This window comes from Benincasa hispida, chromosome 9 (genome assembly GCF_027475165.1).
Source record: "Benincasa hispida cultivar pf3 chromosome 9, pf3_genome.v1.1, whole genome shotgun sequence".
Lineage (NCBI taxonomy): Eukaryota > Viridiplantae > Streptophyta > Magnoliopsida > Cucurbitales > Cucurbitaceae > Benincasa > Benincasa hispida.
In genome coordinates, this window is record NC_143486.1 from 17256745 (window position 1) to 17328833 (window position 72089).

Sequence of the window (72089 nt, forward strand, 5' to 3'; positions counted from 1 at the left end):
GTAATTGAAAATGAGAATTTAATAAGGGACATAAGAGTAATTGTATAACCAATGATTATTATGTGTACATCATTTTCATGATCAATGAGTAAAAACAAAAACTTGTTTTTCAAAAGGTCAAAAAAAAAAAAAAAAAAATCAAACTTCCAACCAATGAGTCATTTTTGTCAACTTTTCCTTTAAATATCTCACTTGGAATTAAATTCAAATTTTCAAATATTTATCTCTTAAATGTGATTAACTTCTAAATGTGAATCGGTCTTAAATGGAAAATGATTATGATTGGAGCGAAGTGATTTAGAAATGGAGGAAAGGTGGTGGGAGAGAAGGGGGTTAATTGTCACTTAAATAAATATTAATGGAATAAGTTTTGATATTAAATTTAAGAAAGATTAAATAAATGTTAGATGAGATTTAAAAAGATGATGTGAAATTGAATATATATAAATAAATAATTTATGAGTCGGGAAATATGAGATATCTAATTTTTTTTTTTTAATTAATTTTTAAATCATCTATGCTATAAAACTGAATCCCAATAAAATATTCCCTTAACAAAATTAAAAATGGTCAGATTTGGGGGACAAAATTGAAAAGTTCGGTAGAGAAATAGGTCCTCCATCTCACCTAATAGCTATAAATCATAAATTTAGAGGAAAAAATAAGGTCAGGGTTCATTTCTAGTCATTCTGTGCAATTTTCTAACAAATTATTATTATTTTCAAAAATTAAAAAACTAATAATAAAATTTTGAAATATATTTTTAGAATTAGTTAAAAAAAATATAATAAATAAACATTTTAAAAAATCAAGGATTTGTTTGAGAATGAAAACTATATTTAATAACAGTTTGTTTGCTTTTAAAGGTAAATAACACTTTTCTTAATGTAGAAATAATCGTTTCGAAATTACTTTTCAGATTTATTACATCGAAAATCATAAGCCGCCATGAAATGGGTTAATTCTAAAAGAAAAAATAAAAAAGAGTCACCATCCTTTTTTTACGATGTATTGGACAACGAATAAAAGTTAAGAATATCCTAATTTAGAGTCGAGTTCGAGAGTCGTTTGTGTAACAACACCGACTTTAAATTATTCTTTAAAGAAGATTAAAACAATGTTTGGTTATTTTACTCGTCATATCTCCAGTATTTAGAGTCATAATCCTATCAAATAAGTGAATAAACCATCCATTAATTTGACTATATTAAAATTTAGGAAAAATTCTTCACTTCAAGAATTTGAGAAAATATTATAATTTCTCAAATAATTTATCCTAAAATAGCCTTTTAATAAAATATTTTTTTAAAAAAATTATTATTTTAATTAAAATCATTTTATTTTAAATTCAAATCTCGGATTCTCAAAAATTATAAACTTTCACCGTATTTAAAAAATCAGACTCTCAAATATTTCTAGACTTCATTATCAGAAATTTGAAGGAAAACAACATTTGAAAACCATTTTATAAGGTAAGAAAGATTAAAACATTTTCTAAACAAAACTAAAAAGATTAAATTTTTGAAAATAAACTTAAAAAGTGTTGAAAATATTAAAGGAATACTACCAAAAAAAAAATCAATTTAATATGCAAAGTTACAGTGATAAAATTAAAGTGATAAATAAACAAGTAATAATATTTACAAGTATATTAGAAATTTAATACAAATATATTGGAAATCGATCTTGGACTCCCAAAGACTCGACTCTTCAATTCAAAATTCTAGAAAATCGAACTCCCAAATATTTCTAAAATCTGTTGTCAGATAAAACTTTTTTTTGGACAAAAATAAGATATTTATTAACTCAAAAGAAAATGCATGAACAATTATCGATGAAGTAAAAGAACAAAAATGCATGAACAAACACTAAGAACATTATTCAATTAGTTTCATGCCACAAATATTTTAAATGTAAATAGACCATAAATTGCAAATTTTCATAAAATAAACATACTTAACAAAACGAAAATTTGGATGAAATCATGATTTAATGTAAATGAGATATATCAACATACATCTAAAATTATATTTAATGAAACAAAAGGTGATTTAACAAAAGAGACAATCTATGATTTTTCCTCTTATTCACAATCGAGACAAACTCAATTTTAAAAAAAATTGCTATGAAGCTTGAATACTACAAGAAAAAACAATGTGAATTTAGAAATAAGAAAACAAAAGAGTGAAAGAAAACGAAGGGAAAAAAGTGGTAAACAATTGTCGGGGTGGGGCAGAGGGGAGACTCTCTATCCCCGCCCCTGTCCCTGTCAATTGAAGGTGGGGACGGGGACGGGGATTCCTCGCTGGGAAACGGATCCCCGTGGGGACCCATCCTCCTTTTTTTAATAAATATATAAATATTTGTAATTAATATATATATATATATATATATATATATATATATATATATATTAAAATATAAAAAATTAACCGGGGATGGGGACGGGACAGGGATACCCTCTCTGTCCTCGTCCCATCCCCGACTGGGGACCTGGTTAGGATCTAGTTTGATCCTATCTCTGGTCAAATAAGGGATTCTCCATCTCGATCTCGATTTCGTGGGAATTTTTGTCAATTCTATAAAAGATAGAGAATGAAGATTTTCTTAATCAAAAGAAAAAAGAAAAACAAAAAAAGTGGAGAGAACTTAGGTAGAGGAGAAAGTTGTTGGAGATAAAAAAAAAAAAAGAAAATATAGTAAAAGGGGAATGGAGAGAATGAGGAAAAGAAAATGAAAAAAGTTTGTAAAAATAGCCACTAAAAATCCTTCTATTTTTTTTTTTTTTTTTTTTTTCGTGATGTTGTCTCTTTAAATGACCCAATGATCACCGATACTACCCTTTCAATTAAGAATAAAATCAATAAAATCAATAAAATCAAATAAATAAATTATGTCATTTGTTTGAAACATAATTAATTCTCTCTAAAAAGTTGACAATTCAAATTTTATTCTCCCTCCAAAAAAAAAAAACTTCTATTTTATTAAATTTGATAAAAAAAAAATTAAAAAGAAAAATATTTTAATATTATTTACACAAAGATTTATTCGTTTTCTTTGTTTATTTTATCTTAAAACTAGAAAATTCCAGATTCTGTAACTAATCATAAAAATTAGAACGATGAAATAAAATACTACAAATTTATCACATGTTTTTCATTCATGTTTTTTGTTTAAAAGAATTTATAACTTTGAATAAAACACAATAGCAAAAAGATATTATTTTCTAACCACTCTTGAAAATTAATTAAAAAAGACCTAACTTTTTTTTCTGGTAAGAAAATATTCCACAAAATTGTTTAAAGCCTTGGTTACGTTCCAATTTTCCAATTTCAACTTTGATGTAATTGTGACTTTTCAAAAGCTTTCCAGTAATATTTGTACTAGATTGATGCCATCCACTCACTTGGGCATCATTTTCTTTCCCTTTTCTTTTCTTTTTTCCCTTTTCTTTTCTCCTAAAAAAAAACCTTGTGTGTGTGAAACATGTTTCTTCTTCTTTTTTCCCCCACAAAAATACACTAATTATTATGTCTCAGACTTTCCCTAATATTACTGCTGAAAATGTTTGCTTTGTTGACATGTAAAAATCTTCAACTATAGAGAAAATATTGTTCAACGATAATCGGTGTAAAGCATGGTCGGTATCAACTATTAAAAAACGTCAAATTTTGTGTCAACGATATATAAATCGAAAAAAAAAAACTCATGTCAATAAAGACTAAAATTGTGGTAGTATGTCTCTCAATTTTATCATTTTAATTTGAGGTCTTGAAATATCAAGATTTAGGAAACAAAATTAAGATGCATGATATAAATAACAAATAAAATAATTTCAATTATCATTCCAAACATTAGTACATCGATGTCCACTTCCATAACTCTTAGACTCATATCTTATCCTTAGGAATTGCAAATATAATAATCAGATCTAAAGTATTAGTAAATATAACGCAATACAAAAAAAATTGCAAATATAGAAAAATTTAGATTAGCTTCCTAGAGTCTATTAGTTATTTAGACCATATCATTAATAGGAGTATGTCATTGATAAATTTTACTATATTTGTAATTTTTCAAAAATATTGTTATATAATAAACTATTAATCTTAAAAGTGCGACCCTTTATTAAATTTTATATTCTTTTTCCTTCAAAAGCCTCTTTGGTTTCTTTTCTTGCATGCTTCTCTCAAACTTCATTTTATTAGAAAATGAAAAATTAAACATCCTTCATTTTTTTTGTAAGGGAAACAAATTTATTTTACTTGATGATGAGGTGTAGTTAGATTTTAGAAACGGTCAAATTTTTTTTAATAGAAACAAAATTTTGTATCTGAATATATATATTTTTTTAATAATATATAACTATTTATCGATAATTTATTTAAAAAGACATGTAAATATGTTTTTCTCCCAACATTAGAGGTCACCTGACAGTTTATTATTATTATTATTATTATTATTATTATTATTATTATTATTAATTTTATAATATAGCAAATAACAACCTCAATTATGACTTATGAGATATAATGTTAGATTTTAAGAAGATATATTTGGTTACCAATAACTGCATATAAATATAATTTAAAAATTCTCTGTAATATAATATATTTGGTTACCAATGACTTCATACAAATAACTGTATATCATAATGCACTAAAAAAAAAGCGATAAATTACACAACCCATCACAAAATAGGTTGCAAAATTTGTTAATTCATTTTTGTTGTTAGTTATATTCTTTATCTAACCTATTTCATTTTTTCCAAAAAATTTAAGGCCAATCAATACAACATGTTGGCAAAAATAAAATTTCAAGATAAAAAATTAATAATAATATATAATATGTATGTATAGATTTATCAAGAGGCGCACGTGCCCTCCTCAAGTGGTGACGTTTATATATTGATTTGTATTAAATATATAGAAAATTGTAGTTGTAATTATATATTATAAAAAATTATTTTAAATGACAAAACTGTTAAAAATATTCGCAACTAATAATAAAATCACATGTAATAGTCTATTGTGCTATCATAGATATTTTATTATTATTTATAAATATTTTAGTTTATTTTTTAATATTTGAAAACCGTCCTTATATCATATATTTATAAGTTTCTTTATGGTTACATTATTTTTGCCTCCCCCGTCATATATCCCAGGTTCGAATCCTGGATTCTTTTTTTTTTTATTAACTTTATATATATAGAACTTATTGTTGTTATTATTATTTAGTGAAAATTTATATATTATTTTAATTTGCAATTAACTTCCTCACACATTTTTCATATTTTAAAACTCTCAAATATATACATATATTTTAAGAATTATTCACCACACATATTTATATATTTTTTATTTTTGAAAAGTATATGTATATTATCTTAATTTTTATCACACTTGAAATAGGCGAGAAAATTTAATTTCATTTTAATTTTTCTCATATATATATGAAAATTGATGGATGCTTTTTTTAGATTATTGAATTATATTTTGCTTATATATATTTAGATAAATAATTCTATAAGGGTTTATACTTTATAATAATTTTGTAATTAGTATTATTTAATTTAGATATCATATATCAATGCATTTTAAATTATTTTTATATGAATGTTATATTAAAGATTTAGTCTCTAAATTTTAAAAATTAAATTTATAAACTTTCAATTTGACTCTAGTGCCTTAAAATGTCTAATAAATCTATAAATTTTCAATTTCATATCTAACATATGTCAGAAATATTAAAAATGTTTAAAAAAATAACCAAATAATACAAAAAATGCGTTGAATATGTAAGAGACCCATTAGATGCAAAATTGATACATTTTTAGGAATTTATCAAAAACAAAAATTGAGAATTCTTGAACCTATTAGACATTTTTTTAAGTTTAAAAACGGCATATAAACAAAAATCTAGAAATTCATCCACTAAACTTCAAATCTTATATACATCTGTACCTCCCTAACATAAAGTTCTGTATCTGTCACTTTTCCAAGTTAACCTAAAACGAGATAATATATATACTTTTAGATACTATATTTATTTTTCAAATTTGAAGTAAAACAATTAAATCTTACGTGCATATGTCTTAACTCATGAAATGATATATGTAATTGAAATAATGTTGGCTGAAAAAAGTATGAGAGACTAAGTAAATACTAAATAATAGAATAAAAAAATTGACCAAAATGATTACTTATATAAAATTTAAAAAGAAAAGTAAGTCAAGGAAAGCTTAACTATTAAAATATATTTATACCATTTAAGAAAATTTACCAAACCCATGAGAAAATAAAATTAAAAAAAATAAAAATAAAAAACATCATAGGAAACGTGACAAATGATTGTTATTTTATTTACACGTCTCATAAAGGTATATTTAAAAAATAGCTATACGGCGATTGTGGCTTATATGTAAGTCTACAAAGTCTTCTGTTTTTCCATTCTTTTAATTATATATATTTCATACTAATGTTTCGATATTGAATTACTATGGTGCCCTTCAAAGACTTTTCCTTAAAGTCCACCTCTTTCGATAATGTCATACCCCGCCCCGAGCCCCCGCTCCTGAGCCCGAGGTAAGGCTTGATATTAATGGTTAATATTTTGGCTAATCTACTAGTTTCTTTTATTATGTTCACAGTGGAAAATATTACATGTTTTTATTAGAAACTAGTTCACAAATTCAAATTTACAAAAAACATGGAAACCCTATCCCGGTAACCAATTTCATTCATAACTATTTCAAAACTTGTGGCAGACCTTAACCAACACCGCAACCTGGACTCGTCAGCTACCTGCAAGAAAACCATAGAGACAAACCATGAGTTTTTACAAAGCTCAGTGAGTGGTAACACAAATACAAATCTTCCACAATTACAATCACGAGGTTCCCAAGCGAACCTCCAACGAAACATGAAGCTTTCATGAAATTCACCTACACACACGGTAGATGTTTAACATACAATATCATAATTACAATATCAGCCTATGTGCACATAGCTCTTCCTATCATAAGCTCAGAAACTAGACCCGTCGGCCCTCTGACCATCCCATTTCAAGGATTCTCTATCCCACACGCTCAGACACTAGACTCCTTGGTCCCCTGTCCATCCTGTAAGGATCCACTTTGGGCTCAGGTTCTAGGTCTTTAGACCCCCTGACTATCCCAACATCATACATATCCCACAGTATATTAATTTACAATATGCTCAAAATAACAAGGGAAGAAACCGTTCACAGTGAGTTTGTGGAGAACTTTCCTCGCAGTTGACCTGGTTTCCCTGGTTCTACCGTTGGATCCTATTCAAGTTTTAAGCTTAGATTACTAACACTTCTGTGTCTTATCTCAAGACATTTTCTTCTTCAAAAATGTGTAAAAAGGTCTTAACTACAATACCTTAAAGTTTCACCTTCAAATTATTTGGTGAAAGTTCGAGTATCAAATTTATTCCTCCTGGCTCGACTGTCTCCTTTCTTATGAGCACCTCTAGGATTTCCTTAATTTTGATGGCCTTAGATTTAGCATTTCTTTGAAGCAGCCCTCATACAGAAACTACATTTAATTTAGAAGCTTTTGGTTCAAGAATCATCTGATTTGCACGAGTAGTTTGGAAGAACTGCTTGTTTGAAATTGGCTTTCGCGTCTGTCCGAAACGTTCTGCCTCCTCTGCGTACTTGCTTGTATCTCCGACCCACACTTTATTTTCCCTCTTCTTATTTTTCCTCTCTTTATGATCTCTAAGTAATAACTTGATGTATAGGTCGAAGTGGGGCGTCCTTCCCTTTTATAGGCGTCTAAAAGCCCTCTTTGTTCGACACTTCCCCATCCAAGTGTTTCCCTTAGCGATTGCCAACCTCCAGCCCTTTCCACCTCCTGCTTGAGGTGTCTTCACCTCACCCCATCAACGCAATGTAGGGTGTCCTTCTCCTACATAGCCAACGCATGGGACTTACTTTTGCATGTCTCCTCATGCACCCATCTCAAATCCTTAAGACTTAAGACTTCTTCCTAGCAAGCCACATGTCTGATGACGTCCTCCATATGAGCTCATCCTTCATATGCGTCCACAAACCCTTGGATGTTCAACACATAGTATGCCATCAGCGCATAGTTGGCCATCAACGCATAGTCTATGATCAACGCATAGTGTAATCATCAACGCAATTAATGCATAGCAATCCTTGGTTCCCTTTGGTTTTCAACACAGCACCATCGCAACCCAACTTACTCAGTCATTGCAAGCCTTAACCATCGCAAGAGCCAACCACCATGCGTCTAACCTAGCCCATCGCATGGCTTATGTCCAACATATCCATCGTGCATGCCATCATCAACTTCCAACGCATAACATGGTCGCACGACTTCGACGTATATAATGGTTGCTTAGCATCAACTCATAGCTTGCTCGTCATCAACGCATAGGTCGCTCAACAACATCGACGCATAGGTCGCTCAACAACATCGACGCATAGGTCGCTCGACATGGGCGCTTGGCATCGACGCATGGGTGCTTGGCATGGGTGCTCGACGCATGGGCGTTGTGCATCGATGCATGCCACCCTCCAACACATGCCTTGCCCGCGTCTTCGCCTATTCTTGCGTTCGCAGGCCCTTTGCACCGCCGACCCTCGTGCCATCTAACCTTCCAACGCATCACTTCAACTTTCTTCCTTCAGCCGCATACCACCCTCCAACGCATCCATTGAGCCTAATGAGTTGGTCTAACCTCCAAGGCATGCGTCACTCCCCCTTCAACTTCTTCCTTTGCCCAAGTAATCTCTTCAAGATCTTATGGCCAATATATAGCAATGCATAAACACTTAGTAAATTTTACAGTAGGGTTTTACTTAACCACATCTTCAACATTTAGGGTTTATTTCCAAAGTACTCAATTCCTTTTTATTTTATGCTTATAAAAGGAAATGAGCTCTGGGTTTCATAGATAAATATAAATTTGTTGTGAATTTGAGGAGTACAACAAGAACACGGATGATAATAAAATATAATATTAAAATAAATAAATATAATATCAATAGATGGAATAAATAAATAAATATTAAAATAAATTAAACATAATATATATAAATATATAAAATAAAATAAATAACAAAAGTAAATAAAATATCAAAGTATGGATTTCTTCGTTTTCTCCAAACTTTTTGAAATTTACCCCATGTGCGTGTCTTTCAAAACTCACCAAATGCCACTATTTATAGGCAATTTGGCAAGTAGGAGGTGGATTACATGGACATTAAGAATGAGTATTTACAAGACACATGGACAAAAATTTGGAAATTGGGACATGACACATGGTTAATGGACATTAGGCATGAGCATCAAATGGGCATCTATTCTCTATAATATTTATAATACTCTCCCTTTATATGCACATTATATATATATATATATATGAAATATGTCTCGCTAAAACCTTACTAGAAAAAACCCATTGGAAAAAAATCTTAATGAAGGGAAAAAAATAATATTCCATATAATCTAATACTCTTAAAAAGAATATAGTATATATACTCCCTCTCATGGAAACATCACTTAAGATCTCCGAGTCGCCGCATTTCAATCTTGTGCACCAATTTTTCAAAGGTTGTTGTAGGTAATGACTTTGTAAATAAGTCCGCCAGGTTATCTTTTGAACAAATTTATTGTATAGTGATGCCACTATTTTCTTCAAGATCATGAGTGTACAAAAGCTTTGGTGAAATATAGCTTTGGTGAAATATGTTTTGTTCTATCTCCTTTAAGATATTCTCATTTGATTTGAGATATGCATACTGTATTGTCATCGTATAATATTGTTGGAAGATTTTTACTAGAAGACAAACCACATATTCCACAAATATGCTAAGTCATTGATCTTAGTCATACACATTCTCGACTAGCCTCGTGAATTGCAAGAATTTCAACATGATTTAAGGAAGTGGCTATTATGGTCTGTTTTATCGATCGCCATGATATAGCAGTTCCTTCACATATGAATAGATAACCTATTTAAGATCTAGTTCTGTATGAATTAGATAAATATCCAGAATCTACATAACCAACTAGATCAAAATTCGATTTATTTGAATAAAATAAATTCATATCAATCGTTCCTCTGAGATAATGAAGTATATGCTTAATTCCATTCCAATGTCTCTTAGTTGGAGAAGAACTATATCTTGCTAATAAATTTATTGAAAATACAATATCTGATCTTGTATTATTAGCAAGATACATAAGTGCACCAATTACACTAAGATATGGTACTTTAGGGCCAAGAAGTTCTTCATTATCATCCCGAGGTCGAAATATATCTTTCCTCACATCTAACGAACAAACTTCCATTGGAATGTTCAATGGATGTACTTTATCCATATAAAATCTTTTCAAAAATTTTCCTGCATAAGTTGACTAATGAACAAATATCTCATCTGCTAAATACTCAATTTGCAAGCAAAGGAAAAGTTTTGTTTTTCCGAGATCTTTCATCTCAAATTCTTTCTTAATATATTCTATTGCCTTTGGAAGCTCTTCAGGAGTTCTAATTATATTTAAGTCGTCAACATATACAATTATAATAACAAATTCTGACTGTGATTTCTTTATAAAAATACATGGATATATTTGATTATTTTGATATCATTCTTTCAACAAATATCTACCCAGACGATTGTACCATATACGTCATGATTGTTTCAATCCATATAATGATCTTTGTAACATTATTGAATACAATTCCCGGAATTTTATTTATATGTTTCATACAACTATATCCATAAGATGCATATCCAAATTTTCATATACAGTTAGACCAATTAAGTATGGCCAATTAAATATCTTAATGTAATTGCATCCACCACCGGAGAATACTCTCCTCATAATCAATATAGGTCTTTGTGAAAAACCTTATGCAGCTAGTCTTGATTTATATCTTGTGACCACATTATTTTCATTTTTTTTCTCACAAATACCCATTTGTATCCCACAGGTTTGATACCTTCTGGTGTTTGGACTACTGGTAAAAAAAAACCTAACGTTTTGAAAGTGAGTATAATTCTGTCTCGATTGCTTCTTTCCATTGAAGCCAATCTTTTCTATGTCGACATTCTTCAACAGATTTTGGTTCAGATTCCTCATTTTTAAATATAATATCAAGAGCAACATTATACGTATAAATATTGTCAATAACTACATGAGTTCGATTGCATCTTTTTCTTGTCATGACATAGTTTATTGAAATCTTATTATTATATTTAGGTATTTCACCTTCCTCACTAGTCATATTGAGAATTTCTTTATGAGTATTTACATCCTCAACCAAATCTTCTTGATTATTAATTATTTTTCTTTTTCAAAGATTTTTATCTTTGGAATCCACTGGTCTAGAAGTTCCAAACTTATTAGTGACAACTTGCTGTGTTGGGATATCAATTTTCAATTAAACATTTGCAACTGGTATAAGTGATATAGTTACTTTCTTTGCATCTATAGATGCATCTGGTAACCGATTTGCTATATTTTATAAATGAATTATCTTATGAATTTCAAGTTCACATTGATCTGTACAGGGATCTAAATGAGACAATAATGATGCATTCCATGTAATTTCTTTTTTCAACTTCTTAATTCCTCCCCCTAATGTTGGAAATTTTGTGTCATTAAAATGACAATCAGCAAATCATGAAGTAAATACGTCACCTATCAGGGGTTCAAGATATTTGATAATTGATGGAGAATCATATTCAACATATATTCCTAACATTCTTTGAGGACCCATCTTAGTATGGAGTAATTGGAAAATACATTGCACATCCAAAAATTTTCAGATGGGAAATATTTAGCTCATGGCCATAAGCTAATTATAATGGCGAGTACTTATAATAAGCAACTGCCTAATGCGTACAAATGACGTTGCATGCAAAATAGCATGTCCCCACACAGATGTAGGAAGCTTAGCTCTCATAAGCAATGGTTTAGCAATTAACTGCAAACATTTTATGAATAATTCTGCTAAACCATTTTGTGTATGAACATAAGCTACAGGATGTTCAACATTTATCCCAATTGACATACAATAATTATCAAAAGCTTGGGATGTAAATTCACCTGCATTATCAAGACGAATGGTATTAATTGTATAATCAGGAAATTGTGCTCTTAACTTAATTATTTGAGCAATTAATCTTCCAAATGCAAGATTTCGACTTGATAATAAGCACATGTGTGACCATCTACTATATGCGTCTACTAATACCATAAAATATCTAAATGGTCCACTTGGTGGATTAATAGGTCCACATATATCACTATGAATTCATTCTAAAAATGTAGGTTATTCAATCCCCACTTTAGCTGGCGATGGTCTAATTATAAATTTTCCTCGAGAGCAAGCATCAAATGATAATTCATTAGATTGAAGAATCTTCTGGCCCTTCAATGGATGTCCATTTGAATTCGCAATAATTCTCTTCATCATTATAGATTCTAGATGACCCAATCAATCACATGCCAAATTGTAAATATGTCTGGATTCATAAACTTCAGGTTCATTATTGCATATATTTCAATTACTCGTATATGAGTATAATATAATCCAGAAGATAAAGCAGACAACTCTTCCAATATACGTTTTTCATTTAAGACAATAGATATGATATATAGATATTTCACATTATTCTTACTATCAGTCTCAATATGATCATCATTGCAACTTATATCTTTAAAATTAAGTAGATTTCTCTTTGGTTGACTAGAGAACAATGCATTGTCAATTGTAAATTTTGTTTCTCTAAACAAAATAATATTTGCTTTTCCAAAGTCTTCAATCAAGTTTGCAGAACCTGATATTGTATTGACTTTTGTTTTCAACATTGTCAGTTTTGAAAAATATTTTAACTTATAAGTATTGTATGTGTAGTTACACTGTCTGCAGACATAAATCTTCTTTACTCATTTTTTAATTATCCAACATATGAAAATGATCCAGGTTTTTTCTTTAAAAGAAAATAATTACAATAAGAAATATATAAAGGTTAACATCTACTAAGAGAAGAAAAAAAACACGAATATGAAAAAAAAAACATTAAATCTAGATATTTTGAAAGTCAAATAAAATACTTGATGTTCCATCAATTCTGTCGATTTTCTCTTCAGGAGATTCAAAGAAGTCTACCACATCCAAATTTATCATATGTGATGGGTCAAATATATCACTATCCTGCTATGCAAATTTGCTTCCACATTTTTCTCTTTTTCCTTCATGGAGGCTTGATAGAGATCAACTAAGTATTTTGACGTACAATAGGTACGTGATCAATGCCTAGTCATTCCGCATCATAAGCATTTATTTTCAACACTTTTTGAACTCTTATCTTGTGAAACTTTTCCTTTGTGATCATCATTTTGTGGAGTCTTTGAAATTTGAATGATTAGAATGACCACTACGAAAATAATAATTATTTCTTCCTCTGGCACGGTCACGACCACGACAACGATTATTATTAAAGTTCATAGCATTCACTTTAGGGAATGGTGTCGTTCCAATTGGTCGAGATTCGTGATTTTTCATCAATAACTCGTTATTTTGTTCGGCCATGAGAAGACATGAAATTAATTTAGAATATTATTTGAAACATTTCTCTCAATATTGCTGCTGTAAGAGCATATTTGAGACATGAAATGTAGAAAACATTTTCTCTAACATATTGGCTTTAGTAATTTTCTCTCTACATAATAACAAATTCAAATTAATTTTAAATAATGCGGAATTGTAATCACTTACTGATTTGAAATCTTGTAGTCTCAAGTGCATCCACTCATAGCTTTTGTTTTGTCCTGACTGGATGTTGTATTTTCTTATTTAATATCCTCTCCAAGATTCATAGCATCAAAGTGGATTTCGGCATTAAGCACACATGATAAATAATTTTTGTCATTAATATCAAAGGCGAAAAATTCTAATTTTTTGTGATTTTTCATGACAACACTATCATAAAATATTGTATGTATGTTAGAAATTTAATATATATTAAATATGCAAAATAACATTAAATTTATTAATTATAACGAAGATAAAAAACCGCATACCTTTATGACTTACGTTTAGCAGGAAAAACGACAGGAGCTCGTGCTAATAACGTGTTGTGAATTTGAGGAGCACAATGAGAATACAGATGTCAATAAACTATAATATTAAAATAAATTAAACATAATATATAAAAATATATAAAATAAAATAAATAACAAAAGTAAATAAAATACCAAAGAATGGATTTCTCCATTTTCTCCAATCTTTTTGGATTGATCACCAATATGTGTCTTTCGAAACCCATCAAATGTCACTATTTATATGCAATTTGGCAAGTAGAAGATGGATTACATGAATACAAAGAATGAGTATTTACAAGACACATGAACAATACTTTGAGAAATAGAAACATGACACATGGTCAATGAACACTAAAGACATCTATTTTCTATAATATTTATAATAAAAGTGACATATATTTCATGTCATTTTTAAGGAGTTAGGTATATTATGAAAATATATTTGACTTGGTTTATAAAGTTTGAATTAATGTTATTTATGTTGGGATATAGTGCGAATTAAAAAAAAAAATCTATGTCATGTGTATTTAATTTATGAATTCGTGATTTGTAACAAGTTAGAAGTGAGATGGAAAATATAGGCTTCATAGGTTTATGTAAATTTTTAGTATAATATATATAAAACTTTATAATTATGTCATACTGGCTAAGAGTTTATTTCGACTAGCTAAGTTAGTTCGTTTTTTTTTTTTTTTTTTTTTTTTTTTAGTATATACAAAGGACTCAAATTTGAGTTTAAATGCAATTTGTATAAAGTTTTTGTTTAAAATTCAAGGTTTTTCTTTGCTAAGTCATATATTTAGTAAGAAGGAAAAATCTCGAACTATTTAAATCCTTTTATATAAATGCAGTGGATCTAGGCAATAATTAACTTAATCAAAATAGAATACAAAGACGAATAAGTAGACAAGAAATCCAATAAAAAAAAAAAAAGAAACCAAAAAATGAAAAATACATTAAAAAAAAATATTATAAAAGAAAATACTAATTAGGAACAAATCCTAATTTATTTTAACATCATCGACTAAAATTTTAAACTAATACTTGCATATATTAGTTAAAGACAGTCTCGATAAGTGATACTCTATTTATAATATAGTGGTATAGAATTATGTGGGAAGTACATGTTTGTAAAATAAATGTTGAAAATTCAATATTTAAATTGTGAATCATGCCAATTTATTTTAGAAAAGTTTTTTTTATTGATCATAAATTTGACTAAAAAATCAATTTTTATAATTATCTAGTTTTAAAGATATTAATTATTTTAAAATTATTTACATTTATTTGGGGCTAGTGTACTTTAAACTTATTTTATGCTCTATGGATTAATGAAGTCTTAATTTTTAAATTATATCATAGTTTGTTCATAAATTTAAAATATGTAATTTTAAAAAGTTTTAAAAATCAAATGGCGTCAAATACTACAACTTAGATATTCATAAAATGTAATTTTAATATATATATATATATATATATATATATATATATATATTCAATGTATATAAAAATGATTAACTTATTTTATGCTTTATAAATTAATGAAATCCTAATTTTAAAATTGTATCATAGCTTGTTCATAAACCAAAAGAAAATGGACAAAGAGAGAATGCACATTAAGGTTTCTCAAATTCTCGCCTTCTTCTCCTACATTTTTCATCTTCACTCAGGAAAAATCCAAACAAAATTAAATGATTTACTATGAATTTTAGAAAGTAATAAATTAATATATAAAAGTAATAAATATATCAAAATAAAAGACCATTAAAATGAATTCAATGCCAAAAGATAGTTGATTGGGAAAAAAAAAACAAAACTTATCTCAATGTAGTTAATGTAAATGATCAAATAAACACCTACATTTAAGGAGAATACACCAAATAAATATTAAAAGAAAATTTTTTATAGATAGAAAAAATGTCGAACTATTTTGCAGAAATAACAAAAAAAAATTATAGATTTCTATCTGCGTCTATAAGTGATAGACTTCCATCAATTTCTATCACTAATAAACACTGAAGGGTTGTTTGGAGTGCTAAGTTGAGATAGGATATCTAAAGTTCATATGTTTGTGGAGTTCATATGTCTATATTTGGGGTGCAGAGTTATTTGGTGTGAGTTCATATATTTGTGTTTGGGGTGTAGGGTTGAGTTCATATGTTTGTGTTTGGGGTAGAATTGAGTTTATATGTCATAGTATTGATGCAGTTTTTTGAACTCTAAATAATATGCTTTTATGATTACTATTTTTGTTTTCAAAATTTTTTATTCAATAATTCTACTCATTTTTGTTTGAATAAAATATGGATTGCAATTTTTTGTTTTTAATTTTTAAAACTTTTCTTTCTTTTTTTTTCTTTCTTTCTTTTTTGGCCAACAATTACTCCTTACATTTCTTGTAGAAATATGGTTAAATAAAATAAGAAACTAAAGTGAAATCGCGACTTTTGATTCTAGCAATTTTTTTTTTAATGAATTTCATTATTATCATCTTCTTTTTCTTCTTCTTCCTATTGTTAGCTCTATATGTTTACCATGTCATGATTTTTTTTTAATAAAATCTCGCCCTTCATCGTAACAACCCATAGAATGTCACCACATTTCTTAAACAGTTTCACTTTTATTTCCTCTAAATTTGGAGGATCATCAAAGAATAAATCTCAATTTTGTTATATGTTACATACTTTTTGTTTAAATATTCTTAACACTCATTTGATATGTGAATTCATTACGTATAAATATTGCACTTAATGTAGACAAATAATATTTTTATATAATCAACAACCCTACAATACACTTTAACAGTCATCAGTTTTATAGTAGTTGGAAGTTTTCAAAGTTGATTATCATAGATGATTTTTGCTGGAATTTGTAGTCGAAGGTAGTTGTCGAATCTTGAAGTTGGTCGCATGAAAGTGTATTGGAATTGGTTGTCGAAGTTTGTCATCGGAGGTGGTTTTCGAATCCAACAGTTGGTTGAACGAAAGTGGTCGTCGAAGTTGATCATCGAAGATGATTTTCACTAGAGATTGTAGTCGGAGGTGATTGTCAAAGCCCAAAGTTAGTCGTATGAATGTGGTATTAGAGTTGGTTGTCGAAGTTTGTCGTCGAAGGTGGTTGTCGAAGCCTCAAGTTAGTCGTCGGAGTTGCTCGCTCAAAGGTGATCAGTGAAGGTGATTTTCATCGGAGTTTATAGTCAGAGGTGGTTGTCAGAGCCTATGAAGGTGGTTTTCGGAGTTTGTTGTTGAAGCCAATTGGTCATCAGAGTTAGTAGTGCGAAGGTGATCGTCGGAGTTAGATCACCGGAGGTGGTTGTCAGCGGCTTGGGTTGTCGAAGTTGGTCGCATGAAGGTTGTCGGAGCTCAGAGTTAGTCGTCGGAGCTATCATCAAAGGTGGCTTTCAGAGTTCAGATTTCGTCGTCGATAGTCATCGGAGGTGGTTGTTAAAGCCTGGATTTGGTCGCCGAAGTTGTCATTGGAGGTGGTTGTTGGAATCCGGAGTTAGTTCTTGGAGTGTGATAGTAGGCAATGGGTGGAGCCATTGAAAACATGGAAAAAATGAAGTGTTGGGGTGAGTTGATAAAATATACCAACTCAACTCCACCTACATTTATAGTTTGTGGTCCAAAGAATGAGTTGGTATATTATACCAACTCAATTCAACTTACGTTGATAAGCCAAACACCTCCTGATAGACTTCTATCGACCTCTGTAAAAGAATATTAAAATTTTGTTATTTTATGTAAATAATTTTTCTTATTTTTCTATTTTTAGAAATTTTCCATATCAAAACATTGTACGAACAAAAAGTTAAAGTAATAAACATATCAAAATAATAGAGAAAGAGTTAAAGTAATAAACATATCAAAATAATAGACTAAGGGCAACAATTATTGTTACTTGGAGAGGGGTGGTTTCTTCAAGTTTCTTGACTTTCCATATATAATATTAACGAAAAATTAAAGGACATATATTGTTATTATTTTAAATATACGTGAGGTGGGAGAACTAAACATCTAATTTCGAGATTAATAATATAAGAACTATATTAATTGAGTTATCTTCATTTCGATAAGGACATATATTATTTAAGCTAAACTAATTTTTTCTTACAGAATATTGAAATTTAATCCTGAATAATAAACATAAGTGATAAAATTGAAAATATCACAAATTACTATTCTACCTAAACTCTAAATTTATTATATAACAGATAAAGAAATAGACCTAAATAAAAATTGGAATTGCTAACGAAGCACATCATGAGTATAGTATTTAAAAATTTCCCCGGATGCTGCTATATTTAAAATATATATATCTACAAATTTAGTACCGATTACAAATATGTTAAATTATAAATTTGATAGAAAGTTAAAATTTAATTTATGTAGTTTGAAAAAACATTATTTATTGTCTCTACAATTTGATAAAATTCTGGTTAATGTTTAGATTTTTTCAAATGATAGAAAGTAATTTCTAATTAGTTACTATAAACAATTTGTACAAAATTCAAAAGTTCTTCGAATCAATAAACCAAAATTATGATATAAACATTAAAAAAAGAAAGCAAAGGTCCCGTCATCCCTTACTGTACTATAAAAACTACAACCACGAGTATGTTCAGCATTTTCGGTTAGTAATAAATGCTCCAAGATTTCATTAATTTTCATTATTCTTTTCATTTTCATATTTAATTTTCAGCTCAACTGCCTTTTAGGCAAGAAATTTATTATTATATTTCTAAGTTATTATAATTGGATTATAATAATTTATGTTTGGAGTATAAATTATTTTAGTATGAGTTATGATAGTATGTATTTGAGATATAAACTATTTTAGTTTTAGAAAGAAATAGTAAACACAGTAGCAAATAATAAAAAAATGATGAATGTAAAATAGTAAAAACAATAGCAATAGTAAATATTATAGCAAATAGAAGTTTTGAAATAGTGTTGATTGTAATTAATTAAAGAATACAAAATAGTATTTATGGTAGATTATTATAATATTCTAACAGTCTTTGCCCTGAACGCTCCCTTATATATTATAGTATTTGTCAACTATCAAGGCATCATTCTATTCCACTATCCATTATATTATATTAGAAAAAACTATTGCTTTTTTTTTTTTTTTTTTAATTTTGTTTTATGGCACATACTTCAAAATAAATAATTTTAAAAATTAAGATATCAATATAAAATAATATAAATCCTCTTTTCCATTTACTTTCAAATGTTCAAATTTAGCTTATGTATTTTCCATAAATTTTAAATTTAGTCCATTGAAATTAATCTTTGTTAAAAATTGTTATACAAGAATAATAATAACTTTCATGCAAGAAAATCCTCTATGTGAATATGTTTTCAAAATTTATAGTAAAAATGTAAATGGTAAAAAGTTCTAAAAAAAATCAAACAAACTAGGAGCAAGGCTAAATTCAAGTTTTATGAGCCAAAAGTACAAGAACTAAAATATAGTATTTGCCAACAAGAGCGTAACTCAACTAACATAATGTTCATACTATCAATCTCGTGGTTTGAGGTTAGATTCCCCCGCCCCATTTTAGAGATAATATTTATAAATGTTAATGTAATGGATATTTCTGAAAGATATAAAATAAAAAACATTTAAATTAATAAACAAATAAATTTACCTTTTTAAAAAAAAAAAAATAGTTTAATGCTTTTTAAACAAGTTAACTATTTATTATTTACACTATATTGACATATGTGTCATTTTTTTTTTTTTTTTTTGCAAAATGTAGTGGGGAGAAATCAAAGTACTTTCAACCTTGAGGTCAACAGTATAAACATTATTTCAGTCGAGTTATGTTTATCATTTTGTTTTTTTGGAATAAAGTAAAATAATGTTTGATAATTTTATTTTTAAATTTGAAAAACTAGTTCGAGGTTAGATAAATTAATATCAAACACTTATAATTTAATTATATGAATAAAAGTAGACTTACTATTATAATTATTTTCATATTAATAATTAAATTATAATTTATTATAACATTATATTTTAACATTTTATACGATTTGTATTTCAACTAACTTTGTTTAATCTAATTTCTTTGATAAAAGTTTAAGAAAAATAATTGTTATATAAAAATATGAATCATTTAAATTTTGAAATCATATGTGTATAAATATATTAATATGAAAATTATTATTATAATATATTTATTTAAATAGTCAAGAAATTAGTAGATTTGTAAAAAAAAAAAAAAAAAAAAACTGAAACTAAAATTACTACTATCAAATTTAACGTTTTAGTTAGAATTTCAAAAACAAATCTCTACGATTGCAAATGCAATCCCAAATTAGGGGTGTTCACAGTTATTTGGATGGTAAATTTTTTCAACCCAAATAATTCTTATTAAAAAATGAACTCAACCAAATACAACCCGTTTGGGATGGATTGGTTCGAATTTACTTGGATCATTTATTTATTTATAAAAGGAAGTAAACTATTAATACGTAAAAATTTGATTAAATTATTTTCATAAATTGAATTAAGATTAACAACTCGATTTCAATTCATATAATATAAAATCTCTTTCTAAATGTTAAAAAAATATTTTTAAGAGTTGGAAAATAAATTACCAAAAAACCCAATAAAATTAAATAAAACTATATGTATACTTAATTTTATCATAAGTAAGAAAAATATATTTTTAAAATTTATAATAAATTTGAATCGGTTCGAATTTGTTTAGATAAACTCATGAATGACTTAATCTATAATTTATTGAGCCTATACATTAGTTTGAAACTGGGGAAATGAATGGTGTGGGCCCAAACGTGACGAGCATGTTAACCAAGCACAGCAATTGTGACGTCACCATGACTACGTCACTCAAACTTCATCATCGTTCACGCTGTTTCGAACGTCTTCAAGAAAATGATGACCCGCAACGACTCCCATTATTATTAATAATATTTTATTATTATTCATACTTCTAGTTCTCTTCCGTTAATTACTTCAATACCCTCGTATACCCATAACTCCGCCGCTAATCAAAGGCCATTTTCGTCTTTCAACTCTAACCTCTAACACCTTATAAATAATGCCACTCCAATGGGGAAATTTAAAACTGAAAAACAAAAAACAAAAAACAGCGTGTGAAAACTTTCAGTTTTTATATATATATATTATATTAATTTTACACGGAGAATTGGTAAATTGAAGAGAGTTTGTAATGGAAAACGAGAAACTGCAGCCGGCGCCGGAGAGAATCGCCGAGGAGGAGGAGGAGGAGGAGATGGAGATGTTTTTCGCTTTGGTGAGGAATTTCAAGGAAATGCGTGATCGGCGGAGGAAGGAGTTGATGATCGGGGAGGAGGAGGAAATTGCGGCAGAGGAGAAGAGGAGGAAGAGGATGAAGTCGGCGCCGGAAGCGGTGGAGAATCGGTCGACTTGGATTCCGAAGTTCGAGAGAGAGGATTTCGATGAGGAATTTCAGGTGAGAGGACAGGGTTTCATTCTTCCCAATAAGCCTTATAATCTTGTTAAAGAAGACACCTCGGCGGCGGCGGCGTCCACGGCGGCGATGAAGAAGAAAAAGAACGTCAAAAATGGAGATGATTGTTTGGATCTTAATCTCGCTCTCTAGTTCTTCTTTATTTATTTTTTTTTTCCTATTTAGCACCGAAGAATTTAATATGGGGAAATTTTGATTTTGTTTTTGTTTTTTGTTTTTTTCTTTAACTTTAGAAATATCAAATTCTCACCTAATATTTGTTATAATAGCTAATCCTTAGTGCACCTAAACACATGCACTTAATCAAACAACATGAATATAATTACCTACAAATTACTCAATTACGACAATTATATATATTAAAATGTTAAGTACCAATAAGTTTGAAGGTTAAAATATACCTTTTGAAACGTTTGTAATTTCGAAAGTTTAGACTTGGTCCGGTAACGATTTTATTTTTACTTGTTTTACAATTTGTTTTTGAAATTTAGTTTAAAACATTCTCTAGATAAAGAGATTGTCATGATTTTAAAAGCAAGGACAATTATCTTCACTGTATGAGATTTTTCAGATGAAATCTATGAGGCCAAATAAAATATTAGTTTAGATACTACTTTGGTTCTTATACTTTTTGTTTTTGTTAATTTTGATCCCTCCACTTTTTAACAATTTATTTTGTTTTCCATACTTTCAACTTTGGTTCATTTTGATCTTTAAATTTTTAAAAAGTGATCATTTTGAGCATTTAAAAATGAAAATAACGAGACAGAAATGGCCACTTTTAAAAAGTATGAAGATAAAAATGAACCAAAGTTTAAAATATAAAGATTAAAACGAATATTTTTAAAGTATAGAGACTAAAATGAACCAAAGTTGAAAGTATAAAAACAAAAATGAACATTTTGAAAGTAAAATGACCAAAATGAACCAAAACCGAAAATACAGGAAAAAAATAGTATTTAAACCTAAAATATTTAAGGAAAAATACTTTTTTGATTTTAGGTTTAAATACTATTTTTTTCCCTAGGTTTTAAGTCTTATCTCATTTGGTTTTTAAGTTTTGAAATGTTATACTTTTAGTTCTTAAGTTTTAAACTTGATTTCAATTTAGTCTTTAGATTTCAAAATCTTACCATTTTACTTTTAACGTTTGAGTTTTATTTTAATTTGGTTTCCAGATTCCAACATTTACATTTTTAAATTTTAAATTTTCACTAAATACTCACTTTTAGTCTTAAATGTCTATTAATTAATTCAAAATAATTTAAATTTTAATAATGATGAAAGATAGTAAAACTTAATTAATTATAAATCTCTTTATTTTTTTAAAATAAATCAATAGACATTAACACTAAAGATGAAAAGTAAATATTTAATGAAAATTTAAGCTTAAAAGTATAAATTTTGAAATATATAAATCAAATTGAAACAAAACTCAAATAACAAGAGTAAAACGGTAATATTTTGAAATCTAGGGACTAAATCGAACATAACCTTAAAATTGAAAGACCAAAAGTATAACATTTTGAAATTTAGGGATCAAATTGAAACCAAATTTAAAATTTAAGAAAAAAAAACTATTTTTCCAAAATACTTATCTGAATACTTAGAATTTAACAGAATAATAGTTCTATCAATTTATAATTTAATTTCTTTTAATTAATATTAATAGTTGAATTATGTAATTTGGTAGGAGAATGACCTTCGATATTTATTCTTTTTCATATTTAAATCGTACACTTTCATTTTTTTTTTCTTTTCTTTTTCGTGCAGGCACTAGCTTTGAATTTCATCTCTTCTTTTAACAATGATGTTGAAATTTGTTGTATCATGATATATAGGAAGATAATATTTGGAGTATCACGTAATAATATCTTACTAAGTGTATTTTGTTTTTTTCTCTCATTAGGCAAGTTATGATATATTAGGTGTCACAATAGCTTATTTGGTTGGGGTTTAAAATAAATGTTGATTTGAGTTTTTAAAATTGGAAAAAAAAGTGACGTGGATATTCATTACTAAAAGAATATATTACTATAAAAATGAATTGTATTGGTATACCACATGTAATGATCCTATCACTATTCAACGTAGGGTATTTAGCTCATCAATATACATTGAGTTGAGTTGATATAATATATCAACTCAATGTTTGGCTCATCAACTTTGAATGTTGGTGGAATTGAGTTGATATATTTTACTAATTCACCCAAACTCTCCATTTTTCTAATATTTTTAGTGACTTCACTTATCGACCACTGTCGGCGACTAATGTTGTCACACTCTAGAAAATAACTCAGGGCTCCGACAATCACCTACGACGACTAACTCCAGGCTTCAACAATCATTTTTTATGACAACTTCAAAAATCACCTTCGCATGACCAACTCTGACAACTAATTCCAAGCTTCAGAAACCACCTATGATAACAATTTTGGTGGCCCAACTTCTACGACCACCTTCGTGCGACCAACTCTGATGATCAATTTTAGGCTCCGACAACTATTTCCGACAACCACCTTTGATTACAAACTCTAATGAAAATCACCTTCGATGATCAATTTCGAGCGAGCAACTCTGACAACCATAAAATAAAAAATATGTAATATATAACAAAAAAAACTGATAAAATGAAGTTTTTTCCTTGAACACTTTTCTAACAAGAATTAGTGAAAAATAGAGATTGTTCTCTGATGGAGGAATTGAAAATGAAATTATTGAAGAAATGTGATGACATTCTAGTGATTGCTAAGATGACTGGGAAGATTCAATTGGAAAAAAATTGATGACAGAGTAAAAAAAACATTTAGTAGGTTGATTGTTGTTCTCATTTGATTTAACCCTATCTCTGAAAGAAATGTAGTTGGCTAATTGTTGTTTATTACAAAAAAAGAACAAAAAAAAAGGCTTTAAAAATTAAAAGGAAAAAAAGTTGCATTCCATATTCAAGCAAAAATGAGTAGAATTATTGAATAAAAAAGTTCTAAAACAAAAATGGTATGCATGAGAACAGATTATTTAGAGTTCAAAAAACTGTATCAGATACCTTAGACAAATGAACTTAAATCTGTATCTCAAACACATAAATATGAACTGAGACCAAATAACTTTGCACCCCAAACACAAATATATGAACTCCACAGACATATAAACTTTAGACATCTTATCTCAACTCAACGCCCCATACACTCTTTATACATTTTTAAAGATGTGTTATTGAGTGATTTTTTTAAAAGAAAAAGAAAAAAAAATCATTTTTTTATATGCTTTAAAATAACTTTTAAACATGTTTTTAATAATCCAAAATCAAATTTTGATTGTATAATGAAGATCAAAATATCAAGAAAAGTAGGAATTGAACTGAAACTCATTGACATTGATGCATAAAACTAAGGTAAATTGGCACGTTGAATCAGGTTGGGAAGTCATTGAGTTGAGATGTGAGGTCTTATACGGAAGTCTAACACGAGTATGTATGATATTGTGTCTAATAATGTACCCTAATGCATAAGCTAGTACACTATGATTAAGATGTTAGTATCAAAATTAACCAAGAGTGATATTGTATTCATGTGCACATATAATTAGTTCCAATGTTTATAAAAAGCCTGAAGAGATAATTACGATATCTAATAATTCCATACTTCAATATATTAATCGACCCTAAAATGAAGTTGGATGTCCATATACCGAGAAAAAAAATCTTAGGTTGAACGCAAGCAAGTTGTGACATGAGGATCGGTTGGACAATTCAGTCGTCTCTATTCTAGTAGACACATCTCCAAATTTGATGGATTAACTTTTATCATGTAGTACATATTGTAAATGACACATACGTAAATAATATTTTATTTTACATTATACAAATTGAAACATATATGAAAGAATACAAAGGTTAAAAGAAAAAAAAAGATAGTTTTAGTTTTGATAAGCAAGTTAATAAACCTAAAATAGAAGAAAATGCATGGCATCCCCTTTGCTCACCAAGAAAAGGTGGTATCTTGAGATATAAGCAAAGATTAATGAATGCCAACTGAAGAGTCAAGATAAAGCTAAGTATAGAGAAAATCAATTTGTGGGCCTTTTAACTTTAGACATTATTGGGCAAAGAATTGTCTATACAAACAACTTGACAAGTTCTTTACACAAATAATACAACTTCAGGGCAAATAAATAAATAAAATTCTTCCTCTCTTATCCTTTTATATTTGTCATCATCAACTTGTTTTATGTAAAAGGATTTCCTTTTTCCAATAGAATCCAATATTTTAGCAAAAGAGAATGGGGGACTTATCATTGCTATGGGTCTAAGAATATGGAATATGGAACAAGTTAAATATGATATGGACAATTCTTTTTGGCAGATTCAATGACTTTATTTTTCATTTACTTGAGAATAATGTTTAATATATATTACTATGATTGAACCATCGAAAAGGAAGGGGTACCTTATTAGTATAAGTAGTAACTTTCAATTCTTTTAAGTTTTTCTTAACTATACTTTTATGTCTTAAGGATCTTCTCATTCAGATGTGATATTGATTTATTCATATATCCCTCTGAACTCGGGTCGTTACATTTCATCACTCTTAAAATATAAATTTAAAATTTCATTTCATATAGAATTATTTTAAATTAATTAATTGACATTCGTGTCAAAGGCTGAAACTAAGTATTTAGTGAAACAATCCCAGTTAAAGTGTGAATCTTGAAATCTAGAGATCAAATTGAAACAAAATTCAAATCTTAAGATAAAATTGTAATACTATGAAACCTTGAGACTAAGTTGAAACAGAACTTACTCAAAATTAATTGATTAAACATATGACATTTTAAACCTATAGATCAGATAGAAATTAGGCTCAAAATGTAAAAATGAAAAATATATTTTATCAAAATTAATTGAAGTTAAACGTGAAAACCTTGAAACCTATCAACTAAAAATTAAAGGATATTTGTAATACATAGTAGAATAAGAGAAAAACTCTAAATATATATTACATCTTTAAAATATTTGCAAATGTGGATGAGTTGACTAGTTAATCTTTGAATTTTTATTTAATTTCCAATTTCGCCCTCTTTTGTCTTATCTTTTTGTACACCTTTTTGTCCTTTTATTTTCTTTCTCTTCTTTGATTTTTGCTTCTTCCCTCATTTTTTCATTTTATTTTCCTTCTCAGTTTTTGCTTCTTCCTTTTTTTTTTATTTTTTTTTTTATTTTATTCTTTCCTCTATCCTTCTTTCCTTTATTTTTTTTATTTTCTTTCATTTCTTTCCTTTTGCCTTTCTTTTTCTTTCCTTTACTTTTTATTTTTCTTTTCTTTCTTTTCTCCGATTTTTGCTTCTTCCCTTATCTTTTTTTTATTATTTTATTTTATTTTCTTTCTTTGATTGTTTGCTTCTTCCCTTTCTTTTTCTTTTTTAGTTTTTCTTTCATTTGTTCGGTTTTTTGCTTCCTTTTTTTCTATTTAATTTTCTTTCATTTTTTCAGTTTCTGCTTTTTCTCTATCTCTTATTTTTAAAATTTTTCTTTCCTTTATTTGAATTTTTTCTTCTTTCCTTTTTTTTTTCACAAGAATTATGAGGCTGAGTTCCGTACGCAAGACTTGAAAGTACTCAATTCATAAGTGACTTAACACTAACAAGCGAACCATCAAGTTTGATTATTATAACAAATAATAAATATAAATAGCAAATGAAAGTCTATCAGTGATAGCCATTAATATTTTCTATCATTGATAGCTTAATCTTTGATTATATTTTTGTAGTTAATAGCCACTTATAGAAATCTATCATTGATAACCTTAGTAAATTTAATTAATAAAGTTGAATCTCGACCTAAAATGTAAGTGTAATGCCTAGAAGTTATCACTAATAGCATGTTTATCAGTGGTAGAAGCTATCATCGAAAAAAAAAGACTTATAAATGTTTGGGAACGACAAGAAAATGGCAAAAAGGTGTTCAGTGGCTATGATTGATACAAGCTACTACTGATAGCATGTTACCAATGATAGAAGCTAATACTAATAGCATGTTATCGATGATAGAAGCTATCCGATAGCACGTTATCGGTGATAGAAGCTACCACTAATAGCACATTATCAGTGATAGAGAACTATCATTGATAGCATGATATTAGTGAGATCATTGATAGCATCTTATTAGTGATGTTATCAGTGAAAGAAGCTACCACTGATAACCAAAATATGAGTGATGTTAGTGATATCGGTGATAAAACTTAGGTGATAGCTATATATCGAGTTTCTTTCAAAGGTGATAACCAATTATAGAAGTCTATCATTGATAGTCTTAAATGTTATATTTCAAGGTTAATTCTAATTGATGAAAGTCTATCAGTGATAATGACTGATAGCTGCTATCAGTGATAACCATGATAAAAGATTATTAGTGATAACTACTATGGTAAACAAAGTTGTTGGTCTTCTTTCAAAGTTGATCACTATTTATAAATCTATCATTGATAGCCACTATAGCCTTAAGTAGTAATATTTCAACGTTGATTCCAATTGATGAAATTGAATCAATGATAGCTACTAATAATTGATAGCAAATTAAAAGTTAATATTTCAAGATTGTATTAATTTTTCTAAAATTGAAAGCTATCGCTGATAGCAACTATCATCAATAGCAATTGATAGAAGCTATCAGCGATAGCAGCTGATAGCAGTTATCAGTGGTTATCATTGATAGCTTTTAATTTGAGAAAACTGAGAAGAAGCGAACAAACTTGTGGCTAGGCATGGGTTTTTTAGTCTTTTACCATTTTTTGATCTATATATGCAATTATTTTATCCTTATACTACTTATTCTATTATTTTGGGCTTGAATTCTATTTATGCAACTAGCCCAAAATTAAAATAAAAATTAAGTCTTACTAGTATTGCCTCGAAAGAAAAAAGAACTCAATGGTGAAATTGTAACATTTTTAAATTTTAGTTATATTACTTAGTAGTGTATATTGATGATATGTCGAAGATAAAGTGCAAATCTTAAATCTTATATACCAAATTGAAACAAAATTCAAATCTCAAGATAAAATTGTGACATTGTAAAATCTTTATACTAAATTGAAATAGAACTTACTCAAAATTAATGGATTAAAAATATAACATTTTAAAATTTAAAAATCAAATAGAAATTAAACTAAAAATCTAAAAATAAAATTATATTTTATAACAAATAAAAATAACATTTGACAATCTCAATACTAAAAGCAAAGTTTAAAAGGATAAAATGAAATAGAGATAACAAAAAAAAAAAAAAAAAAGAGGTGATATCTTAAAGGGACGCACCCCATAAAAAAAAAAAAAAAAAAAAAAAAAAAAACCACCACCATTTTCCTAATTTATTTCTAAACAACCCCCTTTACCTCATTTTTTTTTTTCAAAAATTACCCATTTTATCCAATTAACCCCATTACAACACTGGTCAAGAAATGAAAGCCAAAGACGTTTACGTTTCATGTGCCCACGAGAGAGTGTACTATCACTCTATAACATAGAGAAGTATTGTTCGGGTTATCTGTTGATGGTGAGCCATTTACCAGAGTAATACATAATGACTGGCTGAATATTTATCAACTGCTATTCGGTGTGACCCACCTAGAGGTTAAGTTTAGCGTGATTAGGGATACAATTTCATGAGCTTGCTGATAATGCAGACGAGGAAGCTGTCATGAGATATACGCGATCGTATATAATACAGATAATAGATGGAAGTTTGTTTTCTGACAAATAAAGTCATTTCGTTCACTTGATGTTCCTGCCATTGTTAGCCAACCTCTATAATGCGGGATGGTATTCTTGGGGTGGAACATGTTTGGCAGGACTGTATAGCCAGCTATGCAAAGCAATAAAACTTAAGTTCATGAAATCGCTGGGCCTTTGATACTTTTATAATTATGGGCTTGGGAATGATTTCCATCAATGGCTCCACACTCTGGCATGTAAATGATGCTCAATTAGTTGGATGAACTACGGTTCTCGGTATGTTATTTTAATTCAATTTAATTTAACAAATATTTTTATATGGCTGATCTAGTTAATTTAAAATTTAAAATATTAATTTAATAATATAGGTGGAGAGACAAATTTTGTGTAACTAAGACAACTACACATATAGTTAATTAGTATAAGTACATGTTTGATCTACTCCAACCTGATTAGGTACATTAATATTGAACCCAATCGAATTTTTTATACATATTTTTAATGTATTTTTCTTTAATAATTTTTTAATATAATATTTTATGTTTCAGATTATTTGGGAGTCTTACAAAGGTGTTATGGACACTTTGTCCAACTTATGTATAAATGATCAAAACATATGGTAGATGATAAGTCCTGTCATATGTTTTCACATTGGTGAGTGACATCTTCTTATAGGGTAGATGATAAGTCCTGTCATATGTTTTCAGATTATTTGGTTCCCGGTATGTCCCATCGCTTTGTAATACTAAATCCCTATTGCATGACATCGACCTAAGAACTGGAGATTGGTCTAAAAAAGTTACACTTTTGGTAGTGGGATGACACTATTATGCAAGGTTTATTACAATGAGAGTTTCTATTAGGTAATTTGATAGGGATGACACTTAAAATTACATCAATTAGTACAATAATATTGCAAGGCGCTATGTTACTCGTCCGAGAGCAACTGTGGGTCATTTGGTACATAAATAAATATTGTTTAATTATTTTTAATTTAAATTTATTTTAAATATTATCTAATCGTCTTATAATTCACAGAGATCAAACGAGAATAGCTTTAGTGATGTTACAAATGATCCCAACTAGGTTTTTGCTATATACAGTAACAATGAGAGTTATATGGAGGAGATACATTATATGTACGATATACTTATTGCTCTTCCGCCAGTTCCTAGATGTAGGGAACTTGCTCGAGTAAAAGAAGATGAGTTTGATGAGGTCACCCACAATGTGGAAGAATTGCCTTCTATGATGTAGACACAGATCCAAACTGGTTATGTTAGTTTGATGATGATGATGCCAACATTTGGTTCAAGATATTATGATTAAGAGGCTGATCCATCGTCTTCATACCTGCATGGACATGAGCATGACCGTGGAGAGCATAATGAATATTTATATTATGAAGCACCTGCAAAGTATTAGAGCGACATCAAGAGGAACCATAGCAATCTCAAGTTCAAAGTAGACGACAATAACCAGTTCGAAATCGACGACGTCTGTCTTGTGGGACACATTGATTTATTATTATTATTTTTAACTGAATGAGATATATTAAATTGTTGTATTAATATGAACATTTTAATTTACATTTTATTATTTTCCAATTATGGAAGGAAAAATGATTGAGAATTTATCATTTTCTATGATGTCTGTTAGAGCTGAGAGTTAAGAATGTAGATTTTATTTATTATTAAGAAATACAAGAACATCCTTTTTGTTACTATTAAGAAATATAATTGCATAGAGTACCTTAAACAAGGTAAAGGAATAACAGTATTGGAAAGAAAAAGAAATAACAACGTGATTTTAAAAGAAAAAATAAAAATAAAAAAAGGAAGTTGGTTGAGACTTCAATACTCGACATACATTTTTCTTAAAAAATTGAACCTTTATCGAGTGTTGAAGTCTAGAATAATGGAATAAAAAAAAAAAGCATACTAGCCAAATCGAAAAACTACTGTATCTGTCTAAATAGTTTTGAAACTATAATATTTGACTAATTAGTTTAAAAAGTACAATATTAATCCAATTTTCCCCCTCCACCCATCTACGTTTGTCGATGCATAGCTATTGTCCTCTTTTCCTCCTTTTTCTTTTTCTCTTCCAATTCTTCTTTTCTACCCCATTGATTTTAAAGATGATAGGTCATTGATTCGTCATATTTGTCGCCATCACTCCTTATATATGGCCCAAAATTCAATGAATTTTGTTTTAATTGATATAATTTTAAAAGTTAGAGTTTAAGATGATTATTACGGGTAACACTTTTAGGACTAATGATTAAATGTATAGTAATATTTCTAAAGAATTGCAAATATAGCAAAATCTACAGTAATAGACTTCTATGAATGATAGACTATACCGTTTATAAACTCTTATTAGTGATGTGGTTTATGATTTTGAAAGTTAGATCTAAATTTTGTTATATTATAACTTCTTTTGCGTTATGTTGTATCTACTAATACTTTAGATCTTATTATTATATTTGTAACCGTCACTCAAGTTTTTGTTTCATATGTTTGAATTAGTAAAAGCGATGCAACTGGTGATATTCGTAAGACTCAAAAGTATATGAAAAGTTGGTAGCAACAAAGGGTCAAACAATTGCTTAGTCAAGATTAATTTTCAAACTTTTCATTTCATTAAATTCAACAACAAGCTTAAACTAGTGGGGAATTGAAAAATAGTAATTTATTCCAATAACTTACAAATTCTGTCATATAATTTTAAATGTACCATATCAGTTAATTTCTCACATTTTCAAATATGCCAACTTATATTAAATACAAAATTCTAAATTAAAAAACTTATTAGATATTATTAAGGTTTATAAACTTTATAGCACAAGACTAAGAGTTTTAGGGATTGGTTCTTTCTTTTTCCTTTTTCCAAAGAGTTTCTAGTATATATTTTTAAGGGGTTCAATTTCTTTAAAATACAAATTTAGAATTCAAGCACTAAATTTATTCTTAGAAAAATATATTTTAAAACTTTTTTCTACTTAGATGAATCCAACCAAAATAAATTTTGAAAAATTATTTTTTTTTAGTTTTTTAAACCATTCTTAAGCCTGGATAACAAAACAAAGAAATCAATAGATTAAAATAATGTCTATTTTCAAAAACTAAATGACTATCACATAAGACTGTAATACTTTTAATTTCGATAGTGTAAAATGTATAATGATATATTCTTTACTTTGACAATAAGATGAAATATCAATGAGTTGAATCACAATATCTTCATATGCTAAATTGTTATAATTTAGAAGTATAAAATCTAAGTCCATGTTTGATAACTATTTTATTTTTTTGTTTTTTACTTTTCAAAAATAAACCCATAAAAACTACTTCTATTTCTAAATTTCTTCGTTTGTTATCAACTTTTCACCAATGATTTAAATAATCAAGTTAAATTTCGAGAACTAAAAAAAGTAATTTTAAAAAGTAGTTTTTGTTTTTTGAATTTGACTAAGAATTCAATCTTCATATAATATAAGAAATATGAATGAAATAGATTTAATTTTTGAAAATAAAAACAAAAAATCAAATGATTATCAAATGGGCCTAAATGATTATGATATTACATACGCACAAAATTAAACCGAACCAAAATGTTTTTCAACCTTTCCCTATGGGCCTTTGGTGACCATGAAGAGTTCAAATAAATGGGCTTTTTCTTTTTAGAAAAATAGAGAAAAAAAAAAAGAAGAAAGATAAAGAAAAAGACAGAAATCCTCCAATCATAATTTATTAATTTTAAATGTTATTTTTTTCCCGTCTTTTTGAAGCGGAAATTCCAACGTGAGCTACGAAGCTTCCAATCGGCTCGTCGTCGTCGTCACTCTGCTCCGCCTCCATCTCTGATTCTCGAATCCCAACTTCCATGGCGGCGATCACAACGAACCCCACCGCTCTTCTTCTTCATTTCTATTCTCCTCTTCCGCAGTTTCATCACTTCACTTCTTCCTCCTCTATCACTTCCAGCTCCACCGCCGTCAGATTCTCTCACTTCCACCTTGCCAACAAGCCTTCCAATCGCCAAATCCTCCCTCTAGTCAAGGCCGCCCAAGGCTCCCTCGGTATGTATCACTCACCTCATATTGGATCGCTCTTGAGCTTCTCAATTTGTAATATCCGGTTTTCTTGCTGTTTTTCTTTGTAGATTATGTGCCTGATTCCAAATTCTACAAAGTGGAGGCCATCCTCCGGTACGGACGTACTCCATATTGTTTTCTGCTGTTACATTTGAAGTTCTTAAATGTTGATTTCGTCATCTAGTGTGTATTCGATCTTTTGAAGTCTTTTGAGTAACCTTGCTAAGTTTGTTGCATCTGATGATACGTATTTATCTGTGTGCTATGTTGGTGTGTTTGGACGGGATAGGCCATGGAGAATCCAAAATGTTTCTTCGGTAAGACCTAGTTAACCTTGAACATGGTCATTCCTAATTTCCATTTGGAATATGCAAAATTTCGTTTGGTTTTATTGTTAAATATGGTAAAATTAGTATTCCTTGAGACTCTGGGGCAAGAGAGTTATGAAAACTTTGAATTTTTGGTATCAGAGGAAATGTGGTTTAGGATCATAAGACCATTCAAGGTTGGGAAAACTCCCAGTTGCTATCATACTTTCATTTCTAGATTGGTTGTATACTATCTTGTCAATGTCATAGAATAAAAATGGCTAATCTACTTTATGAAGTATAGCGATCGTGCTCGTCCATAGCCAAAAAGAATCAAATAGAGATTGCTTTTAGCCTGACAAAGATGTATACGTTTTACGTGTTTGAATGGTAGCAAATGAATGGAGATTATGCAGATTGTCGAAGTTTTAGCATCCTATTTTTTGTTGGTATTAAATTGTTCCGTTGTTTCTTGGAAAAAAAATGAAGGCATTGCTGAAAATGGGTATTCGAGGTGTAACGGTATCTGATGTGAAGGGCTTTGGTTCTCAAGGTGGATCCACAGAGAGGCATGGTGGTAAGTTTATCTTTCACGATTCTTTCTGTCTTAGTGCTTGGTGAGGGGAATTTATTTGTACATGTTTGTCTGTTTCTAGACTCTCATGTCCTTTTCCATTAGTCATTACTGATGTTTGCTTAAGATTCCATATAATTTTATACTCCTTTATTTTCTGTTCAGGGTCTGAATTTTCTGAAGACAACTTTGTCGCTAAAGTTAAGATGGAAATTGTGGTCGTTAAAGACCAGGTAAAATAGTGTTCTGCTATTGTGAGAAGAAGTTCAAAATTTGTTGCACATATCGCTTCCTTAAGCAAACTGCTGCATTTGAAACCATGGGTGTTATTATTAAATTTAAGTTTCCTTTTATCAGGTTGAAGCTGTCATCGACAAGATAATTGAGGAGGCAAGAACTGGTGAAATTGGCGATGGCAAAATTTTTGGTAAAACATAACTTTATTTTTTTGTTAAATAGCTCAGCTCCTTATCTGCTTATGCCGTAATTGTTTGGTTAATTTCTATTCTCTGAATCTCCTGTCCTGTTTGTTATGCGGTTTATTACTGTTGTATTTTTATTTCACTTTGTTTGATTTTTCTTTTTCATGCATTATCATTAACACTAGTTCCACATGTTAACTGGATTTGCATCATATACGTTAATTATTAGTAATGAATTAAAAAAAAAAAGAGTAAGTATTTGTGATGCATCATATACGTCAAAACAAAATTGCTTAGGCTCTTCCTAAGACCGAGAATCCATCTCAATGCTAGAACTTAGACTTTATACGTAGAACTTAGACTCCTCTAAATATAAAGCCAATACTGAAGTTTATATTTACGATAATAGAAACGTGAACAGACATTGTAGTAAGGACAACAGTACAATGAGGAACACACATTTTTGGCACAACTCTTTTTGAGATCTTCAAAAGTCGTGACCCTAAAAATTACCACGAGCCGAACTATATATATATTCTTGATAAGGAAACAATACTGTAAAGGCAAAGAATCATTCAGTGATCAAAAACAGAAAGTATCTTCCAAAAATTTGCAACAGAGAAGGAAAAAATGTTCTCCAGAGAGATGGTTCAGACAACCAGGATGTTCTTAACAACCGTGGCGACATGTTGCAAAAACAAAGCCTAGACAAAAAAAGAAAAAGAAAAAAAAAAACTTAGCTAACATAACAACAATAACAAAATTGTTTATTTTTTACAAGTTTAGCGATGAAATCTCTTAGTTCTAGTCCAGCAGTATAAGAGTTGAAAATTCATTAGAATTTCTGCATAACTAGTTTGGATTTGGAATGATTTTTTAAATGCTTAAAAACTTTTTTTTTCTTCAAATTTTTTATTTTTACTTCAAAACACTTTGGGAGTGGCTGGGCATAGAAAGGGCCATGGGGCATATGATGTTTTGGTTAAGTTGCTGGCTTTGGCGTAAAATTTCTTCCTCCCGGAGAAGTTGGTTTGTTTTCCATCATCTTTGAATGTAATGCTCCCCAGTATTTGAATCTCTAGACTCTTAAAACTTAAAATTGTTATTGCTATAGACATGGAATGACAGTAAGGTGTTAGAGGGATGTTAAGGGTGTGTTAGTAATTAGTTAGGAGAGTTGATTATTGAATTTGGTTATAAATAGAGATAAGGAGAATAGGAAGACGAACAATATTTTAGGTAATGAATTAGGGGTTGAGAGTACTTCAAGATTGGAAGGGTTCAAGTATCTCGAACACTTGGTTTATCCTTATATTCTTGTTATCTTTTATATTTCAATATGTTCGGGTTCTATCAACCTCTTGTAAAATTGTTGGCTGAAGGGGTAGTTTTAAATTTCCACTCTTACATAGCTGACTCTTAGTTGATTTTAATACAAAGCACATGGACTTTAACATAATTCATTATTAAATTTGTCATGCCCTATGCTTGCAATCTGAGGACATTGAAGAAAAACAAATCTCAGAATTCAAACTTCTAACACACTTTTCAATTTCACACAGTGATACCAATCTCGGACGTGATTAGAATTCGTACAGGTACCTTGTTACTTTGAGCAAGTATCAAAATTTCAAGTTGCCTACTCTATGGAAGTTAAGAACAGTAAGATTATATTTCATTTTACATTGGTATATGACATGCCTTATATGATGCGTAATTCACAGGCGAACGTGGAGAAAGAGCGGAGAGGATGACCGGAGGTCGATACGATATGTCTGTTAATCAAGTAGGACATTAAGAAAGAGAGAATGTTTTGAGTTTGGAACTTTTGTTCCATGGTCTTGTCGCTACCTTCCTCAGTTTGGTCCTGTGGAGATGAGAAATAAAAGAAATTGTAAGTTAGATAAGTTTCTCTCTTGAAAACATCGGACTTGTAAATATGTAACTTCCTCATGTTGTCATAAAAATGAACCTCGTTAGGTAATAATCAACGCGTAAGCTACTGTACCATTTTCCTGATGTACCTCTGATTTGGATTTTGATGGTGAATCCAGAGGAGACGACTTGCCTTGTTTTTTAGGGCCGTTTGGAGTAAGAAAAAAAGTATTTTTATTTTTTAAAAATTTCATTTTTATTTAAATATTTTTGATAAAAATAGATTAAAATATACTTGAAAAGTTACTTTTAGTGATTGTTAAGCACTCCAATTTCTTTCGAAATAACTTACTTTTTAAATTACACACTTAAAAATGTATTTCAAATATACCCTTGAACTTTTGTTTAAAATTTTACATATGTGGTTGTATTTGATGTAAAATGCAAGTTTTTCTTTTTTCTTTTAAGGCCATGTTTACATGGGGAATGAAAAATAGTTTAATTTGGGTTGATTTCAATTGGACCATCAATCGAAATGGGCCTCAATTGTACCAGTGTGATTGTGATTGTTAGTATTTTATACTCATCTAATTTTTAAAAAATAATATGATTGTGATTGAGCTTGGTTATTTTAAATTATTAATTCAATGGTGGAACGAAAATGATGAGACTACTCTCATCACGCCATTTCTGATTGGCAACATCGAATATAGCCATTCACCCCACTTCAAATAATCTATCAATTGTTTTAACCCATTTTCTTTACTTCTTCACGATTTAGCTCTCGATTTTCATTTTTCAGTGTTCATTGATCATTTATTCGCTTGTTCTCAGGTAAGTATAACATATTCTACCTTTTATTTTGTTCCAATCAGTAATCGTCTTCGATTAACTGTTCATAACACATTCTAGCGGTAGATTGATAATTGTAGCATGAATGTGATTATAACAAAAATGTAAAAATTCAACAATCGGACCGATCAAACGAAATAAAATCGATAAAAGCATTGGTATCTTAATCGCTATCGACTTTACCATAATCGGTAGATTGGTAAAACGAAGAAAGAGGGTTATAAAATTGTCAAAGCGGCCAAAATCACTATCGATACTTCCATCTGGAAAGTGGTATCTCCTCATTTCAAAGGACAAATGATGGAAATTGAGACAAAAATATTCTTAGTAAATATGAGGTCCATCCCAAACTTAATCAAATTATAAGATTTCATTACAGATGGTATAATAGACCTCACTTTTAATTATGATTACGAATAGATGTGTAAACAAAAGTTAAAGTAATCCAATGGGGCCTACAAACCAAATTGAGATTGATTAATACTCATTCCCCCGATGTAAACGTGGCCTAAGTTCAATAATTGTGGTTGTGTGGTTGTGGGTTGAGATGTTTGTTTACCTCTCGGAGACCGCTCCAAATGAGACAATGATCTATTATTACACAGGGAATGAGGAGGGATATACTACAAGAAATTTGATTTTTCCTGACAAAAGTTTTTCCAACACTTAAAAAAAACGTCGGGAAAATACAAGGCTCTTCCGACGGTTGATTCAATCGTATCAGGAGAAATAGGCTATCCTGATGTTGTTTCTTGGATTGTCGACGTAAAAAAGGTTAAAAAATTGTGGCGTCGGGAGATAGATATTATCCCGACGGTGTAGGAGGGCCGTTGGGATTAAAAAAAAATTGGATTTTTTTTTAAAGCTCTCCCGACAGAAAATTAAATAACGGTCAGGAGATCCTTTTTTGGCCAATGCCATATAAAGGCGTTGGGATCAGGTTATTTAGTTTCTCCTCTCCCAAAATTTTTTCCCTCTTTCGTTTGAAAAAACATCCGAGACCCATGCAGTATGCACATTCCTGTCGCCGAGCTCACGTCCTCGGAGCTACTTCAAAATCCGGCTGTCGGTGCTGCGTCTCAACTTCCCGCCGGTGCTGCTAGCTGCTGGGGTTGTTGGTTGCGTTTTATATTCATTCCATTTGTGGATTTGTTTTTTTGGCTTGATTTTTGTTTTTTCTGTCCTTTGCCTTTCATTCACTCGATCTGTAAGGAATTATCGGCATTTCTGTATGTAGCATTGTTTTGGACTGCGTTTTGTTGTTTAAAAGGTAGATTTATGAGTTTTTTCGCCCGCATTGTGTGGTTTATGTGGATTTTTACAATTTGTTTGATTTACTCTGTGTTTTTATCCAATGTGTTCTTGAGATTATAAGTTTTGCTTACAGATCTTGAAATTGATGACGTTTCTTACCGCAATTCCTTCAAAATTTCTTCCTTTAAACGTTTACACCAGCCCAACATGCCAGCTAAGAACACCTTTCATTTGTTTCTATATCAAAATCATTGACTGAAACACCACTTGAAGACGTAGACAAATTTTGGGTATTCAATGATATATCCAAGAAGAAAATTTGGGGAATATATTGATGATGTATTCACTTGTCTAATAGAGGCTCACTGATTTCTTTAGGTAAATATGTTATGCCTATCAAATTTCTTGGAAGACAATCCGCTGCTGATGATCAAAGTGAAGATATTGAGTTGGTGGAAAATAAAAACAACAACAATTATTATCAAGTCACGACTTTTGTAAATGCCATTTCTGGTAAGGCTTCTCGCTTCATTAGATATGGAGTTGATAGTTTGTTCATTAGATAAATATGAATGGTAATTTCATAAGTAATTGTAAGCAATCAGGTATATGGTATGATAGGCAACCTCTTAAATTCCTCTTAAATCCGTTTTTCACTCCTGGAAAAATAGTCTGTACTTTATGTATTTAGGAATTAATTACATCTTGGGCTTCAACCTTGCTGTGGTTTAGTACAAATATTCTTAATTTTATTTTATTTTCAATATTCCAGCGACATGTTTCCTTGCAGTAGACGCCGCAAAGGCTGAAACTTTAAAACATATGTGGGTAAGAGATTATAGTCGTCGTGTATTGTGTTTCTAAAGCCACTTGAATCTATATTCTTTTAAGACTTTAATTCCCTATAATCCATTTATTTAATTTACTTTTGAAGATATTGAATACTATTTTCACCAATCCTTAAGAATCTAGATGATAAAATCTGTGTTGTATACAATTATAACTCTATTTCGTCTTGGAGAAATGTAATGTTTATTGATCTACACGTCGAGATCTTGAACTAGATGACGTTTCTTGCCACATTTTTTTGTTCTGTACTTTATTTTTGCATTTTATGTTCTTGAATCCATGGCATATGAAGAATTTCTGATAGACAGGATTCGGATCTATGGATTTTGTAGTTTATTTTGGATGTTTGTTATACCCCGATGGAAGATTAAGAAGCTATTTCGTATGTTAAATCAACCAAATTCTCTAAGCCTTGTTTGTAAATTGGTGTAGCCCGATGGCCAAATGCCAGGCGATCCTACTCTCGGCGGAGGTGACGATGCTTTCAACACCCTTTTTAGTGAAATCGGTGTTGGAAAGCATGTTCCTCATGTTGTTTTTGTTGATCTTGAGCCTATTGTTATCGATGAGGTATTTTGTAATGGTTATATGTTTCTACTTTACATGTTGTTTGTTTCGTTCTTACTTATGAGACATGGGTCGCAAAAGATGTTTATTTTGAAGTCTCAGATTGTTTTTCAATTATTTTAAGATGATTTTGTTGTTTGTTTATAAATGTTTTTGTAATCCATGCTTTATTGACAATTAATTTTATGCTAGTTATTTTACAAGAAGTTCCAAGCAACGTATTTTCCTAAAGTTTATAAACGCATGCTAGTTACAAAGTTTATGAAGTATGCTTTGGTACAATGGTTGAACCATGGTAGTTCTCAAAAGAAGATTCTATGACTATGTTCATATTTTAAAGGAAGTTGCTTGAAATGTTTTCGAGTATGTTTACATGTTTTATATTAATGAAAAGCATGGTATGTCCTGATTTCTAGTAGTCACTCACTGGGCAACTAGCTCACAGTTTTCCTATGTTTTTCTTTTCCCAGGTAGCAGTCAGATTCCACAAGGTTGATCCTGCTACTGCTTGCCATTTAAAGACTCAGCTAGTTAAAAGAATTTAGGTTAATGGTCTATAACGATGTACACATGTTGTGAGGGGAGTCATGGTTTTGTTAGTAAAGTTTGGGCCCAACTGTAAATATTTTATCTGTAGATATTGTGTTATGGTTTGTTAAGCATGTGATTGTATGGAAGTTAATGTTGAGCCTTCTTGATGTGGGCTAACCGTATAAGTTAATAATATTTATCAGGTTGGCACTAAAGGAGTTAAGTAAGTAAGTAAAGGGAGTAAGTGCTGGCGATAAGGCTAGTAACTGCTACCGTCACATCTTTTTTCTGGTTAAGAGGTTAATCTAGGAGAGGGTATGACAAGTTCGTACTCAACAACATTAAGAGTACATATGCTTTAAAACATAATACAAATACTTGTAACTTAAGCATGTCATAGAATCTTCTTTTGAGAACTACCATGGTTCAACCTTTGTACCAAAGCATATTTCATAAACTTTGTAACTAGTATGCATTTATAAACTTTAGGAAAATGCATTGCTTGGAACTTATTATAAAATAACTAGCATAAAAGTAACTGTCAATAAAACATGGATTACAAAAACATTTATAAAACATTTATAGTCACTCCTACTCGTTCGGGTTCTTAATGGTTTGTAGGCTTCTCCTAGCTCCCTCTTGGCCTGAAACAACATAATTCCTTGTTAGATTCCTTAGGATTCCCATCAAGATGCTTCAAATAGTTTGTTTTACTAGCAAGACCTTCATCAACGAGATCATCACTAGTAATATTACTACTAGCGAGATCATCATTGGGAGATCAACACTAGTGAGACCACACTAGGGAGACCATCACCAGCGAGAACCTCACCAGTGAGACTAAGCACAAAACTAGTGAGACTTTCATGTTTAGCGAGACTTAGCATAAAATTTAGCGAGACTAGCCAAAAAAATCAGCGAGACTTGGTGACCAGTGAGACTTACGTGATACTCGTCTTGCTCTCGCTCCCTAGGTGAGCTGCTAGCTTGATATGCAACAAATTCCCGATTCGATTTAAAAAATTTATAACTCAAAATCCAGAACTCATTTTAAGAAACTTTCTTCTACAAACTTGTTTAGAATCGAGTTAGCAACATTACCTTAAAAGTTCAACTTAAAAATCCTAGTGGTTTGATTCGGAGCATTAAATATTCATCATTGGCCCCAATTCAAGCAACTGCCTGCTTGTTCAACAATTTCCAGTTTAAACTTAAAAAATATATAACTCGAATTCCAGACCTACTATTAAGAAATTTCCTTCTACAAAGTTGTTTGGAATTGAGTTAAAAATCTTACTTTAAATTTTCAACTCAAAACTCTTTGTGATTCGTCCTGAAGCCTCAATGATTCACTCGAGAAACGGACCTTTCGTTCTTTTCTTGCTCCTCCCACCTTATTCTGACGATTGTTTCCTCTAGTAACCTGGCCACAAAAAGTAGACACACAGAGCTTTCGAATGCTACTAGAATTACATGAATAGCCCGAGTAGTTTGTCTAAACCGACCCAATTAATTCGGCCTTCCTGCTTATACCACCGCCCAAAATCTTGCATGAAACCTCCTTGTGCTACTTTGCCCACTATTGGTGATGAAGGGCTAGGATTTAGCAAATTTTCTTTTCCTAACTCCATTCACAATATTACTTCTACACTACACCTCATTGGATGGCATGGCCTCATCCATATGCTTATTATGCATTCCATCATCAAGCATGACCTTCCCACATTCGGCCAGCCCACCTCATGCTCGACTTACTACCCAATTGCATGTTGAGCATTAAACTCAAAATTTTCAGGTTTTTGGGCGGATTTTAGTAGGCATTTGGAAGGTTAAACGATGTCAAATTAAATGTTTGTCCTATGGATTTTGATGCCCCGGATGTGTACTTTCTGATGGTTCAAGTCTCAAGTCGTTTGGTATTTTCTGTGGAAAGTTATGGCAGTTTGAGTAACGAATGGTAAAAAATTACTGCAACTTTTGAAATCCTGTCTTAATTATTGTAATCTCTTTCATTTGCTTTTATTAGTGATTATTGAAGGAATTTAGGGAGACACTTTGTGAGACTATATATAGTGGTATTGTAATCTTTGCCAAGACAAAGTTGAGAAAGAAATCAATAGAAGATTGAGTATTAGTGTCCATACTTTATTATTTCTCTCTTCAATAAAAAGCTCCATCACTCAAATAATTTTGTTTTTTTTTTCATTGTACACTAGCCCACACATTTCTCCATCTCCAAGCCCTTTGTGCGTGAGCTCCTTCCTTAGCCAACAATTAGCTGAATTTCGCCCTACTTTTACAGTTAGCTACCTGGGAGCTTATTTCTTCTTGCTTCCATCTTCTATCCTTTCTAAGACATGATTTCATTTAGCTTATTAGAAGACATCACATCACTTATACTTATGTACTTAAGGTAATTACGGTTCGGGTTTTACAAAACACAATAAGTATGAAAAGTTTGAGGTAATTATGGAATTCAAGTCATTTATTTGTTCTAAAGGAGAAATTTTCTTTTAATATTTCTTTTAAAATTTCTAATTTAAAGCATCATGTTGTAGTTGGACTATGTATTATTGGAATTAATTAAACAATGCATTATTTGGTTTAATCTTGAAATGGAATTGAGAAATGGGATCTTTTAAGGAATGACATTAAAAGATTGGTTATCATTTTGCATCCTTATTTTAGTTGATCTTGTTTTGTTCTCCCCATAAGTTTAGTTCAATTATAATTTGGTGTTACTGTTAGCTTGGGGTTGAATTAGATTTATATTTAGATGTGTAGAAGTTGGATTTTAATTTGTTCATGCTTTTAGGTTGAGTTTAAAATTTTGTATTTAGTTTTAAGGTTGGTATAAGAGTAAATGCAATCTTGTAATCTTATTATTTACTTTAAGTTTTATTTGAATTTCTTATGTTTTATGGATAATATATAATGTTGTATTGATGTTTATGTTTTGTGGATTAATGTAATCTTATTATGGGCTTTATGTTTTGTGGATATTATGTAATGTTCAATTAATTTCGATGGTTTTTTCATGATCCATCGGGATATGTTTTGTGGATATTATTAGCGATAAAGCATTGTTATGCTTAAGTTTGAGTTGAATTTAAGTTTTATATTGAGTTTGCGATTGGTATATGAATAAACACATTTAGCTTGAGGTCATGGTTGTTTAAATTTTATTTGAAATTATTAATATTACTATGTTTAAGTTTTATATTGAGTTTGATATTGATATATAGATAAATTCATAGTTATATTTAAGTTTTGTATTAATGTTGCTATTTGTATTTTGTAGGTATCTCGGGGTTTATTTTCAAGCAAGAAGTAGAGAAGAATCAAGATATGTTTTGTGGATATTATGTAATTTAGATTTGTATTTTGTAGGCATTTTGGGGTTTATATTTTGTTGATATTATGTAATTGTAATTAACTTTGTGCAACTAATTAAATTGTATGTTATGTACGAAAACCAATTAAATGTAAAAATTGTTTATTTTAGTTTATTTATTTAAATGTGTAAGATTCAAGTGGGTTTTAATTGTTGCTTTTTATTAAAAAATTAATTTTAATGCGTTGGGAAAAACATAGTAAAATTTTGAAACATTTCCCGATGTCAATCTAATTTGGCGTCGGAAAAGGTAACCTCTCCCGACACTAAATCAAATTGACGTGGAGAAAGATACCCTCTCCCAACATTAATCTTTCGAATTTGGCGTTGGAAAAACCTTTTTATCCCACATATCCAACCCTTTGTCGATGCCAAAGAAGTGACATCAGTATAGATTATTTGTCCCAATGCCAATAAAACAATTTTTAACATCGGGAAAGGTGACTTTTGCCGACGTTATCATTTTGATGTTGGCATATCTCCTCCCAATTCCAAGTATCGCCAGATCCATTTTTTCCAATGAAGGAACTTTTTTGCGTCGGGATAGGGTTTGCTCGACGAGGCTATCTCTACGACCTTGCTGACGCTAAAAAATGCGTTGGAAAGACATTTTTTGATGCTTTCTTGACTTTTTTTTGACGATTTTTTTCGTTGATAAAAGAATTAATTTCTGAAGTAGAGAGAATTATCTCTGTTGGCTAATGGGGATATGGATTTATATATGCATATATTATAATTTTATTTTTAAATTGAAAACTTGTACGTTGGAAACTACGTTTGTAATATTTAAATTGAAAAATGTCTAATAATATTGAAATTTAAACATTTATTTTACTATAAATGTAAATTATATTGAAAATTACTCATTTAAGCATACCGTTTTTGAATAATTCCCCCCCCCCCCCCCCCCCAAAAAAAATAATAATAATAATAATAATTGTCAAAAAACATAACGTTTTGAAAAAAAAAATCATTGTATCTAGTTGAAATTGTTTATATATATATACACGTATATATATATTTATATTTATTTATTTATTTTTTAAGAAACTGGAATAATTTTTGAATAGAGAATTTAGAGAAAAAATAATTTTAATCATAAACCTATTAGTTTGTATCTATTTGAATTCTAAACTTTCAATTTTATCAATTTAAACCTTAAACAAGTGTTGCAATTTTAACTTTTCTTTTTTAATTAACAACTTGCAATTTTAATTTTAAATTTTAATAGATCTTTGCAAGTTTCATAGTCGAGTAAGTTGTACTCCAAAATATCCTTAACAAAAATGCATTTAATAAATTATGGAACATATGTAGGATATAAAAGTGATAATATATATATTTTTTTTGTTTAGAAGAAAAACAACATTAGAGCTAACTTTATTTGGTTGAAATTTATGAATTTTGAGAATACTATTCAATAATTAATTTATGTGTTGACATTTTTTTTTATTGAAATGAATGAGTTTATGAAGAATTTTACGTTGTTTATTCTTTTGTTATAATTTAAATTTAAAATCAAAATTGATATTTCTCCTATAATTTATTGTGATAAAAATCTAATAACATTAATTTGTAATACCAAACAAAATTAGTTTTAGTGTTGGACAAAATGACGTTTGGTTTTTGGGAATGGGATCGATACTATCCCCATCCCGGATAAAGAAACCGACCCGAGATTCGAATTTTTTTCCTTCCCAAACAGCACTTACAATTTAAGCAACGTCATAACGGCGTCACCGAACCAAACGGAAAAATAAGAAGAAAAGTAAAAACCGAGCAGTCAAACGTTACTTCACGTCATGACAATATTCAAATATTTTTTTTTGAAATAATTAAATTAAAATTATTTTCGTTTATAAAAATAGAGTCCTCATAATTAGCGAATGCGCATTTGATTGTGAAGGACAGCTTCTCTCTTGTGTTCAAGAGAGAGAGATCTATCATTCTATTTGGGGCCGATCTCTCTAATCTTCTCTCTTCAATTCCGTAAGTTTTTCCATTCAATTTCCTTTCTCATTTCTCTTCAAGATCTGTCCACAATCCTGTTGATTTTACCCTTAATTTTCATCCCTCCTGCTTCGATCTGTGCTCCTGGTGATTCCCTCTTTTGATCTTCGGTTGATTTTGGTATTGATTGTTCTTTAGTGGGTTTTGATTGATTTGTATTCTCTGATCTGGGTTTCTGTTTTCTCTGCCTTGATGTTTTGTTTTGGATCTGATCTGACGACCCTTTTTGCTTTGAATTGCGTTCGCCATGGATTTGTGTCGATGCATGTGTTTAACCGATTGGTTGGATGCGTTTCCTTTGTGCTGGATCTAGGGGTCTTATTGATTTGGTTGTGCTATAGCGATTACTTGTTTTTGGTTTTAATTGTGGATGAAAATGGCATTATGGTCTTGTTTGGAGTTTCATTTTGAATCTAGGCTATTTGATTTTGGAAATACAACATCGGATCCTCTTCTCTTTTGGGTTTTATTTACATTTTTTTTTGGCTGATTTAAGAATCTGATGTCGTTTGTATTTTAAGGGGTAACTGATGCTGGCTTGTTGTGTTTGTATTCAGATTACTTGAAACATGGGGCTGTCTTTCACCAAGCTTTTCAGCCGGCTCTTTGCCAAGAAGGAGATGCGTATTCTCATGGTGGGTCTTGACGCAGCTGGTAAGACGACGATCCTCTACAAGCTCAAGCTGGGAGAAATTGTCACCACCATTCCTACCATTGGTAAGTCGATGTTTTTATATCCATGATTACTGATTTCATGGATTAATAAATGGCGAAATTGATGTGTTTTGTTTACAACAATTTGATGCTTTATCATTTGTTTCTAGATCGTAGCCATTGAACATGTTTGCTTAACGTGGTAGTTCCCTGTTTATTTGCGTTGTTGTAGTTGTTATAATAAATCAAAGTTACTATAATGAATTGTTGTTTTATCCTTGACGAGATGAATTTATAGAGGAACACTGGATAATTAATCTAATTAAAAACCTAGGATCTGTAATGGCTTGCGTTTGCATCTCTGATTCGTACGCCTCCAATTATTATCAATAGGGAATGGGGAATATCTCTTTTGTAATTTTGGGTTAAGTAGAGGCTGTGACTTTGAGCAAACCTTACAACCACAACTTCTATCCTAGTTAGACACAAGATTCCAGACATGAGAATTTTGAAAAAGTGGGCTGGTAGAAACAGTGATCCCTTCATAGACTAAAGACTTTGACTTGACCGCTTATTGTTATTCCGGTTTCTGTATAAGAAACTTTTTGTCATTACATTTTTAACTATGCACAATCTTAGTTAGTGATTACTATTGTTGAAAAAAGGAGAATGTGATATCAGAGGCATCGCTGACATGTGTATGACTGCAGGTTTTAATGTTGAGACTGTGGAATACAAGAACATCAGCTTCACTGTCTGGGATGTTGGGGGCCAAGACAAGGTAACATTGATCAAGTCTGGGATATGGGCTTTCTACTTTCTCTATTCGATCATTTCGAGGTGCCAGATTTCTGATTGTGTATTTAAATGATGATGTTGTTGCTGTTGTTGTACAGAGTTCCTTGAGTATGGTACACATGTAACTTGATAGATGCTTGTTTTAAATCAATCGATGTTGATTTGATTGATGTTAAAATCTGGCTTCTCATTTTCTTTTTCCGTGCCTTACCTAGCTTTTTAGTTAAGAAGCATAGGTTTTACCAGCGAATCCCTTAAAACTTTTGAACTTCTTAGGAGTGTTGGAGTTAGAATTTTTCTATTTAACATGTTTAAATAATTTGACATTTTGTTCTTCCATGGACTCATAGTTGGTAGCCAATCAGATAGCACATGGGTAATATTAGTTGTTCGTTCCACTGATTTAATGTCTGTTTTGTTCCAAGATCCGACCACTGTGGAGGCATTATTTCCAAAACACCCAAGGACTTATTTTTGTGGTGGATAGCAATGACAGAGACCGTGTTGTTGAAGCTAGGGATGAGCTGCACAGAATGTTGAATGAGGTACTTAAAATAAAAACTGATTAATCAAACTTTGATAGCCTTTGCATAAGCTACCCCAAACAACTTTTTCATTCTAGTTTGTTGTCTAGATGATAACATGCATGATAACATGCATTGCACTTGCAGGACGAGCTGAGGGATGCAGTGCTTTTGGTATTTGCCAACAAGCAAGATCTTCCCAATGCCATGAATGCTGCTGAGATCACTGACAAGCTTGGTCTTCACTCCCTCCGACAACGTCACTGGTACATTTGATGATCATCAAACTCTTACCACTTGCAATGGCTTAAAACTTTAAGGTAGTAATATGTACAATGTCTTGATCCCATTTCAGGTACATCCAGAGCACATGTGCCACATCCGGTGAAGGGCTTTATGAAGGACTTGACTGGCTCTCAAACAATATTGCCAATAAGGTAAAAAATAACAATGTTCCTTGTTTAATTCAATGCACAAGTTTTTACTGCAAGACATAGTAGAAGACATCCATCTTTTCAATTTGGGATGTTGAATCCTAATAATTTGGACTGATGGACTCTCTTAACTTTATTTTGTCATTTAGATGACGATATCAGTCTTGCCTTTATTTCTAAAATGCAAAATTTTACTGAATAGGAACAATTCGAAAGAATAAGAAGAGGGTTAAGGAAATGGCTTGTTTGTCGATCAATTTTAGTTGGGTTCAACTTCGTTGAGTCGATAAAATGATTGTTTCTTCTTCTTCATTTGCAGGCTTAGATGATGGGGTTTCTTTTGAGCTGGGATTGCTTTTGGAAATTCAAATTGATGTCATTTGAACATTGTTTACGGGCATTTTTGTTGGATTACCTGATCTATACAATGTTCCTAGTTGATGGTTTCTAGGTTGGTGTTGGATTCTGAATAATGAAAGAAATTTTGAAGTATTTTGTCATGTTATCGACTCAATAGCATTGGTTTTATGTAATGAATTAATGTTCTTAAAATAGGTGTATTGTACGAGAACCGTGTTTGTTATTTGGAATGGATTGCTGAAAAGAAATCACTCTGAAACTTTTTGTATTATTCTCTTCTGCTCCCATTTCCATTATCAATGGCCTTGCGCTTGTGCTATATGCTCAAGGAGTTCTCTTTTTCAATGTTTTTATCATATAAGACCATTTTTTGTCCTATAGTTATGTTTTATTATCCACTTTAAGAAAATGTAGTCTTTAAAAACAGAAAATAAAAAGTCTAAACAAAATGGTTATCTAATCGGCTTACTATTTGGGGTTGGATTCTCCATACTATGTAGTAGAAATCATCCGACAAAGAAAGCATTTTGGATACTCGAATCAATTTAATCTATGAATTTTAAGGGAGTGTTTGCGGGGATGGGGATTAGTGCACTAAGCTTTCATCATCTTCAATGCTCTCATTGTAACTTTCCACATGGCCATCATATATGGCGAGACTACGGTCGGCGGCCAACTCCAACCATGTTCGACAACCATTGATGGCCAACTCCGATGACCTCCAACGACAACTACTTTTACCAACTTCAACGATCATTATAGTCCGTTCATTCTTTGGTGGAGTGTTTAGACAATAAAAACATTTGTAGCATATAACAAATCCAACAAACTTGAATATAAAAACACTCTTGAAAAAGAGTTACCAAACACAGTATTTTTTCTTTAAATATTTTTATCAAAACATGGAAGCTTGTATCATGACAAAAATATTATAAACTAGAGTTTGGGAAGTAAAATGAAGTTGTCGAATATATATGATATATATCTATCGGATAAAGGATTTGAATGCATGTTTGTGTTTTTTTTCCCCATTTTTTATTGGTGGACTTAGCTATTTGTTAGTACATATAATTTTGTTTGGAGAAATTGTAGAGAAGGGCCAAAAGGAGACACCCAATTGTAATGTGTAGGGCCTCATATTCCTAATTTGTTATCCAATTATGCCCCCAAATGTTTTAGCAAAATTCACAACATTTTTTAAACTTCCAAGGGAGTTTTTGTTGGGATTTAATTTCTAATTAATAGATATGATTACAAATTTAATGGGTTATTTTTTGTTTTGGTTCGCAATCTAAGACAATGTCGATTTTTATAAAAGAAAAAGAAAAATTCTACCATTCTTCCCTTCTGCTGGTTGTTTTTTTTTTTTTTTCCCTCTTTTCTTTTTTCTTTTTTAAACTTTAAATATTTAATTGTTTATTCTAATCTCTAACCCTAGGTATTTCTTAAAAGAAAAAAAGACTTCTATGCGTCAAATTTGCAAGCTTACTTATCCCAAAGTCGGATTCAAACTAGTCAATGATTCATGTTTGCTTTCCCCCTAAATCCTCTCTCAAGATGACCATGTCGGGTTAGACTCTCAATGCTTTCAATGAAGTTTATTTCTTCTTTATTATTTGCAAAAAAAAGGTTATGAATTCGGATCATTTATTTGAGAAACAAACCATTCGACACTATTTATTTTAAAACCTACATGGCAATAATTCCATAAATAATGTACCCGGCAAGATTGAGTTCGAGCCAAAAGTTTCCTACTTAAAATGTATGTATGTTTTGTTTACCCTAACCCCTTCTTTTTTAGAAGAATGATTAGAATGGATTTCGTCGCCCAAATCCAAACCAAATAATTTAATCGTATCCATCACAACAAACTGCTAGTTTTAGAGGCAAGACCAAGTTGAACACAAGGAGCTTTAGAATTTCTTAATTAAAGTGCTTTTAGCCTGAGGGTAATGGGGAGGGGAGTTGAGAATTATTTTGAATTTAAATGCATAAAATAAAAGTAAAGTAGTTGTGATAACAATGAGAAAAATGCCTAACTTGGGTTGTTACATAATTCTCCAACATGAAAATTCAAGTTGGCATAATTGCATTAAAATCTAGGGCAGAGTTAGGTTGAATATCTAACAAGAACAACCTTAATTAAATATTCGGTTGATTCGATTATAGGTTGGTTAGAACAATACTAATCTAAATGATTTGCTAGCTATATTGCTTTTAGTTGATTAACACAAGATTAAATATCATATATCAAATGTCAATCAAAAGCGATAATTATAAAATTTTCAAGCGTCCAATAATATAATCATAATCATTCAAGGACATAATCAAATCCGAAAATTGCAAATAACTAGTTTGAAAAGTCACTGATACATCAAATAGGTAGAAAGATCCTAAAACCCAAGCTTGAATCAATTATCTTAGCCCATAATATTCATAATAATCACCAAGAAATCGTTTTGATACATCCTACCGACTAAAAAGAGAAGAAGTGATGAGAGAAATTGTGTAGAAGTCGGCTGGTTTGCTGAATAATGACCTAATTTGGCAAGAATTCAATTTATACTAAGGTCGCAACATAATGACGCTGATAGGGGCGTAATTACGCTCTAATTGAAGCATAAGGGTAGCATTGTTAATTTGAGGCGATTTAAGTAGTCGCACTCGTTTCTATGTGTTTTCCGTTAAAACACATAGCATAGCTATGTTGTAGGTAGCGTAATTACGCTGCATGAAATGTGAGGCTACTGCCTTGTAGCGTAATGTTGGAGCTAAAGGAACTCTTATTCAAGAGAACCAATGAGCCCAAGATCTTTTTAAGCCCATTGTGACAGAATTAAAGGCATTCACAAACATATAGAACAGTTATGCATCTTCTAACAAATTACATCATGCTTTAATAATTAAATACAAAAGGGAATGAGAGACATACCCTTGAAGAATGTTTCTTCTGAAGATCTCTCGATCTCATGAAGAACTGGACAACAATCTCTTGCTCTCGTCCAGATCGCCTACCCAATTGTCTGGTCAATCTCTCACTGTTACTTAGATCACGAACAGTCTTCTCCACAAACAATCACCTTTAGACACGACCACTCGGCAACCTTGGTATTCTCGAAGTGAGAATCTAGGAGGTGTGGGCTCTGTTGGATTTGGTAGCAGGGTGGAGGAAGGCAACGATCAAACTATACGACCAAGCAAGTAGGAGAAGGAGCTGTCTATCGCATAGACTAAGTATGCTTGATCATTTTGTAAATCTCGCTAGGTACACGATTGTTTAGAAAAACACACTTGATCTTTTACACGATCGTTTAGTGGATTTAGCTTAGCACGCGATCGCTTAGTAAATCACACTAGATCGTCTACACGATCGTTTAGTAAAAGGCGCTTTACACGATCGTTTAGGCTGTCAGTTAGAAGGCTATCGTGTAGTCTCTCGTCAGCTAAACGATTAGTAATGCACACAATTAAGCGATATCTTTTAAAATGAAAACACTTTTCATTTTATCCTTCAGTTATGAAAACTGAACATAACTTCCCACTTTCATGGTTAATGGAGAATATAACCAACCACATTTATCACATAATTATTTAATTATAAATAAATATAATAACTAACTTATCATATTATATTTATAACCTATAGTTTTAATACCACATCATATGTAATATTTAAACCATATTTCTTTTCACCACACTTTTCATTTCTTTTCTCCTTTATTCAATATAAGTCATATTTATATCAAATTTCTCCAATTAATGTATCTCATACATCATATCAATTATATCACATATAATTGAACCAATTTAATTATATCATATATAATCAAACTCCCTCTTGTCAATTCGAACACTTCAAACTAACCCAAAAACTTATTCTCAACTTGAATTCATTGAGCTACTAAGGGGACCTTATGGACCTATAGCTTGAAGCTCCAACAGTACGTGAATAGCAGACTAAACTCTTTAATCACGAGATCTACCATCTGTTAACTACTGGGTACTCCATTAAAGACCGACAACTGCACTCTTTTCACCACAGATATATTTTTGTGTCTATTGGATATAACCAATCAACAGTACGATAACCCTTCACGAATCGCTCGTAAGTACAACTGGGTCAATTTACCATTTTTCCCTTGTAGTTACATCTAACTTCTTAAGTACCACTGATTCCTCTAATGAATAATACATCATAGTCCTACTATGATTGAACACCTCTCGAGCTATGAGAAAGTGTGTGGCGCCACATCGTTCAAGCCTCGAAATCAGCCCTTAAGGGAGTAATCTATCTATTTACCTTTGCTTCGGGGTAAGAAGTGAATTTCATATTGTGTAGCTGAGTTCCCAGCTCCCAAATCAGACGAATCCCCAAAGTGGTAGGTTTGAGTCAGAAATCTGACCACTCGCACTCCTGTAAATCAAAGGACCGCCCTTATAGGTAGGAGTTCCCAACTCACTCAGGATTAAGGTCATGTTACCTATGGTTATCCTAGTGAAATGAAAGTCTCTGTCATGAACAACGTTATATAACGAGACTAAACACTTCGTGGTCTGGTCTTATACAAACTCCTTTGTATAGGACACCTCCGCTCGCATGTCTCCACATGAATGATCAGGATCAGACCATCTATAGCATTTTACAATACTTATAACATCTACAAAGCGGGCCGTATCCATAGTGTCACTAGGATAAGGTTTCTCTCTTTTATCCATATACTACAGACCATTTAGGTTATCACTTAAGGCATGATCCAGTTGTATATCTCCACATACATGCTTAAGTTACAACGATAACCAAGGATCTTAGTTTATTGGTTTATGGTAAATGCAACTAAAATATCTCATATTTCATAGACAACAGTGAAGAAAATATCTCATATTATGACATCACAAGCGTTTATTCATGCAGTTGTTTACAAACTGCTGAACCCTAGGAGATTTAGGGCATCAACCCCAACAGGAGCGTATAGCTAGCGTAATTACCTTACGATGGTTATCAACATTTTATCTTCAAGCGTAGCTCTATGCCGTGGAGAGGGTAGTTATGCTTGGTTCAGGGGAATTTTAGTAATTTAATTTCTTTGAAGCTCGGATGCTCAAATTAACTCCAAATTGCTTCAAATTGACACCAAATGACTCCAAATGCTCGATTCCACCTCTGGAGTCCTCAATACCTACAAAATAGCATAATAAATATGTAAAATCCTAGAACAATCCTAAATTATGTGGAGCTAGATAATACATTTTCGGTGCTATCAAACACCTTCAACTTTATTCTTGATTGTCCTTGAGTAAGGTAGAGTAAAACACACAGTCATACAAATGATATGCTATTCAAATTGCATGGTTCGTTACTCAAGCCTCAACAGTCTCCTAGGATTTAATTTACAATCAACAATGAAATAGATTTACAATCAATCAATGAAACATAATTTAAAACTAATTCTAGACTTATTCATAAAAGGTAAGTTCAAAACCCTTTTAATTAAGTCCCAATAGCCCGGAGTGGTTTTAAATGGCCTTCAATTTTTTCCTCTACATTGGCTCATGCACCAACCATCAAGCATAAAAAAAATCAAGATGGTAATATTTCAACTACAGTGCCTGAAATTTAACTCTAGGAATCCTTAAACTTGCATTTATCTTACTTAGGGACATTAGCTTTCACACAAGACTGCGGAGAACTATACTCACTATTTTCTCGCGTGTGTCCTAACTAATCACAACAAGGTAGCTCTTTCTATCCTAGTCATGCATAACATTATAAGTTCATTTTTTTTTTCTTTTTCACAATATTTTCTTTTTAGTGCAATATCAACTGATTGATTTTTTTTTAGCAGGCATATAAATCATTTTCTCCCTTAGTATTACATTACAACCCATCATACAAGACACGCTCTAATCAATAGGGCTTATTAGAGTGACAATAAAAATATAGGCAAAGTAATACGATTTTAAGCATGCAAGGCCTAATTTAGGCAGGTGAAGAACTTTAGCGTGTATGAGAAGTAGATTTTTTTTTTTTAAAAAAAAAAAATTTAAAAAGGGCCAAAAATCATGATTATTCATATCAAACATCATGTCATACAAATTTAAAACACAAGGGAGTGCGCCATAGACTAGTCATTGTAATGAACCACTTTACATGAGCAAACATGTATATAAGCACACAAACAAAATAGCCCGAGCTTAGATGCTCAAGAGCTTCAGCCAGAACACAAACAAACCCCACCCCCAACTTAAAATCTAACATTGTCCCCAATTTGATAAAGAATAGAAAACAAGGGACAAAATTAAAAAGAAAACAAAGAACCTCCCTGAAATTTGGCACATTGGTTGAGTGATATCTAGCTCATCAAAAATATAATTCTCTCCATATTCTCAAGGACAACTAAAACTTAAAGATCAAGAAACATAGGAAGAATTAAGCTCAACAAAAATAAAAATAAATAGAAAAGAAACCTAAACTAAGAAAGCAATAAATAGATAAATCCTAGCTACCTCCAGGTAGCACAATTGTTTAAGGTTGGTATGCTCGATTCGACTCGGCTTCATCAACCGTAACCATCACGAACAACCAAGTCTCCATCTCTCACCCGGTTGGCCATTATCCTATAAAATATTAGTACTTGAATACATAGGAATAGTGGGGGAAGAAGAATCAATCATAGAATTTTTTTCAATTTCCTCTTTACGCCTAAGAGTTAGGGACCCTTGAAAGGATATGTGAGTACCTGTTGTGGAAGTGATCACATCTGAATTCTAATTTTTCATAATATACATAAACTATAAAAAATGGAAACAAGATATACAAAATCTATTAAGCATATATTTGTGTAGAAATTAAATAGGAAAAAGAGATTCAAAAGTCACATATCCTTGAAGACTAATCTCTTTTTAATTCTTCTCTAGAACTTGAATACAACGAACACTTTGATCATAAAATGCAACAATCAATCGAACATCACCATGCAGAAGCCTCAATATTCTCGAGGTAGAAAATCAATGAGAGTTATTGGCTTCAAAATTAATTTGGAGAAGGATTTGAAGGAAATAATTTGAGAGAACAAGGTAATATCATACCCCATATCCAAATTCTATACACTTTAGGTATATTTATAAGTGGGCAAGAGGAAGATGAAGAACAAATCTATTAATCTTCCATATGCCAATTAATGAGAGAATATGAAGAGAAAAAGTTCTTTAAAACCAATTCTCTAATTAAAAGATATTTAAGTAAACAAAAAAACTAATTTTTCTTTAATTAATAAATATCCATAAATTCATTCATCTTTCATATGCTAATTAATGAAAGAATATGAAGAGAAAAGACTATTTAAAACCAATTCTCAAATTAAAAAAAACATTTAATTAAACAAAAAACTAATTTTTCTTTAAATAATATATATATCTATACATAAATTAACTATTTTAATATTATATATATATATATATAAACAAAACACATTCTCTTATTTAATCAACAATATTTAATATGGATCAAATACATATTAATATTTGAATCATATTCAAATAAGTATTTTTTTTCTCAAATAAATCTTTATAGTATAATGTGTCATATACATTATATTATATCTCATAATTATATCTTATATGATCAATTCTCTTTATTAATTTGAACAATTCAAATTAATCCAAATTAATTCGATTCTGACTTATCCCAAATGAGCTAACGAGGAGACCTCATGGACCCATAGTTTGAAGCTCCAATAGTGCTCGATTAATTCTATTTGATTAGATTAGCCAACTTCCATTAATTGTTGGTCACTCTACTAAAGGCCGACAGCTGCACTCTTCGCACTATAGATATATTTCTGTGTCCATTGGATATAACCAATTAAAAGTGCATCGACCCTTCACAAATTGCTCGTAAGTACAACTAGACCAAAATTACCGTTTTACCCCTGTAGTTACATCTAACTTATGTAAAATTGACCACTCTAATGAACACTAAGTTATAGTCCAACTATAACCTAACCCTTCTCGGGCTAGGAGAGGATGTGACGCCACGTTGTTCAAGCCTCGTAACCAGCCCTTAAGGGATTAATTTCTCTACTTACTCTAACAATAGAGAATGGGTGAATTCCTTCTTGTGTAGTTGTCTTCCCAACTCCCCTCCAATTAGAAGAATCCTCGAAATGGTAGGTATATTGAGTTGGCAAAACTGGCCACTCTCACCCATACAAATCTAAGGATTTCCTTCATAGGTAGGAGTTCACAACTCACTCAGGATTCAAATCAAGACATCTATGGTCATTCTGGTGAAATGTAAGTCTCATCTATCAATGGTGTTATATAAAGAGACTATTCATTTTGTGGTTCGATCTTGTACAAACTCTTTGTATAGAATACCATTGCTTACATGTCTCCACACGAATGGTTAGGATCAGATCATTTGTAGTACTTTACAATAATTGTAACAACTACAAAGTAGACTATATTCATAGTGTCACCAAGATAAAGTACCCAACCTTATCCATCTACTATAGACCGTTTAGGTTATCACATAAACATGATCCAACTTTATGTCTATACATGCATGTTTAAGTTACAGAAGATAACTCTGGATTTTAGTTTAATAGATTATCGCATAAGTTTGATAAAACTAATCGAGCATTGATTTAACTAACATATAACTACGAGACTTTAGGGCATACATCCCAACAATCTCCAACTTGCACTAAAGCTGGGAAAATATAAGCCAGTGAGATATGTATCCTAGGGCATACTCTATATCCTACATGCTCTCCCACTTGTTCTAGTACAATAGAGACATGTCTCATAATCCTAGATAGTTTAGGAGATTCTCTCACACTTTAGCCTAGAGAATCCTTTTATATAATACAAACAATTATGTCAATAAAAACCATTTGGTCATCAACAAGATATTTCTCTCAATCCTACAACTTGGAGCCTACCTATGTCCTCAAACTCAGGTCTTGCACCACATTATCTCATAAAGTGGACAAACTATGTTATTTCTAAAACAGTTTTCAAATATCAAAAGACATACTTGAGATATGCAAAATATTGCTTCACAAGTAAGACATTGCTTATCATCCAATATACACCTATTAGGACAAAACACAGCTTTCTCTAAATCCAATCTAAAATAGTATATTTTGTAAAAGCTCAAATCTTGAACTATATATATCAACGTTTCATTATTCATAAGTTTTAATTTTCAAAACTCAATGGTTACACCATTGACTTTACCGATTTAACTAACCAATTGTATATTAAATGTTAATGAAGTGTCATGTAAAATGTACATCTCCTCAACATATGAGGTGTCTTAGGAAACTTTTCCCTTAGACAAATCAACTTCATTGTAGAATGGTACATTACCATTCTATCTGAAGTATTTGCACCGAACAGTAAACAACTTCTTTGTAAACATAAGATGCATGGCACCAATTTAACATCAGGTACTAAACATTTTTATGTAGATTTTAAATATACAAAAACACTTCAAATCAACTATTTGAATTTTTCTAAATAGTCAAAACTTCCTATTGATTTCTAATTCATCCATAATGAGCAAAAATCAATATAAAAAAGATAAATATCCACGTTCATTTCTTGTCTGTACAAGAACATCGTCATCATTCAAAGTTACTGGTTATGATACTATATCAAATCCTTATTTTCGAAGATCCCAATTGTGAAATTCACAATATTTGCAAACATTTATGCAATTCAATCTTATATGCATTGAACTCCTGTTCACAAATGAAGTTATTCATTCTTACACATCTCATATGCAACAACGAATAATAAAAATGCATAAAAACTCTATTATAGGAACTAGTTAGAAAATTGACTCACAGTCCATTTTCACCCAACAATTCTAGCGCTGGTTTTCACCCGACGCTAAGAGTCTTACTTTGAAGATCTCTATCTCCAACTACTATAGTTTCAAGCCTCCCTTTTGTAAATCCATTCATATCCTTTGAGGTTGTCCTCATAAATGATAATCGACAAAAAATCTAACTGAGATTAAATACACTACTTTATCTCAAATTTATGACTTTAGCAAAATTTCTCTTTGTTAACTTCCTTCAATTTTTGTCATTTAGCATGACAACTTTGACTTCTAATAAGTCACAACTGAAGTAGAGTCATTGCATAACTCTCCCACTACTGAAAAGTTTATAAGTTTTCATCTTGCCTTTTTATATGAGAATAAAGACTTCAAGTAAACCTTTGTAAAGGTTGAGCTATCTCATAACTCTCCCACTACAATGAAGACTTATATGTTTGACAACTAGAAATTGACATTCAAATGAAAACAAATGGTTAACAACACTTGTTAACTATTATGTGGTTTTATTTGGAATTAATTTATCAACACAACTCAACCTTTTTACAGATCTGCAACTTTTAACTTTTCAAATGAATCAGTATTTATCATACAAATATATCATTTTACTTTGGAATGTTTAAAAGGTCATTTTAAATTCCTCATGGACTACTTACAGCTAGGCGTATTTTTTAACATTTATTTCACCAATGATTTTTTTAACACAAGTGTCTCAACTTACCAAAAAAAAAAAAAAAAAAAAAAAAAAGAAATGTCATAAACTAGTTTTACAATACTTCCATAATTCAATACTGTTTCACAAAAATTTTGGAGGAAATAATGTTCAAACAATGCAATCTCTATTGCATTTTCCTTCATGGAGTCAAACATCAGTTTAATTCTAAAAGATTAGTACTTTGTTTAATAAAGTACTTAAAATGTACAAAGATTAACAAGGCCATATTTCTACTGCTGTAGAACAATATCATCCAAATTATACCTAATGTTCAAAATTGAGATCTCATCTCATCTCTATTATTTAAGCTTAGTACAACAAATTAAACTTGTACTAATTATTATGATTGGATCCTAATGTCACAATACAATTTCTTAAATGACTTAAACTTTAGTCTAATTTTTTTTTAATATTTCAAAGAAAATAAGACTTAAGTTGTATTAGAATAAGATACATTTATTCATAAATACTCATCAATCACATTAATGATTTATTTATGAAGTGAAACTTATGCTTTTGATCACAATACCACCAGGTCAAAGCAAGTCCAACATTGGCTAGGTAACTTTATCTAATAAGGTTTTAAGGACATACTTTCATGAGAAGCAAGATTTAACTCTAGCTGTTAGAGAGTTACTTGTAACTGTCCTTTAAAAACCAAACATATGTATCCTATTTAGGAGAATAAAATCTGTCTTTCGTTATGGATTCATTAATCCTTACTCTCTTAGTTTAATACGTAAATTTGTTATTCTTTAACACATATAAATGTGTTTTTATTTAAAGTAACTGATACTAATCATAATAAGTCTATACTCAATTCTACCTACACACATGGTAGATAGTTAAACTGATAAACACATACTCTCCTGCGTTCCCTATGTGCACATAGATCCTTGCTTATGGGCTCAAAAGCTAGACGATGTGCTAGATGATGGGTGTTGCGCTAGGCGATAGACACAAGTGCTAGACGATGAGCGACAGCGAGATCAGCTAGACGATAACCTATGCGATGGACGCAAAGCTAGACGATTAAGGCTGGGCGTGCATTGAGGCAGTTAGACGATGAACTATGCGATGGGCGCAAAGCTAGACGATTAAGGTTGGGCATGCGTTGAGGTAGCTAGGAGATGTGTAAGACCCTAATCCTTAAATCTAGACGGTATTAGGTTAAAACAAAGAAATAAGTCAGGGGCAAAGAAGAGGAAAAGTTCTAAGTGTTTGAGTGGTTTGCTTAGTAGTTGAAATAAGACATAACTAATAAAAATTTGGTTAAGAATATTATTAAAAGGAGCTATGTGTTGGAAAAATCAAGAAAAAATAGCTTCAATATTAGATATTGCATTGGTCTTGTGCTAAGTGTATGCGTTGGTTTTAAGCATTTAGAGGTTATTTGGACATTGAGGGGAGCCAAAAGGTGGCAAAAAGGAACGCATGCGGCAGTAAATGTATTTAGAGGCTAAGAACAATGCATGCGACGACCTCAAGTTGCGCTGGACGTTGGACACGATGGATGCGTTGGTAGCAGCCAAAGGCTTGCGGTCGAAGGAAATGCGTTGGTGGTTGCGGTGATGCAAGGGCATGTGGTGACGTGAAGGCATGCGTTGATACGGAGCAAGGCATGCGGGGATGGGGGCTTGCGGCGATGGGGGTATGCGTCGATGGTATACGATAGTGCTATGTGTTGATTGTCGTTGCGGTCGAAGGTATGCGTTGACGGTATGCGGCAACGCTATGCGTTGATGTCATGTGACGAGGCTATGTGTTGATGACATGCGGCAAGGCTATGCGTTGGTGGCAATCGACGGCCTTGCTACGTGAGAGTGTGCGGCCAAGGATATGCGGTGATGCGATCTAGGGTATGCGTATATGCGGCCAAGGGAATGCGTTGACAAGCAGTGATGGATGCGACAGTACTACACGGTAGCACACGGCGATGGATGCGATGGATAAGATGGATGCGACAATGCCATGCGACAATATATGGCAACACTATGCATTGGGAATGTGCTACGCAATAGACGTGTTATGCGTTGAACACTCGAAGGTATGTAGGCGCATAGGATAAGCTAGTAGTATGCGTTGAAAGAGTGATAGTCAAAATCTTAGATGGGCGCATAGGCAAAAGGAAAGCTATGCGAAAGAGGGCAAGGATGCAATGCTTTGAGTCGTGACTCAAGGGATGCACTGATAAGAAAGCCTCAAGTGAAGAATGGCTAATCAAGAAGAGGTTATAAGGTTAGAATAAACCTTGTAAGCACCTAGCATATGCGACCAAGTTGCACAAGGGAAGGTTACACAATCAAGGTTAGGTCACATATAGGAAAAAAGGGCTATGCGGTAATAGTTGAGGGGACAATTCAAGGGCGCAAGGATTGTTGGACACATATGCCAAAGGGGATTGTCTAGACGTGGTGATGTTGCGGTGATCAGATGGACGCATTGATGATTGGATGAACGCAAGTTGGCTTGCGATCATGAAGGTATGGAATGCGCTCATAAATAATGCTAAATTATCCGGATAAATATTCTTAAACATTAAGCAGATGAGGCGGCGGAAGAATATTACATGCAAAATGATTCTTATCTACTTAAGTGGTAGGTGTAAGGCTGAGATTACATGCAAAGTAAACAATTTTGTTGGAAAACCAAGATTAATACAACTCAAAGCTCTGCTCGCAAAGAATTAGTGTTGGCAGCTTAAAGGAACGACATTTGGATTTTGAGTTGTCGTAAGGGGAGGAGCCCGAGGTATCTATAAATAGGAAGGCTTGGCGTGAACAATTACTCACCATTTCCAAAATTCCAGTGCTAAAATCCTAAATAGAGAGTTAAGATTAAGTGCTCAGGCTGCCATTATAATTGGAGTTCGGAGGAATCAGAAGTTACGTTGACAAGTTGGAGGGCCAGACGGACGCATAAGCCAGCACCCGTTCAACGTATCGATCGGACGTCGTGACCATCAGTGCAACGCAGTGCGTGTATGCCTCTTGCGCAAAGTTTGACGCCGCAACCGCCTGCCCAACACCTTTTGCGCGCATGGCCTCACCTTAACACAAGCAGTAACACCCGGTTTTGGTTGGAATAACCTCTAAACAGACTATTTGAGATTTTTTTACTGAAGTTTTGAGTAGGGTAAACTGGTGATTTTGATATAAAAGGGTATTTTGAATATTTTAAAGTTATTTAGTGAAATAATGGTATTAATTGGAAATTTTCATTGAAATGGAGGGAATTTCAGGAAAATACTTCCAAAGTAAATTGCAGTAGGAAGCCTTGCAAACACTGTGAGTGGTTATTACGTATTATCTGATTAATACATTTCTATGTATATATAAATATACATATAGAGGGTAATATTAAATAAGCATGAATGATTACGATGTCACTATGCTTGCTATGATATTGCCTGTATGTTTGTGATGGAAATTGGAATTATACCCAGGATATATAGTTAGCATGCTTGAAAGGGTAATTGGTGGGAAAATATAGTCAGCTTCGATCGACGGGAGATGATAGTCGGTGATGATCGACGGAAAATATAGTCAAGTTACCTAAGCATAGCTAACGGGAAAGAATTAGTCGATGTGCACATTGGCGAGAAAATGAGGTATAGGAAAGGTTTCCATAAAAGTTGTTATGTTGGTTTAAATTACGATCATGCCAGAAATAATTTGCAGTTTGGCTGGGAATGTTTGACCAGTGAATGAACTGGGGATGATTCAGGGGTTTAGCTGGGAAAATAAATATAAACTAGTGGTAACGTATTCATTGATTATGTATTGATTTTCCAAAAGTATATTTCTGTAATCAAAGTTATTGTTTATTTAAAAGATACCACTCATTGGGCTTATTAGCTCATGCTTTCCAAATGTTTTCTTCCCCCTCAGGTAGCGGAGTGGAGCGTTCAGGGAAAAATCATTCAACCACCAAACACCAGGAACTTGGTAATCTTTCAGGGCATGACTCGGATTGGATAGTGGAAAAATAAGTAGGATAGTTAGATTATTTGTATAAAAAAAAATTGTATGGTTATTGTAGACATGTCAAATTTTAATCTTAAATAATAAAAAGGTAGATATTATAGCTGTCATAGATTTAGATTGGTATTTCTTCATGCTCTCTTCTAAGTCTTGGACTAAGGCTCGGGAGGGGGTGTGACGATAAGCACAAGAGCTACACGATGGGCTAAGCCACGATGGGTGCATAATGTAGTATCTATGCGTTGATGGGGCTTGCGATACACAAGACTTGCGAGGTTAGATTGCGTTGGTCTTGTGCAAGAGATTATGGGCGTTGTCAAGCAACAAGGACATGCTAGCGTTAGTCATGAGGTATACGTTAGTAAGAGGCTAGGCATTGGTAAGACAAACCATGTGTCAAGGGTGGCCATGTGAGAAGAGGAGTTCTAGGGTGCTGCTAAGGTCGAGATTTGCCACGCCACAACCAAACTTCCGGTTTTAGAGTTGCTATTGTAAACATTGTAGTTTAAGCCTGAAAGTTGTAAAAATGTTATACTGTTTGAAATAAAATGAGTTTAGTCAAACAGTTGTTGTTTATATCCCTAGCTTAAAGTTTTATGAGTGTAAAAAGGTTCAGAGGGCAGTAGGTATCACAAAAAGGTGGTATCTTCCGTTCTCACGCCTTCTCTCGGGCTCAAGAGGCGGACTCGAGAGGGGGTGTGACAGTTTGGTATCAAAGCATAAGATTTTTGGGAAAGGGTATATTAGGATGAAGCTTGGTGATACTATAATATGTCTAATGTGTGATATATTATAAGAATCATGCCTCGAAAAAGTGGCAGACCGTGCAAGCAACCAGCAGGAAGTCATGATGCTACCTCGAAAATGACAGAGGGAGACCAGGGTGGATCGGGTCATCCATAAGCAAGAGCGGAAGAGAACGAGCAACTGCTAGAAAAATTTGCTCGGTATTTGGCAGAAAGTTTAGGAGGGATGTTAGTAGACCCCGAAAAGCGTTTTGGTATTGAGCGGTTGAAGGCATTAGGGGCCACAACCTTTGAAGGAACAACGAACCCAGCAGATGCGGAGGCTCGGTTCGTGACAGTAGAGAAATCTTTTAGGGTGATGCGATGCCCTGAAGATAAAAAGGTAACACTAGCTACCTTTTTATTTCATAAAAGAGCTGAGAACTGGTGGCGTATGTTTGAGAGCAGAAGAAGAACAGGGGGAGAAATTACTTGGGAGGAATTTGATAATGTCTTCCATGACCAATTCTATCCCCAAAGATTTTGCGACGCAAAGTGAAATGAATTTCTGGACCTCATGCAAAGCTCATCATCGATAGCCGAGTATGAGCAGAAGTATATAGAGCTTAGTAAATATGCCACCGGCATAATTGAGGATGAAGGTGAAAGATGTAGAAGGTTTGAAAGAGGGACCGAGAGGTCTAGTTCCTGAGCCTGTGAGAAGAACCTCGTATGGGATGGTCAGAGGGCTAACAGGCCTAACTTTTGAGCCCATAAGTAGGGATCTATGTGCACATAGGAAACACAGAAGAGTATGTGTTTATGATTAGTATCAGTTTAACTATCTACCATGTGTGTAGGTAGAGTTGAGAAAAGACTCATTCAAGGCCGAGGCTTGAGTGTTAACCTCGTAGTTGTGATGTGCTTGTATTATTATGAGTTAAAAGAGACTTTAGAAGTTGTTTACCACTCACCTTGGTTAGGTAGGAACCTTTCTCTCTAGAAGTTCCTTGGTTTCCTCGGGCTCCCTTTTGAACCCTAAATTCTAGATTCAACTTCAAGCTTAGATTACTCATCATTCTAAGCCTTATCTTGAGACATTTCCTTTTACAAACTTAGCCTCATTAGAGTCTTATGCATTAATGCTTCCTAACACCAAACACGTGGTTTCTTTTTGGCTTTATACATATACTCTAATGCCCATCGTGGCTTGGCCTATCGTTTAGCTCATCATGTAGCTTTTGCGCTCATCGCGTAGCTCATCGCCTAGCTGCCTCAACGTATGCCCAGTCTTAATCGTCTAGCTTTGTGCCCATCCCATAGCTTATCGTCTAGCTGCCTCAACGCACGTCCAACCTCAATAGTCTAGCTTTGCATCCATCGCATAGCTTATTGGATGATCTCGCTGTCGCTCATCGTCTAGCACTTACATCTACCACCTAGCGCAACACCCATCATGTAGCGCATCGTTTAGCTTTTGAGCCCATAAGCGGGGATATATTTGCACATAGGGAACACAGGAGAGTATGTGTTTATGAGTTTGACTATCAACCATGTGTGTAGGTAGATTTGAGAATAGACTCATTATGATTAGTATCAGTTTAACTATCTACCGTGTGCATAAGTAGAGTTGAGAACAGACTCATTCAAAGTAGAGGTTTGAAAGTTAACCTCGTAGTTGTGATATGCTTGTATTATTATGAGTTGAAAGAGACTTTAGATGTTGCTTACCACTTACTAAGCTTCTTGAAGCTCATTCTTTTCTTTCATGTTTTTTCTTCCTAGGTAGAGAAAGGTGAGGAGTTCCAGGGTGTTGCTAAGGTCAAGGTCTGCCATGCCACAGCCACACTTTCGGTTGTAGAATTGTTGATGTAAACTTTGTAATTAAGACGGTGATTTGTATAAACGTTATACTGTTTGTAATAAAATGAATTTAGTCAAACAGTTGTTTTTTATATCCTTGGCTTAAATTTTTATGAGTGTAAAAGGTTTAGATGGGCAGTAGGTATCATAAAAGGGTGGTATTTGCCGTCCTCATGCCTTCTCTCGGGTTCTAGAGGTGGGCTTCAAATCTCATGTTTTATTTTCATGTCTTCCTTGCAGGTAGTAGAAGAGTCCAGGTTGTGGGAAGTGATCAATAGGTCTAGTTCCTGAGCCTGTGAGAAGAACCTCGTATGGGATGGTCAGAGGGCCAACAGGCCTAGCTTCTGAGCCCATAAGCGGGGATCTATGTGCATATGGAAACACAAGGGAGTATACCGGGAAGTCCAGAGGAACCTGCGCCTGTAGCGCCACCCAGACTATCAGGGGGCTACCACTGGGGTCAACTGTGGCTAGAGTATTTAGGAAAACCAGAGGGATGTGTGGTAGAGTAGATTCCAAAGCCACTTGAAAGCTTAGAAGAGTTTATTTTTCAAGGTAGGGCTGCCAGAGAAGAATTTCATTTCTTATATGGTGATAAAAATACCATATTCAACATAAATAAACAACATCGTAATTTAATGCATAAAAATGTATTTATTTAAAGTTGAATATATTTTCAAAACAACCTTTGAAAACATGTCTTATTACTAAAACTTTTCATACGTTATGAAAAATTTAGTAATAGAGCTTGGAGAAATAGAATTTCTTTTATGGTGATAAAAACATCATATTCAACATAAATAAACAATATTTTAATACCTCTTACTATTTTAACTGAGATGTGTTCCCCATTGCCAACTAGTAGACTTATTCCCTTAAATTGAGTATTTTCCAAGATTTACAATCTACTTGTAATGAAGAAAAAATTCTGATAATGAAACATTACTCAGCAATCAAGGTGTGAATCTGTATTCTCCACCAAGAATTCAGTAAATTAAATTTACTTGTTCTTATTTTTCTTCTCTTTGAGGTATTTCTAAAATTCTTCATCATCTAACATCCCAAACTAATTGGAAAACATTTTCCTAATTAGTTACAGTCATAATAATTTTCTTGGATGCCAAAAATACTCAACTTTGCAGGTCATTTAGTTTTCCATGGCTCTAACATACAATATGTTTTTTCATGACTTTATCTTATGTTCCAAATACATCATATGTAAACTAGAAAATAAAAGTAAGATATCATCGCAAAGATTATTCATGAACACTTCATAAATTGACAACAATTCTTTTTGAGAACGTTTCCCAAATTGAAAGACAAAATTACACCATCTTTATTTGTTGATGACACATTTCAAAGTAACATATTTACCAAAATTTTAAGGGGCTGTTTGGGACGCTGAGTTGAGATAGGATGTCTGGAGTTCATATGTCTGTGGAGTTCATATATCTATGGAGTTCAAATGTCTTTGTTTGGGGTGTAGAGTTATTTGGCCTAAGTTCATATGTCTGTGTTTGAGGTGCAGAGTTGAGTTCAGATGTTTGGGATATCTAATGCAGTTTTTTGAACTCTACTCATCTTTGTTTGAATAAAAGATGGATTGCAATTTTTTTCTTTTAATTGTTAAAACTTTTCTTTCTTTCTTTTTTCTTCTTTCTTTCTTTTTTGGGCAATGAACAAACCCATTATATTTCTTGTAGAAATATGATTAAATAAAATGAGAAACTAAAGAGAAACAAAAACTTTTGATTCCTAATTTTTCTCCATGAATTTCATTATCATCTTCTTAGTTTTCTTCTTCTTCCAATTGTTGCTCTATATTTTTACTATATAATGATTTTTTTTAATTAAATCTCTCCCATCATCTTAGCAGCCAATAGAATGTCACCACATTTCTTCAACAATTTCACTTTCAATTCCTCTGAATTTGGAGAATCATCAGAGAACAAATCTCTATTTTTCACTAATTCTTGTTGGAAAATATTTCGAGAAAAAAATTTTCATTTTATGTTTTTTTTTATATGTTACATACTTACTTTTCGTTTAAATATTCTTAACATTCATTTGAAATGTGAATTTAATCAAATAAAAATATTTTTTACAATTTTTTATGTATAAATATTGCACTTAATGTAAACAAAATAATATATATTTTTTTTATATAATCAACAACCCTACAACATACTTTAACAATCACCAGTCTTATAATAGTTGAAAGTGGTTGTCGACGTTGATTATCGAAGATTCTTTCATTGGAGTTTGCAGTTGGAGGTGGTTGTTAGAGCCTGCAATTGGTCGCATGAAGTGAAGGGCCTCTTACCAAAGAGTTCCATGAGTGCGTTCGGATCGCTCCGATCTCACCGTGATCGAAATTCACATTATACATTCAAAACATACAGTTATGCAAACAAATACTAATTATTGGCATGCTATGAACAACAAAATAACAAGAGAATGAGTGCCATACCAGTTGAAGACGTTCTTCAAACTTCAAAACTCGATGCAGCGGAACCCTCCACGTGATCTACCAATGCCCAGCAACAGCGTCAACAATAGCATCACGGACAACCACACGAACACGAATGCCATGGGGACGACACCACCATTAAAGAGCCCCGGGTATTCTCGGTGTGAAAACCCAAAAGGTGGTCTTTGGTGAATTTGGTAGAGGAAGCAGGAAACACGAATCGTGTAGGCGATAAGCAAGTGGGAGGGAAAAAGACGCTATCGCATAGCAGAATGCTTATCGTTTAGGAGAAGCTACACGATCATATAGGATTTACTGAACGATCGTTTAGGAAAAGGTATACTATCGTTTAGAAAAATTGGTACACTAAATGATCATTTAGAGAAGCTACGCGATCGTGTAGGCGACAGTGTGCAATCGTTTAGGCGCGAGGTGGACGATTGTTTAGGCGGAGAGGAGCTATTGTATAGTCTCTCGATTTTCTTAAGTGATCGTTTAGGAAACACCAACGCGCTTTCTCAAGATTTCTCTTAAGGCGATTGAACAACAGGCGATTCAAAAATGCAATTTTTTTTTCATTTTAATTCATCGGTTACAATAACCGACTCTGCCCCACTAACCCATGCCCGAACATGAATTTTGGATTAATTATCATATAATTAACTAATTAATTAATAAATAAATATAATCATATTATATTATTATCCTATAGTTTGATATAACATATCTATTATAGTATTTTCTCCTCTACTTGATATAAATCATATTTATATCTAATTTCCTCCAAAATAATGTATCTCATAAATTTAGCCAATTATATCATATATAATTAACCAATCCAATTATATCATATATAATCGAACTTCCTCTTGTCAATTTGAACATTTCAAATTAACTCAAATACTGGTTCTCAACTTTATCCAAGCTACACAGGGGACCTAATGAACCTGTGGCTCGAAGCTCCAACGGTCCGTGAATAGCTGACTAAACTCTTTAGCTATAAGATCCACTATTCGTTAACTGTCAGACATTAAAGTGGACCATCATGTTAACCACATGTTCACGAACAGAGGTGTCTTCTTCCATTTTGTAGTTGAATATGCATTTAAGAGCCTCATGCATAAGTTGTTCAGACGGTTGTCCAAACATCCCCCATAGGGACTCCATGATCTCACGCGCTGAGACCATAACTCATATTTCTTGACCAAGACTTCAGAAAGACTTGCCAAGATGTAGGCTCGGGCCTTCTCATTCGCCCTAGTTCATCACTCGTATGCCTCCCGAACATTTCAAGCCGCATTAGGAGCTAGAATAGAAAGACAAGACTCTGTGAGAGCGAACATGAGATCCTCGATGATCCGGATCGTCGTGATCATGTGTTTCCATGTTGCAAAATTATCACCATTAAGTTTTTCGGCACTTAGCAATGCCAACGTGGCTGTTGCCATTTTGAAAACATTGCTGAAAATACGAACAAAACTTTATTAGATTTTGCTAAACCACTTTTAAACCAATCAATTTTGCAAAACAGTTTCAAGTGCCCTAAGTTATAGACTTCTATTTTGCAATGATGCCACAGTGAGGCAGGACAAACGCCACCAGTGGGATGATCAGTTGCCCCTTCGCTGGATGAGACATTCTCAACCATTAGGCAGAACCAACTCTTGGAACTGAACCTAATAGCCACCATTTTTCGATCTAGAATCGTTAACCTTTAACTATTCCGCGTAATTGTAACCCCTCGCTTTCGGTTTCAGATTCCCGCCCTAATGAGCCTACCATAGAGAAGAAGCAGATTAGGACAAAATACTAAGTTACCTTATCCTCTTACAAGAGATCAAATAAAGCAATGCGCAAAACTGCCATCCTTTAGGGGACACTCCCAGGGTGCCTCGAGGCGATGCGCAATAACTTTATTCAACCTAACGAGGGAGACCGAGGGATATGCTATCGCAATTCTCGCTCCCACTTACTATGAACACTCTCTCCATCCACCTTGATATTGACCTACCCAAACACCATCCGTTGGGGGGACACGTAAAGGTGTCGTGAGGCCGAGGGTAGATCTCACGATGTGGACTATTTTGGAGAAACTTGAAAGGTTTAAGTGAAGCATTTTATGCCCCAAGTACCTCCCACTGAATGTTCTACCTAGGGATTCATTAACCTAGACAATCCGGCTACTGATTTTAGTCTAAGTTGTCTTTTTAAACTCTGCTCATAAACAATGTTTGTCTATGAAATATGAACAAGTTCAAGTAGTCACATTTAAACACTTTAATGGACTTTACTTAACTTGCATGAATGCATCAAATCTATCTAATTCACCTTTCCAGGTAAGTTCCCAGGTAGGGGTGTTACGTTTCCATCAACTTAAATACCCTAGCCTAAATAGAACCCGCCTTAGACAAAAGGTCCCTTATAGATAGATTTGCTACACTTTAACCTTTTATTAGCCAATTTAATCCTATTAAACTGATTAAAAGATTAAAGCCTTAGGGTTATTAATTGTATTAGAACTGTGAACTTAGGTCTATGTGATCCAAGTTTTACACACTTTAAAACCATGAATTAAACCTAAGTGAGCATGCATGTCCTTCTTATTTCTTTTAGTTCTAATTTCTCTTTAACTTCTAAAAAGAAACAACTAAAAACATTGCATACAACGAGGCGTTTATAAAATTTATAAAGTAACCTATGTGTCATGCTTCATGAAATGTCCGGTCATTACTATATATAACTTTTATATAACGCGTAGCAACTAAACAAACATGTTATCATTCACCCTCATACTATAACAATTATAATATAAAGATGATGCATGTCTATGCTTTTTATGCATGCATAAATATAACTCTTATATCATATGATGCATGAGCATGCTCTTACATAATGAAATCATGCTTCTCTAAATTATAACAATTACAATAAAGAGATGACGCATGACCGTTGCATAACCTAAGGTGGGATTTACTATATGTGCATGCCATATGACATATAATAACATACATCACATGCAATAAATAAAGGATTAATGGACCGGGATGAGCCTTTACAAAAACCAGAATGAAAAAACCCTATATATTACATTTTTCATCGAGCAAACCGGTTCACAGGCGAATCGGGTCTTGAACCGTCAGAAGGTCTTCGTCGTGTATTCAGTAGGTAGACGATCGTTCAATGCGCACTAGATGATAGGAGCATAAGTAAACAATCACGTAGACGACGACGAGGCTGCGAAGCCTGATCGTCTATGTGATCGTGTAGCGCGACGACAGGTAAACGATTTACCTTGCGTTACTAAGCGATTATTTAGTTAGTTATTAAGCGATAAAGCTTACTGACCTAAACGATCGTCTAGCACGCGCGCTTTAAACGATACACGAGCATCTCATCGTCTACACGATGCGTGCAACCAGGTAAACGATTTACCTTACGATGCTAAGCGATCGTTTAGTCAGCTACTAAGCGATGAAGCTTGTTGACCTACGATCGTCTAGCGCGCACGTGCATTAAATGATACTCAGTGATCGCGTACCCGATCGTCAAAATGATACGATCAACTCTTGATCGCATACCCCATCATTTAAACGATGCATTCAACAGCGTTCGCGTACTCTTTCATCTTTACGATGCGATCAAAAATGA

General features: G+C 31.9%; 4 protein-coding genes across 10 annotated transcripts; all 4 read left to right on the plus strand.

Moving 5' to 3' along the window:
* The first annotated feature begins 21138 nt into the window (after positions 1-21138).
* LOC120086417 (uncharacterized) lies at positions 21139-21868 on the plus strand. The gene has a single exon (XM_039043055.2). The coding sequence runs from the start codon at positions 21321-21323 to the stop codon at positions 21732-21734; it is 414 nt and encodes a 137-aa protein (XP_038898983.1). The 5' UTR covers positions 21139-21320; the 3' UTR covers positions 21735-21868.
* An 11101-nt stretch (positions 21869-32969) lies between these two features.
* On the plus strand, positions 32970-36723 carry GLB1 (nitrogen regulatory P-II-like protein). Its single transcript, XM_039043729.2, has 8 exons — positions 32970-33417; positions 33501-33546; positions 33722-33749; positions 34230-34317; positions 34480-34547; positions 34672-34741; positions 36299-36334; positions 36461-36723. Exons 1-8 carry the CDS (start codon positions 33222-33224, stop codon positions 36532-36534), a joined length of 606 nt encoding a protein of 201 aa, XP_038899657.2. The 5' UTR covers positions 32970-33221; the 3' UTR covers positions 36535-36723.
* A 1569-nt stretch (positions 36724-38292) lies between these two features.
* On the plus strand, positions 38293-40825 carry LOC120086724 (tubulin alpha chain-like). 6 transcript variants are annotated; one of them, XR_005484300.2, is made up of 4 exons: positions 38376-38733; positions 38851-39230; positions 39999-40136; positions 40604-40825. XR_005484300.2 is itself a non-coding variant. In XM_039043504.2 (4 exons), exons 2-4 carry the CDS (start codon positions 39219-39221, stop codon positions 40676-40678), a joined length of 225 nt encoding a protein of 74 aa, XP_038899432.1. In that variant the 5' UTR covers positions 38393-39007; positions 39096-39218; the 3' UTR covers positions 40679-40825. The 6 variants fall into 6 exon arrangements, 5 of the variants coding, with proteins under 5 accessions (XP_090173093.1, XP_038899432.1, XP_038899433.1 ...); XM_039043504.2 differs by having other exon boundaries at positions 38393-39007; positions 39096-39230; XM_039043505.2 differs by having other exon boundaries at positions 38393-38733; positions 39096-39230.
* Positions 40826-46006: 5181 nt separating this feature from the next.
* On the plus strand, positions 46007-49109 carry LOC120086976 (ADP-ribosylation factor-like). 2 transcript variants are annotated; one of them, XM_090316968.1, is made up of 7 exons: positions 46007-46155; positions 46626-46785; positions 47433-47503; positions 47946-48065; positions 48192-48310; positions 48400-48481; positions 48798-49109. In XM_090316968.1, exons 2-7 carry the CDS (start codon positions 46638-46640, stop codon positions 48801-48803), a joined length of 546 nt encoding a protein of 181 aa, XP_090173094.1. In that variant the 5' UTR covers positions 46007-46155; positions 46626-46637; the 3' UTR covers positions 48804-49109. The 2 variants fall into 2 exon arrangements, with proteins under 2 accessions (XP_090173094.1, XP_038899738.1); XM_039043810.2 differs by having other exon boundaries at positions 46007-46047.
* The last annotated feature ends 22980 nt before the right edge of the window (positions 49110-72089 follow it).

Excerpts from the sequence above, each read along its gene's own strand:
- LOC120086724 (XM_090316967.1), top strand. The coding sequence starts at position 38,475 with ATGCACATTCCTGTCGCCGAGCTCACGTCCTCGGAGCTACTTCAAAAT. Across the intron at positions 38,575-39,095 it reads CGGTGCTGCTAGCTGCTGGG|GTAAATATGTTATGCCTATC; the intron begins GTTGTTGGTTGC and ends TGATTTCTTTAG. Across the intron at positions 39,231-39,489 it reads TTTTGTAAATGCCATTTCTG|CGACATGTTTCCTTGCAGTA; the intron begins GTAAGGCTTCTC and ends TCAATATTCCAG.
- LOC120086417 (XM_039043055.2), top strand. The coding sequence starts at position 21,321 with ATGGAAAACGAGAAACTGCAGCCGGCGCCGGAGAGAATCGCCGAGGAG.
- GLB1 (XM_039043729.2), top strand. The coding sequence starts at position 33,222 with ATGGCGGCGATCACAACGAACCCCACCGCTCTTCTTCTTCATTTCTAT. Across the intron at positions 34,742-36,298 it reads TGGCGATGGCAAAATTTTTG|TGATACCAATCTCGGACGTG; the intron begins GTAAAACATAAC and ends AATTTCACACAG. Across the intron at positions 36,335-36,460 it reads CGTGATTAGAATTCGTACAG|GCGAACGTGGAGAAAGAGCG; the intron begins GTACCTTGTTAC and ends CGTAATTCACAG.
- LOC120086976 (XM_090316968.1), top strand. The coding sequence starts at position 46,638 with ATGGGGCTGTCTTTCACCAAGCTTTTCAGCCGGCTCTTTGCCAAGAAG. Across the intron at positions 46,786-47,432 it reads CACCACCATTCCTACCATTG|GTTTTAATGTTGAGACTGTG; the intron begins GTAAGTCGATGT and ends GTATGACTGCAG. Across the intron at positions 48,311-48,399 it reads TCCCTCCGACAACGTCACTG|GTACATCCAGAGCACATGTG; the intron begins GTACATTTGATG and ends ATCCCATTTCAG.